Source organism: Dendrobates tinctorius, unplaced genomic scaffold (assembly GCF_039654945.1).
Source record: "Dendrobates tinctorius isolate UK_male_01 unplaced genomic scaffold, ASM3965494v1 ptg000032l, whole genome shotgun sequence".
Classification (NCBI taxonomy): domain Eukaryota; kingdom Metazoa; phylum Chordata; class Amphibia; order Anura; family Dendrobatidae; genus Dendrobates; species Dendrobates tinctorius.
The window spans coordinates 6,096,863-6,168,951 of NW_027361700.1; positions in this window are offsets into that span (position 1 = coordinate 6,096,863).

A 72,089-nucleotide genomic window follows, 5' to 3' on the forward strand; every position below is an offset into this window, starting at 1 on the left:
TCCAGCCACCTTCCAGCACGCTTCGTGTTCCAAGCAGGGAGCCACCAAAGGGTGCTTTGCTACACTACTATGTTGTGTGGGATGCAGGTGTTGGAGTGTGGTCAGGTGTCTCCACCTTACCTGGATAGTGGGGTACCACACCTCAGGAGGAGGTGCAGTACCTCTGTGGCGCCTGAACCCTCAGGGCCACCCCACTATCGCCTCAATACCCAGCACTGCCGCCGGCACTCGGGACCGGAGTGTGCGGCAGCATGTATTTCTATGCAGCTGAACGCCCAGGGCCGGGTATTGAGGCGCGAGTTTCTCGCATTGCAGGTGCAATTGTGACCCCGGCCTAAAGGGCCCTTTACACTGATTTTGTGATGCAGCAGCGATATCGCTACATGTGATACTCACCTCCGACCGACTTCCCCGCTGGCTATCGCTGATCGCGCTAGATCGGCCTGGTCCATTTCTCGTCGTCGGCTTCCTGCTGGTGCCGACGAGCGAGCCATGGATGCAGGCGGAAGACGATCGCCCTCGCCGTGTCTGACAGGTGAGTACGACTTCTGCTGCATCGCTAGTGAGATCTGCCTTTTTGGCAGCTCACTAGTGACCATTTAGCGATGCACCAGCGATCCTGACCGGGACATATCGTGGTCGGGATCGCTGGTGCATCTCTAAATGTAACGAGGCCTTTACAGTAAAAATTGGATGCTATAAGGATAATCCATATGGGATCTGATTTTTTTTTTTTTAAGGGCACCTGTTAGCAGGATTGTGCACAGTAGCCTACACACAGTGTCAGGTCGTAGCTGTTCTACTGATTAAAATGATATCTTGGTTGATGAAATCCGTCTTGTGGTTGTAGTTTAATCTTTATTTTCTGCTTTGAGTTAATGATATGCCAGTGCCCTGGGGTGGCCTGGAGGGGGGGTCTTTATGTGGTGCTCTGATTAGCTATTCATAGTGCAGACAGCTGACATGTCACTGATTTCTCATGATTCTCTAGCAAGATGGCACCTCCAGGCATGCGCAGTAGCAGTTATCGGATCATCTCTATATACACCGATATCTGCTACTGCGCAGGTGCGGTGGGCGCCATTTTAAAATTGATTATTTTTTTTTATACTCCTCGGGATAACCTCAAGCACATTTATTAACAACCCAGTACACATGCGATTATGCTGCAGCGCAGGTGCCACTGCTGGCTCCTGCCTGCAGCTTTTTTTTTTTCACTATGTAAATATATTCAGTATGTAAACTAGGGGGCAGAACATAGAGGAATCATTGACCTGTCGGCAGTCTTCATTATGAAAACCTAATCAGAGCACCACATGAATCTCCCCCCCCCAACAGGCCACCCCAAAGCACAGGCATATCATTAACTCAAAACTGAAAATAAAGATTAAACAACAGCCACAAGAATGATTTCATCAACCAAGGTATCAATGTAACCAGTATAATGGCGCCGACCTGACACTGTGTGTAGGTTACTGCGCACAATCCTGCTGACAGGTAGCCTTTAAGTAGAGATTGACATCAAGTCCGAAATATGGAATTTCTGCAATTTTTTTCACCTGGACATTTGGTTCATCTAAATAACGGACAGTCCACCTGAATAACTTCGGTCTGAGTGCTGTCTGTGTGAGGTCAGTTTTTTTCCCATATGTGGCTCTAGAAATAAAAATTGGGTTGTGAGAACTTTATCTCAGAACAAGGAAAACCATTGCATGAACAGGTGTGTCCAAACTTTAAGTAGTACTGTATTGTATCTCACCTACTGTGTCCCCCCATTTCCTTGTAGATTGTAAGCTTGCGAGCAGGGACCTCACTCCTAATGTCACTGTTTGAATTGTCTTAACTTGTATTGAATTTATTGTCTGTACATGTCCCCGCTTAATTGTAAAGTGCTGCGGAATATGTTGGCGCTATATAAATAAAAATTATTATTATTATTATGTGAGATGTGGTTTATGTACGTCAAATGCAGTATGCAGCAGAAGAATAAAACACACAAAGAATATAAATATGCTCATGTACATGATACCTAGTACAATAAGAGCTGAATGTGAGCATAATACATCCCGGTAGGTGAGAATTTTTTTTTTTTACCACAGCTTTACCAAAGATAGCCTCCTAAAATAACTGAAATCAATGAATGAGTAGATTGCTTTGCTTTACTTTATTCAATGGCAAATCATTTTGTTAAAAAAATGAGAAATTGGAACTCGTAGAGTCAAGAAGACTGCAAATAAAAAGCAGGCACTATCTGGATGTAGTATGCTGGACACTAATGCTGGATGTAAAAATGAGATTCTCACTTTATAATGGTTGTTCATGTCGTGGGCACAAAGCCACTGAAAGCCTTGATAAAGTTTTAGGGGAAAGTCTTCAGCTGTTGTTGTCCACAAAATGAAACCATCCAAGATGGGTCTTGGTTCATGAATAAAAACAAACAACATAAGCAACTTCCAATTGGTGTCCTCTATGGAACATTGTGACACATTCAAACAAATGAATATTCCAATTTTTAGACAATTACATTTAATGATTTAAAGGGTCACCAGTGGTAAGTTGTCTATTGTTTCATTAGCCACTATGTTTGATACAACACAAAATATATCCTGTTCAAATAAGGAAATTTCCCTTCCCCCGCTTCCGTTTTTAAGCTAATTTTTCCACCAGGGATGTCAACTTGATTTTTAATTTTTTGTGGTCACGTTATCAATAATTATAATAAAATGTAAAATGTATGCAAGCTCCTCCATCTTAAAAAAAACACACACATCAATTTTGAAGGGACTAAAAAGTTTCTTCTGTTTGTGGACTGTCCAAGGATTTCAACCTTGCATTCCACCCATGAAGCTTCTTTCATGTCTAAATGCATTGTAAATGTGGCTAATGGCTATCAATTTGAGCTCAGGACCGGCTGGAAATGGAGATTTTTCCAGATAAGAAATGGTGCAGAAATTTACTCTCAGAGATGTTACACAATGCTGAATTTTACTTTCTCATGAGGGTCAAGTTTGGCAGTACACTCTTGAGAGCACAATGCATGGTGGTTAGAGTAATTACTGTACAATACTAAATGTCCTCACAAGGAAGTACTATCTTCCAATGGTTGTAAGTGACCGTAAAATAAAGATGTTGACATTTTATACCACAACTGAATCAAAGTCTTTCACCCATTGGTCAAGTACTCAACTATTCAGCCTCAAATCCCAGTCTGTCATAGTGATACTCCCACCCATATGAAAGTTTAGACGCTTCCCATCCACTCATTGCAGCCATCTCTTGCACTCAACCAGAGCATTTATTACTTCTTGTTTGGCCATTTCCACTACCTTTCAGCCATGACTCCAAGCAATTGACCCAGAGTTACCATATCTTATTGTCTGGCGCCTGTCAGCTCTCTGATGACTTCTTTCTTTTCTTCTCTTGATAATGACACCACTTAACAACCCATTGACATGAAAAATTGTGGCTCTAAATATAATCATGGGTAACTCCCAAGAAGCAGTTACGCCCCATTCTTTGCCAATAGCCTGAATTGTCATTACCAAATCCGCACAGTACAATTGAAGCTACGATCACCACTATCACTTTTAAAGAGAAAATGACCTAGTACAAAGAAACATAACACATGGAACAGCAGCAAGATGGAAACTCCACAGCCCAGGAGAAGTTCTGAGTCCATTACATCCTCCATGTATCTTGGTAAAGCCCTTCTCGAGAATGCCAACTGTTGTCAAGTGCAAAGAACACTACATGTGGCATGCAGAGCACATAAATACTACACTATAACAGGGATACGGTATTTCCAGATAATGTAAAATAGGGTGCATCAATGTTTAATTCGGGCACCCAAGATAGGTGTCACCAATATGGAAGCCCAATTGCACCATGCAAAGAGCCCTCTTCTTGTCTATTAAATTACGTGTAATAGACTGACCTAATAAATCTTGTGACTCGCAATTACTGGACAATTACTAGAGAAAAGGGGCACTCTATAATGAGTGATTAGAGTGCATGGGGCCCATTTATTGTTCGTATATACGGGCCCTATGACCTGTGTCTGCCTTAGTCTTATTCTTCATGAAGGCAGGTGTTCAAAATGCGATAGAGAAAAAAAAGTGTATGATCTCAGCATCTGTGAGAAATGAGAAATTATTACTAGTCTCAAGCAAATCCTCATTTCTTCCACGCCTGTAAAGAGACAGCACGATACGGAAAAAAAAGCTGAATAGACATAAGAGATGGAGATTGAACCTTCCAGGCAGAGGTGTGTTGGTAAATAGGAGGAGGGAGATAGAGACAAGCTGAAGAGAGTCAGGGGACCATGTGAGTTAGAAGGCAGGTACATGAAGGGGACAGCTCAACATGGGAGGGGGGGAGAGAAACACAGATGGGAGGAGAGAGGGATAGAAAGAGAGAGACTCACACAAGGGAGGAGAGGGAGAGAGAGGCAGCGGGCACAATAAAAGAATGAGTGTCAATGTGTGACTCTTCCTGTCATTCATTACAGGCTGCCTAGCTGTGGAATTAGGACAAGATCTCTTAGAAGCCTTCTCAGGCTTCAGTGGGGCATTATAGAGGAAGACAAGGGTGCCTTGACTACTTTGTAGCATCTTCTCAATGCTGATGCAGCGTCTCAGAAGGATTATTGAAAAGGAGAGAGCATCAAGGTGGTGGAAACATGCCTGTGATGAAAGGTCTGCTTGCTCCGCAGAATACTTTCTTGGATACCATCGCTACAAGATTTGATGGGACTCGTACGTACATGACATTTTATTTTTTCATTGATTTATTACAACCGTGTACAAGTCTATCACTTATTACAACAAAAAATCTGTATACTGTATATGCCATGTTTTCACTACACTCACAATATTACACAATTTAGTAACAGTTTAGTCGTATTATTTATTGCTTATTTATGCTCCTGGAATTTGGCATCTAGTACAATTTCCTGCATTCTTGTATAATCTATTGTATAATTTATTGTTGTGATTTCTTTTTTTAATTTTGTCTAATATTACGCAATGTAAAAAAAAAGTTTAAAAAATGTTTGCAATATACTATTCCGCGGTAGAGTTGAGAGACTCATTAAAAAATTGTCAATCTGTGTCAAGGCTCCAAGATGTGAACCTTGTGAAACCTGGTAAATGGATGCTTTCTTCTTAATTTTATTGAGTTAAATTAATCATTTGACCAATAATAGTAGAGATTTTGATTTTCAGAACTGCATCCGCTCCATAGAAGTTTTATATACAGGCGGCATAGAAGATACCACCTTTCACAACCCAGTGTAGCTCTTGTCTGTATTCCATGGTCTTCTTGGCTTGATATGCATACATTCCATACTCTGGTGCAGCACCATGTAGAAGCTTCACTGCTGGGGACACACGTGATTTTCTGGTTCATCAAACAGAAGTGGATCAGCTTTTGCTATTTTGCATCTTTACATTACTGTGTATGGCCTTGAATGAGATCATTATGAAGTCTTCTGCTAGTGACCACGGCCTGGGCAGATTGCCAAGTGATAAAGTTGTACAGTGTATAGTACATATTTTCCAATTATATTGATTTAGTTAAATGCAAATGAGGTCAGATGCCCAAGGTCAATCTGTCCTGACATTGCCCATCTAGCTGAGAAAAGACAACATCTTAACCCATGAAGCTACTATAGATCCTTCACCAGAATGATGGAAATAATAAGGCATAGACTAGCTGATTTCTTAATTTATAGGATTGTTATTTCATTGAGATCTTGGCCATCAAAAATGACCGATGGAGTGCATTGAAAAAATAAGAGAAGGTTGCTTCTCTCACCGTAGAGACGGGAGGGTTAATATTGGGGATGGTGGTTAGGTGTGAGCAAAGGAGATGGGTCTTTTGTTCTGCAGGATGGGAACGCCAGAGCACGCTGTGAAGCAGATGGCATAGTGTACGTTTTGTAACATACGCTTCCTCACACAGCTTGCAATATGTAGATCTGCATTACTGCCATGAATATCCAGTGATAGACTTGGTACATGAAAATCCACAGGGGCTAATTATATCTAATTAATGGCATCCCGTGAAAGTCTATAAGCTCAATCTATTTATATTAGGAGGGGTCCCAGAGCCATGAAAAGTAAGCAAAGATCAATATATTTCTCACAACGTGAAATCGGTCACTTGAGATAGTCTGATACATCAGTGATGGCATCGTAGCCCATCCTAACCTGCAGACTAGATGCCCTGTCTTTAAAAAATGCCAAGAAATCAAAACATCACTAAATGCAAGTCTTTGTGATATCTTCTTTTGTCAAGTTCATGAACTTCATTTCCAAGTCTTCATATTTCCTAGAAAGTTGAGAGGTAATATGGCTGACATGTCCATGGGACTTGCCACCCAGCTTTCCAAAACTCCTGATTGCCAAATAATCCTTTTAATGCATCAGTGCATAACTATGGACTGGCAAGGCTGATGTGTGCCAGGAGACTGTCAATTAGCTAAACTGTTATGGCCATTAGATAAAGAGTGAGGATAGAGCAACGGAATCCTTGCCGGATGTGAAGGAAAGCCTTGCTCTGATGTCTGGAGATAACGGAGCACTGAAACGACGCTCCATCTTACCCCATTTCCTACACTGTATACTTGAGCTGCGTTCCACCAATGAATTAAGTGGTGATTATCTGCTATGGCATATTATAAGTTCTGATTTACTGTGTTATGCTACGTCTTCCTGCACAGTAAATTTGGGCTTTTCGGAGTGGCCCTGAATGTTGTAAGTGGTTATGAATTACTTCTTGACAGTGCAAAATGTGATCTTCTGGTGAAGATGGTGACCTTTTGAGCTAGTACAAGATGGACCCTACACTTGTAATAAGTTATGCAAGGGCCTGTAGTGAGTGAGCTGCACTGTGAAATGGGTTACGTGGGTTGCGATGAGCCCTAAGCCAATATGTTGTATCTGTTGCTGGAAACTACATGCTGTGAGTTAGGACTCATACTTATCTGCGTATAAATCGGATGAGTACAATCCGATAAAAACTCTGATTGCACTCTGCCTAGTGTTTTTCACTTATTTAGTGCTTATCTGCAATTTTTTTCCCAGCTGGAGTGGCCGCGTATATAGGACGAGAATTGCCAATGCAAGTCAATGTTGGCCAGAAAAAAAAATGGATGCCACAGGGGCCATGCATATGCCTTCCGATTTTTACGGATACGTTACCATTCTGTGGCATAGAACAAAGTCAATGGTCCTGTAAATAATTGTAAAATAATAATTGCACAGAAAAAAACACTACATATGTAGGTCATGTGCATGCTATGTGAGAAAAATCGCATAGTACTCGCTTGACACTCGTCCTACTTTTCTACATCAACATAGGAGCAATATATTAAATGCAGATGAGCGGGAGCCCGTATACTGAGAACTGTACTTAGAAACTTTTACTATTGCTATTAGTACCACCCCAAGTGCATGCCTCCGCCCTGAAGTGTAACCGCCAAGCCCTGTACCATTATACTGTTGTGCAACTACCAAGCGCTGTGCCACAATACCGTGGGTAACTGACAAGTTTTTAAGCTCATTGAGATACTGTAACTGCCTCAAATTGAATAAACAAATGTTCTGCTGAATGGGAACTTGTCACAATGTGCATGCAATTCCATCGGTGGACAGCAGGGTTGTCATGATCTCAGTGCGGGTTTGACTCGCACACGTGGGGTTAATGTCTGGAACCAGTGCTGATGACTGGCATTTCTGGGGTTAAAGGTTGTGATCCCAGTGCAGGCTTACCTGCACACCTGGGGCTATGATTGTGGCCTCTCCCTGGTTTTGGGAGACGCTTCTTATAGCCTCAGGACGCTCCCATGCCCGTCAGTTATACTTTCGCCCTTGGCATTGTGTGGTGACCCCTGAGTGTGTTTGTGCTGTGCTCTGGTTGCTTGATTCTCTGTGTACAACTCGTTCTGTTCTCTGGACATTGCTTTGGATTCTGCTTGGCACCTTCTATGTCTGTTTGGTTTTGACTTCTGCTTGGCCCTGACTATCCGTCCTGTCTCATCCCTGGTACTTTACTGATTTCTCTGTGTATGACCTCCGTTTTGCCTGACTCTGAGCATTTCTGTATAGTGTCCTGCCATCTCTGAAAGCAGGACGCTAAGCCCCGCCCCCTTGCAGTCACATGACCGTAGGTCCTGTGACTCCTTGCTAAACTTCAGCGTCCACAGGTCCTGTGTATCTCTACTTTCCGGTTGTACCTGACCCCGGGCCCCCCTACAGTACGGGTGAGTCCCTGCTCAGCGGAGGCTGCACGCCGGCACTGACAGGATCCTGACAAGGGTATAGAGAATGATAACCTGAGCAGAATGATACTGTATACAGGTTTGTTGGACGATATTCAGTATAACTTGTATTTTATTCATTACTCATTGTCAAGAGACCCTTCTCAACACATAGCAGTCCGGTGGGCGATTCTATTCAGTGAATGACAGTCTTCCCTGTATGACTATGCATGCAGTGATAGATGTTGATCAATGAGCAGAAACAAATAAAATTCAAGTTATACTGAAATATTTCCCACAAAGATGTATATCAATTTGATCAGCTCCGACTATATAACATCCCGCCAGCAGATCAGAAATCAACTTCAACATAAACCTACTGTCTCCATTGTTAATCACGATGCCATCCTCAAGTGCAGTACTGAGATAAAGGTTGTAGAGTAGGCCACCAAAAAAATGACCCCATAGATACAATGAAAGATTTTCTATTCAGGCTTGAAAAGTTGGGACAACCTATGTGGGAACATGTTTTAATTGTCTTGAGCACATTGTTTGCCCTTGGCATGTTCTTCCAGTTATGTGATTGGCTTACTCCCAAATTAACCGTTGGAAATTATTTTTGTAACCATAGGACAGAGTTAAGTAGTTTTGCTTATACCAATAGGTTTGGTCAAGTTACTTTTGGAAGTGACTTCCTGACCGTTTTTATTTACTGTCAACCTGTTGAGAAGGTTCTCTTGACTTGACTGTTTAGTAACAGTGGAAATGCAATTTCAACTGTTTGGGCAAAAATAATTTCTTTTAGCCACCTAACATGAATTACATGGTGGAACGGGAAACTACTTTTATGAGTTGTGACACAGATTCCTAAGTCTAGTGGGAAATTACCCAGGTGTCAGGTTCCTGTACAACTTTGTGAAAACTTTACCAGTTTATAATCTTGGAGGCTTGAATGCTCTACACTCACAAAATATATCTTTATTGATCCTAGTATCTAGCATGGTCTTGAAGCTTTTATAGATTCTCAAATACACTGGTTCTCAACAAGTTTAGGATGGGGGGGTTAGAGAAGCCAGATCTAGACTGGTTTACATTCCAAACGTTTATTAGTAATGAGCAACCATGCAAGCTCCTTGTAGGAATCTGGCTCACTTGGCTCCACTCACCAAAAAAAGTCGTCTCTTTTGGATCCCTCTTAAATGTGTGTTCAGCATATGGGAAAACATTAGTGATGAGCGAGTATGCTCGTTGTTCGGGTTTTCCCGAGCATGCTCAGGTGATCTCCAAGTATTTGGAAGTGTTCGGAGATTTAGTTTCTGTGACCGCAGATGCATGATTTGCGGCTACTTGACATCCTGAATACATGTGGGAATTCCCTAACAAACAGGCAATCCCCACATGTATTCAGGCTGTCAAGTAGCCACGAATCATGCAGCTGCGGCAACAAAAACTAAATCTCCGAGCAATTTCAAATACTCAGAGACCACCCGAGCAACGAGTATACTCGCTCATCACTTAGAAAATATTAAAAATACAATTTACCCAGCTGAAACCCCGCCCATCCGTGGCGGAAACCCCACCCACTTGCAGCCAGCCAACAAAATGTATGGTGGGGTTTGGATCAGGTGGACAAACATTGTCATTTTAGGCCCAGTAAGAGCCATTCAGAGTATTTAATGGGTCTCACTGGGGTTCATAGTCGGGAGCCATCCATGGAGCTCTTCCATCACAAACGAATAACCCATCATTAACGATTATTACAAAATGTGATGCAAGAGCCCAAAATAATTAATCTCAGATGATCATGATCACCGGCCACTAGATACTTAATTTGCTGATGGCCTGTTTAACCATCACTTTGACATAATGCTATCTGGAATGTGACAAGATGCCAGGGGCAATAACCTATTTTGTATATATCAGGGGTTTTTTAATGTCCCATAAGATTTCCGAGAATGTGATGAAGATACATAAGGTGTCACTGTGTTCAAAAGAAACTGCATGTTGTAGCCATTCATGTAAGTTGCATAGCACTAATGTCCTCTAGTTAAATAGAAAGTATCACCCACATTTTTTTCACTGATTAAAATCAGTATATGGTAAAACAAAATCAAAAAATTATACTTTGTTTAAATGCTCTGATGGTAGATTTTTAAATTCTGTTTTCTGTACACAATTGTGGGGCGCTATCATCTCGCCTGTTTCTGTAATTAGCATTTATAACCTTTAGAACAGCCCGATCGATCATAGAAGACAATTGATGGGAGATGAACATTGACTTCTATGGAAGAGTTTTCTAGGCATGTTCTGATATGAGCAGAAATGATTGAGCAGGGAGGGGGAGGAGGTGAGCTGTGATCATTAAATATTGGGAATGGTGTATGATGTGTTTTTCTATATTAAGGTCTCTTCCACTCGCCAGTATTCACGTTAGTATTCATGCGTCAAATCCGAAACTTAAACAGCAAAAACTATAATGGTTTTAATTTCCCACTTATCAGAATGGCTTAGCTGCGGAGCTGGATAGCACATCTCCGTCGACTGTATAGTGGCCATGGCTGGGTACTGCACACACATTGTGAAGCTCAAGCAACTGAGCCACCAACTAGACCCGGAATTGCTGATCAGAGGAGGTGATTGGCGTTGCATTCCCACCGATCAGACATTGATGACTTATCCTAAGATTAGGCCATCAGTGTTAAACTCCTGAACAACAACTTTAAGGGTGTGTGCAGACGCTGCGGAATCCGCTGCGGATTAATCCGCACGGATTTTGCAAAAACCGCAGATAAACCGCAGGTCAAAAGACCTGCGGTTTATCTGTGGTTTTGCCTGCGGTCTGGTCCTGCGGATTCACCATCTCCATAATGGTGGAGATAGGAACCCGCTGCGGATTCCGCAGAAAGAATTGACATGTCACTTCTTTCTGCGGTTTCAAAACGCAGCAAATCTGCGCGGATTTTTCCGCAACGTCTACACAGCGTTTTTTTTTTTACCATTCATTTGAATGGTACTGTACACCGCAGCTAAAACTGCTGCGAGTCCGCAGCGGCCAAAAACGCTGCGGAAACGCAGCGTGTGCACATACCCTAAGTGTCAGCCTAGTATTAGGCCCAATGACAAGAGTAAAAACTACAAGAATCCAGGATCTTTTTATTAAATTTGATAGTAACACGGACAATTAACAATCTTTATATAGCTCTAACATATTCTGCAGCACTTTACAATTTGCACACATTATCATCACAATCTAAATTCCCTATCAGTATGTCTTTAGAATGTGGGAGGAAACCGGAGAACCTGGAGGAAACCCACACAAACACGGGGAGAACATACAATCTCCTTGCAGATTCAAACCCAGGTTCTCCTTGGTGGGATTCAAACCCAGGACCCAGCTTTGCAAGGCTGCAGCGCTAACCACTGAGCCACTGTGCCACCAGTAATTAAAAAAAATACATACACTTACTAAACATTCTAAATACATTGCAATTAAAAAACTTGATTTAAACTGTAGGTCATCTTCTGACAACACATTCCCTGTAATGGGGAGATAACCACAACTTCTAATTTTATTTCCGAAAAATCAATGCCTTTTCTGACACAACCATTTAGGCTGTGTTCACCCATTTAGGCTTAAAAAACGCTTAAAAGAAGCATCCCATTCATTTGAATGAATTCTGCACTTTTTGCACATATTGATGCGTTTTTTTTTCCGTGAAAAAAACGCATCGCGGTAAAAAACGCAGCATGCTCATTAATTTCACGGAAAAATCTGCACTTCTAACTATTTTCTATGAGACTTGGGACACTCCGGAAAAAAACGCATGAAAAACGCGCGGAAAACGTGCAGAGAAGGAGTCCGGTTTTCAGTCAGGAATTTTCTGCATGCGTGTGCACATAGCCTAACGTGTCAACCTGGAAAGTGATGTCACTTCTTACCGAGTGTAACTATGATGAGTAAGTCTCCTTCACTGAGGTCATTTCAGGAAAATTTCAGCAATTTCCATATCAATATGTGATATGGAGAAAGCTGTAGAGCAGTGAGGGCCTCAGGTGGACATTACAGATGTTAATATCGCGTGAGATGAATACAGAAGGCGACGGCTGCTCCACTTAATAACAATAATAATAAAATACGGTAATGATACGTCCATTCTTGATTTCTGGCTCCCATCCTTCCCATATTACCAATGTTATAGTGAGCGAGGACTGAGGATCAGACTAGGACTACGGCAGTCTTGTCCCTCCAGACATTGCCTTTGTTTGTTGGTCTCCGTGGAGCCAGCTGCCGGCAATACCTTGTTTTTGTGCTCGATCAATGTCCTTGGGGGGACAGTGACACACCTAGTCAAAAAGGACCTGGGGAATTTTCCACTTCTAGCCATCTATTTTATTTTCATGGCAGCATGTGGATGTCAATTTAATGACTCCATACATTACAGAGAGGAAATTCATCTGTGAGAAGCGTATAGCCACCCTTGGAGAGAAAAACCTAGACAATGTCTGTGGAAGTGTCATCCATCTGACAGAAACTGTATCTCAGTATGCTCCGCACTATAAGTCCCAGCACACCACACATTGTCTACATTTCGTTTTATGGTTTTGTAAACTCAGATGGTTGGAAGACAGTGAATGATTGTAAATCAATGACAGTAACAGAAATGTCTGAGCTGTGCTAAAGGGATTTAAGGTATATATCGATCCCTCTCATTTTGAAAATCAGAAGATCACAGATTTAAAATAAGTCTGTCATGTTGTCCCTAAACCAAGAGAAGATGATCAGATTTATATACCTTTTATGGGAAAAGTTTCAGTATAACTTGTATTTTAATCATTGAAATCCCTGATATTTGTATACACATTAGTCAAGTGAGCGGTCCTACTTAGCGATTGGCAGGTTTCCCTGTAGGACGGTGCATGTAGAGATAGCTGTCAATCAGTGAGTAGGACTACCCAATGGACTTTTATGTATATAAATAGCAGGGATTTCAATTAATAAAATGCAACTAGGGTAGGTTCATACTACTGATGTCTCTACATCCAAGAAAAATGGTCCAATTATTCGGAGCTTGATCAGAGTGGCATTAGTTTTTCTCGGACATGGACAAAAAAAACAAATAAAAACCATTCTTTCAGTCTGTCAAAATCGGACCACACTTGGATGTCATCCGAATGGGGTTCGATTTTTTTCATAAACCCATAGACTTGCATTCCTGATTTTGATCTGACACTTAGATCATAATCGGATACATCTCCCATTTTTACTGTGAATCACTCTGATCAAGGAAAAAAAAATCAGTCATGTGCACAACCCCATAGAATATCCGTTAAAACCAGTGATAGAGCTTGTACGATAAAATCGGTCGTGTGGACGAGCTCTTAGAAAATGTTTGTCTGACCCTGCACTATCAGTTCTACAACGTCTATCAGTTTGACAAATTTGCCAGTGGAGGTGGCTCATATGCTTCATAATAGTGAGATCACAGATGTCCATGTGTAGGAGAAGGGGCCCCCGCCGAGTGTCCGGGCCGGAACCAAGGGGACCGTCATCTAGGATCCTAGGGGGTTTGCTTCCAGGGAGCAGAGTTAAGGTTCAGATCGCGGGGATTTCCAGGATGGTTGGGGGAGGAGCCTATATAAAAGGGGCGGAGGACGCCAGTCAGAGGGAGTCAGCAGAACGGGAGAGAAGGAGCAGGAGACCGTGGAAGCGCCAGGGGAGCCAGAGCCTCCAGCAGGAACTGGAGAGGAGGACAGCGACAGAAAGGAGAATCCCCGACCACGCTGTACCACCCGCAGGGAAACGGGGCCTGTGAACGATTTAACCGGACACTAATTCAAATGTTGCGTACCCTGGAGAGTGACCGGATGGCCCGCTGGCCTGAGTATGTTCCTGAACTAGTGTGGGATTATAACAACCTAGTACAGCGGGTTACCAGCTATACCCCCTATTCGCTGCTGTTTGGGCGGGAAGGCAAAGGGATCACGGAGATGGAACTGAACCCGGAGGAACCCCAACCCTGCACCAGAGTGTCATCATGGGTCCGAAACCACCGACAGCGGTTACAAACCCCCCACCGGATCATCCATACAAAACTCCAGGACCTGGAACACCCAGGGGGGACTCTGCCTCCGCCCGCCGACCTCCAGACTGGAGATTGAGTACTAGACCAGTGCCCCCAGAACAAGAACAAGAAGACTGGAGAAGAGCAAATGTTGTTCCTATCTTCAAAAAGGGGAAGAAGGTGGACCCAGGCAACTATAGGCCGGTGAGTCTGACTTCTATACCAGGAAAGATCTTTGAACAAATTATTAAACAGCATGTATGTCAATACCTGGATAAGAATGAAGTGATCAAACAGAGTCAGCATGGGTTTGTAACTAATAAGTCATGTCAGACTAACTTAATTTCCTTCTATGACGGTATCACTGATTGGGTGGATCAAGGAAATGCTGTAGATATAGTATATCTTGACTTCAGCAAAGCATTTGACAAAGTCTCTCATACAATCCTTATTGAAAAAATGACTAAGTATGGAATGGACAAGGCAACTGTTAGGTGGATTCATAACTGGCTTAGTGATCGGACCCAAAGAGTGGTCATAAATGGCTGCACATCCAGTTGGAAGAATGTCTCAAGTGGGGTACCACAGGGCTCTGTCCTGGGCCCTGTATTGTTCAACATCTTTATCAACGATTTAGATGAAGGAATTGAGGGTAAACTGATTAAATTTGCTGATGACACAAAGCTAGGAGGGATAGCTAATACTAGAGAAGAGAGAGAGAGGATTCAAAAAGATTTAAATAAACTGGAGAAGTGGGCAGCAACTAACAGAATGGTTTTTAACAGGGAGAAATGCAAAGTACTACATCTGGGCAATAAAAATGAAAAAAGTATATATAGAATGGGAGGAATAGGGCTAAGTGACAGCACATGTGAAAAAGACTTGGGTATACTAATAGATCACAGACTGAATATGAGTCAACAGTGTGATGCAGCAGCAAAAAAGGCAAATGCAATTCTAGGATGTATTAACAGAAGCATACAGTCTAGATCACGTGAAGTCATTATTTCCCTCTACTCCTCTTTGGTCAGACCTCATCTGGAATATTGTGTCCAGTTTTGGGCACCACATTTTAAAAAAGACATCAACAAACTGGAGCAAGTTCAGAAAAGAGCGACCAGAATGGTGACCGGTCTGCAAACCCTGTCTTATGAGGAAAGGTTGCAGGATTTGGGAATGTTTAGTTTGCAAAAGAGAAGACTGAGAGGAGACTTAATAGCTGTCTACAAATATCTAAAGGGCTGTCACATTGTAGAAGGATCAACTTTATTCTCATTTGCACAAGGAAAGACTAGAAGCAATGGGATGAAACTGAATGGGAGGAGACACAGATTAGATATTAGAAAAAACTTTTTGACAGTTAGAGTGATCAATGAGTGGAACAGGCTGCCACGAGAAGTGGTGAGTTCTCCTTCAATGGAAGTCTTCAAACAGAGGCTGGACAGACATCTGACTGGGATGATTTAGCGAATCCTGCTTTGAGCAGGGAGTTGGACCAGATGGCCCAGGAGGTCCCTTCCAACTCTACGATTCTATGATTCTAAGTTAGAACCCCGGTGGGAAGAAAGTCCTTACCGAGTATTGCGCAGAATAAGCTCCGACGGGCCTGTGTACGAGATACAACCCAAAAGAGACGGGGCCCTTCCCACTCGCACTGTGCACCGCAATATGTTGCGGCCCTGTACATCCACGACCCCATGTGACCCAAGCTTACTCCACAGGTCCCCGAACCACTACCAACCGTCTGGGACCTAGATGACGAGGAAGATCGCCCAGCGATACATGCAGGCCCTCCAAGGAACAATATCTCAGCCGGCCCAGTCAGGCCGCCAGAATCGACCAGCCCACCACCTGCCACCACCCCAGAAAACTCCACCACAGTCGAACCAAGACGCTCCGAGCGGTCCACAGCTGGCAAACCCCCCGAACGTTACGAATAGGACCAGTTCTTATGGCAACAAGAACTTCTGCCACAAAAGGCCAACCCGAGCCTACCAAAACCCTCGCCTGAGGACTGGCGAGCATACAGGATGGGGGAGTGTAGGAGGAGGGGCCCTCGCCGAGTGTCCGGGCCGGAACCAAGGGGACCGTCATCTAGGTTCTTAGGGGCTTTGTTTCCAGGGAGCAGAGTTAGGGGGTGGACTGCGGGGATTTCCAGGACGGTTGGGGGAGGAGCCTATATAAAAGGGGCAGAGGACGCCAGTCAGAGGGAGTCAGCAGAACGGGAGAGAAGGAGCAGGAGACCGTAGAAGCCCCAGGGAGCCAGAGCCTCCAGCAGGAAGCGGAGAGGAGGACAGCGACAGAAAGGAGACTCTCGGTGGACCGCAGGGAGATGGTGCCGAGCCAACCGACTGAAGACCGCCGCTCCACAGCCACCCCCGGCCGTCGCTGCCTTGCTCCAGCCCGCGGCTGCAGCCTGCCCGCAGTCACCCACGACCGTCGCCACATTGCTCCAGCCCGCTGCTGCGGCCTGCCTGCAGCCACCCGTGGTCGTCGCCGCCTCTCTCCAGCCCCTGGCCGCGGCCTGCCTGCAGCCACCCGCAGCTGTTGCCGCCTCGCTCCAGCTCGCGGCTGCGGCCTGCCCGCAGTCACCCGCAGCCGTTGACGCTCCACTCCCGTCTGTGGCTGCGGCTTGTCGATTGCCGACCGCAGCCACCACCGCCCCGCCCCAGTCCATGGTAGGGGCTGAGCCATTGCCCGCCTCGGGTCTTCTAATGCAGCCGCTGGCTGCGTCGGTGGCCTACCAATCGCCCCCCAGCACCACCATTGCCCGCCCCTGTCCGGGGGCTGCGGCCTCTACTCTCCCACTCCCAGGCGGCATCCCGATGCCTCCGCTGGGGGGACATTTCGCCAAAGAACTCTTCTAGGGCCTGTTGTGCCCCTGCTTCGTCTGGGCGTTGGAACACCCGAAGACTACGTCAGATCCTCGGCGGCTGGGCCCAACGGCTGCGACGCTGAAGCACCACCGAACAGCACGTCGAGGGACGTCAGGAAGGCTAAGTGACACATAATAACTAAGGACCCGTAGTCGGCCATACCGCGGCCCTATAGTGACTGGCCTTTGCCAGAGTAGTCGTGTTCTGATAATTAGTGTTTTATTGCATTTGGGTCCCTGCGAGGACAATTACTGTTAGCGTGTTTGGCTGCTTAGGATAGCCCTACCGGCTTCCATTTATAAAAAGTTACTACCCAAAGTTCAATCCGTCTCGCGTCTCATCACTGCATCCCGCGTACCTGCCATTACTATACATGAAGCACCATGTGATGCACGTTACAAAAGTCTGGAATGGTGGCCCGAAAAAAGGTGAAGAAGCCTTGACTTTAATATCGTCATAAGAATGTCTCCAGTTTGCAAAAAAGTACGAAAAGGGAACAGTGGAAGATTGGAAATAGGTGATTTGGAGCTATGAAACAAAAGTCAATAGCTCTGATGGGTGTAAATGGGTCGGGAAAAAACAAAGGAAAAAGGAACTGTCAAGTTCGGTAGAGGAATCCTGATGATATGGGGTTGTTTCATATCCAAAGCTGTGGGATACTTGACAAGGATCAAAAGTGGTCTCAATGCTGAGCTATATGTAAGGGTCCTGCAAGATCAGTTACTCTGTACACTCTAGAACTATGGGTATGAAAATGATGACTTTGTGTTCCAGCAGGACCACTGTCACACACAGTGAAGGGAGACTAAATGCAACATGAATGGATAAGGTAAAGAGAACCAAATACTAGGGAACGGGGGAGTAGAGGTGGCTAGAAAGATCTAACGTCACCCTGTCTGCCCTATCGTCCCAACGTAGGTTCCGCACCTATCGCCGAGCAGGTTACCTAATCCTTGCCTGACCCTAGCGATAAGCCCTGCACCGGGAAGGAGAGGATAAGCACTAGTCAATCCCCACTATCGCTAAAGACAGATGGGATGGATTAGAGAGGAGCCCCTGTCAAGATGCAAATTTATTGCTCAAACGAACTATGTAATTCAACTTGAAATAAATATTTACACCAAGAGGAATAAACAGGAATACTTCCATAAACTATGGCAGCCATGGTTGGATAGTATTAATTAAAGTAACACCCATATGTACTATTGTAGCGTAAAACGGTAAACTGTAATTCTGCTGGATATTGTTAATGATGAACGTAGCATTATTTGCACTGGGAAAGGTCTCCATGGGGGGGTAAGGGAAGGGGGGGATATACTGAAATATTGTAAAACGAGTATTGCAATGTAATATTTGTCCTAAGCTTTGTTATGTTTAATAAAAATGTATCTGATTAAAAAAAAGACAGGTGGGATACACAAACAAGGGAGAACACTTAGCTTGAGCAGACTCAGAGAGAACACAGACGTCCTACAGCAATACTAAGGAGGAAAATAGCCGACTGCAATAGCTCCAAACTGCAATAGGAACTGGAAATAGAATTATGAACCGCAACTCCTAGCAGCAAGTTGGGGGTTATAAACATCCCGGTCCAGGTATGTGAATTACAGCGAGGGGAGGTTACCACTGGGTCCTCAAGTCAAAAGAACTAGGAATGAGTCTGCAAAGCCAACCACTGAGACTGTCTGCAACCTTTGACACACCCATGACAACAACACCCCGAAGAATACGGCAAGATTGCCCACGGAATGGTTCAATGACAATGAAATAGAGGTGCTGGATTCACCCCCTCTGTCCCCAGACCTCAACCCAATTGAACACTTGTGGGTACAGTTGAACAAAAAGCTGTATACATAACCAACTGAGTCTAACACTTGTAAGCAGGTTGCGGGATGCAGTGACAGAAGGCAGAGCAAGAGTGACCTTAATAACTTTACTTTAACAGGGGAATACTCCATGCAGGGAGGTAAACAGTTAAATGAGGGAATAAACAGTTCAATTTGAAAGGATATGCAGAGTTCAGGAACAATGAATCAGGTAATGGCAGTTCTTGTGAAACACTTAATGTGTCAGAGGCTCCTCAGACTGTGACTCCTGCTGGGAAGTCAACAGTGCCAACAATGGCTGGCATGGTGCTTATCCAGGAAGGTCCTGTAGGCAGTGAGGATCTGTCTTCTGGCAGCAGCAGCGGTTGGCCCCGGTACCTTCTGCTGAGCCCCTAGTCCATAAGTGGATGTGGCCGAGTCAATTAAGGCCGCATTCCTGTCCGGGTCCAAAGTAGACCGGAAAGTATCAACTGGCAAATCAGGGTGCAAATGTCTGTCCCGTGCCCGGTCTCTCTTATGTGTCACGTGCACTGTACTGACGAGCACAAAGCATATGGCACCTTGCTTTCTGGCTGTCACCAGGCACACTGCACCTCTCTCACTCAAGTCCCAGCTGTTGGCGGTGGGAGTCAACGGACTGTGCAATGCCAGTGCTCACGGGACGGAGCACTCCTCTCTCTTTAGCTACTGCAGAACACATGGCACCTCTCAGCGCAGCGGTCCCTCTGCAAATGGCAGGGCCCAACCAATGCAGCCTTTCGCAGCACCGGTACGCCGGGGGACGGAACGCGCCGCTCACCTGACTGCGCACTGCTGCGGATTGGCTCCAAACTCCCTGCGGCGTGCGCTTTGCTTTTTATGTAATCTCGCCTATCCAGGTCATGAGGTTGGTCCAGCTTTTGATTTCTTCCCCCAGGCAACAAGGGATGCAACCTCTGCAGTTCCGGACCCATCAAGCAGGTACCCGCAGCCCGGTCTTCCCCCTTACACACTATACACTATATACCAACTTTGGCAAAGTGTAGACGAGACCTTGGGATAAGATTTTAGTCGAAACATGCTTGAATCTGATAGAGAGCATGAACAAAAGGATTCAGGCAGTGTTGAAAGCCAAAGGTGGATTTACAAATTACTAACAAAATTATAAAAATTAAAGTTTAGATTTTTAGGAGCAAAACCGTAAAAATGCAGTGACATGACAAGAATCTGAATAAGTAATTATATGCAAAATGGTTGCAAGTAAAATTTATGCATGAGATGGCCAAGATGATTGTCTATAAAATGAAGGTATTCTCATGCTCAAAACGGTAGTGGATGGTGAGATATGGAGACTGAAAGTCAAAAGTTCAAAACATTGTTACCCTTGTGCTTGTCAGTGTACCATACGCTTGTAGGATTGTGTGCCGACTGGGGGGGTGGTCCCTTCTTATGAGCGAAAAGACTGGAGTCAGACGCAAATGAACGTTCAATCAGGTCCTCTTTCTTGGGTGTCTTCTCCGACATCCACGGCAATACGACAGATCCTGCACACTGGCCTGGGTACCTGTCACCTCCTCCTTCTCCTTTCTGATGCGACGGCCCTCTAGGTTCTTTCACTGCACCTGTCTAAGTCACCGGCCACAGCGCTTCCCCTGGTCAAGCCCGTCCGTCTGCTGCGACATTTACTACCTCTTCGGTGTCCAGCTGTCCGGTACCCCAAGCATCCTCTGTCTGCAGCTGTCCTGTCAGGGCCTCCCTCCCAACTGTCTGACTGTCTCTGGGACTCTCCCTCCTTTTATTCCCTTTCTCTGGAATTCCCCTTCTCAGTCCCCGTCACTCCGCCCAACATGACTTTGCGTTTCCTAGCTTCAGCTGCTAAGTCCTTTTCTCACGATCCTGTGTCTCCCTCTAGTGGCCAAAACTCAGTACTACACCGTCTCTAAGTAATTCCTGCTGTTTCCCCCACATATTTATACAAGTTACATTAAAGCATTGTACACTACACATTTTATATTTGCCTTTTTCATCAGACAGATCCACATGTCAGGCCATACCCCTACATACTCCCTTCCTTTGACCATTGTCATCCCCGACAATTCTGTAACTTTCGTTTTTTAGTACTTCCCCACTTTCTTTTGTCTGTGTACTCGCTCACTGTGAATTCCCCAATAACTGGCCTAGTAGTGGAAGCAGCTGCGGCCTCGACCATCACTTGTCAGCCAAGTGCATAATTGTCCTGACGATTGTGGGGAGAGGAGTTGTGTCTCCTTGACAACTGGAGGCTGCAGTGGGATCTGTGGGATCTCTCCTTTGTTATCTGAGACAAAGTGGTAATATTGGCGGGATCTACACGACACCCCGGCTGCATTTCCGTGACACTTTCTGATGGACTTGGGGTGAGTACAAGATCTTATACCATAGTACTGACCTAAGGTAATCCAACCCCAATAGTGAGACATAAGAGCAAAAGTAAGATGTATGTGGCGAGATGGATGGGAGAGACTCAGTAACTATACGCGAGCACCACCATCCACTGGACCAAAGTAGCTCCCCACCTCCCATTGGTCAACCTGGATTACAGCGATCAAAGCGAACAATGGCTGGAGTGCCTCCCACCCATTATGAGCATGATCAGTTCATTTGACAACGAATCATCCCAGAAGTTGAGAATTGTGAACTCCTGGTGAAAGAGCTCTCGCTTGTGGAATCGTGAGTTAAAGGAGAATGGGGGTGTAGGGAGGAAGACCAGGTTGTGGGTGCTGACAGAGCACCAGGTCCGGAACTGATGGGGCCGCGCCTTTTGTTGCAGGGGGGGAAGGAAATTGAGGACGGAGAGGACCCATGACTTGCAGAGAGGGTGCGTGGTAAGCCAGGGGAAGAGGGAGAGTTGAGCGCGGGAAAAGGCAGATAGTTCCCGCCACAGGGAAGAGAGACCCAGGACGGGTGCAGGGGGACTCCTGGGTACCAGTGAGTGTGCAGAGAGATGGGCGCCGAGGGAAGCGTTGTGGTGTGGCTAACCAGATACCAGCGGGCGCAACGAGAGTCTAGCGCCAAGTGAAGCATTGCGGTGTGGGCATCCAGGAATTGGCGGGGGCACAGGAAAGCACACGCTGAGTAGAGACTTGTGCAGAGCTGCACTCTTCGACTCTGCAGTTCAATTGACTAGGGTCTCAGCAGGCAAAACCGGTGACCACCCGCTTCCCCCAGAAGCGGGACTATGTGTTGGCCGGGGAAGCCTGAAGATGTAGTGTCAGCCTCCGCCGGCAGCCCATCACCCATCGGACCGCAAGTGTGTAAAGAACAGCAGAGTCACAATAAGTTCAACCTGATATAAAAGACTGTTAAGTTAAATTAACCCTTACACTAAGTGGTTTAACTCCTTGTTAGCTCCCTTTGAGGAGATCGCTTATTGTGTTAATTAAACCACACTCTTGTTAACCCTTGCTCTGCGCCTCTATGTTACTGCATCCATTTACCCGTTTTACATGTATGTTATGTTGTTTAAACAATATCAAACACTTGGTTATTTTCAAGTTGACCATATACTTTAGATATCTGAAGACCAAACAGTTGTTCACACAATAGCTATCCTCTTGACTTCCCCATATACAAACATGCTGGACTTGGCTGAGTGTGCACATGTCTTTCTGAATGGAGAGGGGAGTATGCTACTGCCAGACACCTCTGGCGGTAGCTTATCTTCCTTAAAGGGAACCTGTCACCTCTTTTGGCCGCTATAAGATGCAGCCACCGCCTTTCAGGGCTTATCTACATAATTCCATAATGCTGTAGATAAGCCCCTGTTCCGACCTACAAAACAAGAAAAATAAGTTTTATTATGCTCACCCAGGGAGGGGGGCCGTCCGATACGGTCTGGTCCGATGGGTGTCGCAGGTCCGGGTCGGGCGCCTCCCATCTTCTTGCCAAGCCGTCTTCCTGCTTGCATCGTTGCTTCCGGCAACGCACTCCTGCGCAGGCTCACTTCTCTGCCCTGTTGAGTGTTGCACAGGCAGAGAGGCCCAGCACCTGTGCACTGCAGTACTTTGCTCTGCCCTCAACACATCAGAGAAGTATGCCTGCACAGAAGAGCGATGCCGGAGCGTGACGAAGCAAGTAGGAGGGCAGCATCGCAAGAAGATGGGAGGTTCCGGACCTGCGATACCCATCCGACCGGACCGCACCGGACAGCCCCTTGGGTGAGTATAATAAAACTTATTTTTCTTATCTTGCAGGTCAGACCAGGGGCATATCTACAGCATTATAGAACGCTGTAGATAAGCACTGAAAGGCAGCAGCCGCATCTTATAGCGGGCAAAAGAGGTGACAGGTTCCCTTTAAGAAAAAATGGATTGGGCATATTGCAATGCAACAGCCCAATCCTGCTTGTCCACATCATCTGCTTTAAGAGAATAGTTGAAACACCATCATACACATAGCTGAACAGCTGCATTCAGTGGTCTCGGCCAACATTATTCAATTGTATATGACCAGCTTTAAAAAGTGCCCCAATAATCGACTTATCTCAGAGTATCCCAAGGGCAGTATTCAGAACTATCTGGCAGGTAAATAAAGCAATTATATAGTTCACACTGGAATAAGCAGATTGTAAACCACAGAGATGGTGAATTCTGGCAAGGATTCTTCTGAGCCACGTTCCTTCTCACTGGTTAGATAAGGGGATTCTATTTTTTTTTTTGTAAATTAGACAAGCCCTTTAAAGCACCACTAATGCATCTGTTTTCATTGCTGGAGTGGTGCTTCTAATCTAAGGTTCCTGATCCTAGTCGTATACTTACCCACTGGTGTGGTTGTAAGGGGGTGAAGCACTGAAGGAGCCGAGGGGGAGTTGCCTTCCCAGCTCTGTGCCTGGAACCATCGAGCAGGGCGTTAGGTTCCCCGGGGGACACTTTAGGAGACTGGACTGGAGTCAGGAACAGGAAGAGGGGAGGACTGGGAGCGGGAAAACTGAGCTGGCTTTCCTCAGAGCAGTGCAGAGACCTGAGAGGGGAGGACGCTGACACAGGAGGAGAGAGTACACGGGTACAGCCGCTGGAGTCAGAGAGACCACGGACACAGGCAGTGGGCAGTGAGTATGTGAATGTTGCTGACTCCCCTCCGTGATAAGACGTTGCCTCACGGAGAGACTGTGTACCGCGACCAGTCACTTCCCCGCAGAAAGACCGGGTTATGTGCTGAGTCGCTCCCCTGTGACCAAGGGGCGTTCAGTAATGGGACAGTGACCTGTACAGAGAGACTGTGTTACGTACATGGTTGTGGTGCCTTGTGTGTTAAGGCAGAGCCCCTGACCTCGGTGGGAGAACACCACTGCCGAATCAGAGAGCAGGACTTGGAGCAAAGGGGAATACCGCCAGCCTCATACCCCTTTGGCTCCCGCGTTAACCCCTCATACCCCAGCTGGACTACATTAAAGGTCCCGGAGACAGAGGACAGCAAGCACCGCTGGTGCCTCGGTGCCAACGTTGGACAAGAGTGATCCCTTCAATCAAGACCCCTGAGGACTGATAAGTTTGTCTTGAAGGAAAATACCTTTTATACAGTTTGAATGCCGTATATGCCTCTCTGCTGTTGATATAACCTGTTCACATCATATTCTCTTTCATACTGTTTGTTTTACCAGTATTATTCCCTGTAAATAAACCTCCCCATTTACTGTTGGTCTGCCTTCTCCATGGTGACATATACCTCTTCTGCACGTTATTACATAGTCACCTTTTATCGGCGCCGCTACAGTCGCACTGTGCCATCTTGTGACTGCAACTTCTGACTGACTGTAAGCCAGAGGTAACGGTCACAAGCTCTCAATGTATGTATATGAGAGCCAGAACAAAGCTTCTATAGACTTGCATTGAAAAGTGACTTCCGGCTCACCCAGCAAACATCTTGGCGATCCGACAGGTCACAAATTGCTGGAGACCAACAGGAGCATATAAGGTGAGTGCTGGGACCTTAGATTAGAAGCGCTACTCCAGCGGTAAAAAAAAAAAAATATCTTGAAGATGTGCTTTAAGGATGTTTTTTGTGGCAAGACATGGCTGAAGTAGTGCATCATTGGTATTCCTAATCTAGATAACAGCTCTTTACACGATGTTAGGATACAGTGGAGAATATACAATCAATATGAGAGCTCAGCTCATAGAATTATACATTATGAAGAGAATATAATAACCTCTTCCTCATCCTCTCTTCCTTCACTCCAGAGATTAAGAGATGTGAAAGCAATGCAGGGAACATTTTTTTTAAAAGACTAATCTCATGGACGGTTCCCCCTTCACTGCCTTAATGAAATGACTGAGCACTTATGAGGATGCCCTTTCCTAGCTGAATAATCAGTGTCTTGTTGCATTATCCCTCTGGCTGTCATCTAAGTGAAGCACAAACAAACACATCTTCATTTTGGCATTCCAAACTGATTGATTCCACGCAAGTTGTGAATATCGTTTTTTTGTGTTAGGAAAAGAGGAAAGATAGCCAAACAATCAGACACAATAACGGATGTCATAGATGCAGCCAGTCAATTGAACTTCCTAGATATGTAATTATGCTCCATGATGGACTCACAATCACAAATTAATATTTGAAGTGTGTTGCTGTAGTGTGACGCGGGGCGGTACCCACGGACGAGGCAGGGGCGTATCTAGGGGGGGGCAGCCGGGGCAGTTGCCCCGGGCGCAGCCGGCAGGGGGCGCAGTCCGGGCCGCCTAATGCAGCGGTCCGCAGTGTCCTCCCTGGCGGCTGCGTTCTGCCGCCCCCCCGGCCTGAGAGTCGGCGGTTCTCTGTGTCAGCTGTCAAGCTGACAGCTGGCGCAGAGAAGGTGCGCTTGCCGGCTCCCAGGGAACAATTGTACTGGCATCTGTATAGACGCCAGTACAACTGCAGCTCTGACCGCCGGCCAGAGCGACGTCAGCAGCGTGACATGTCATGTGGTCACGCTGCTGATGTCACTCCCCGGCGCCCAGAGTGAACGCTCAGTGTTGGTGGTAAGTGTGCTCCAATGTGGAGCTGAAGAAACCACCGAAGATGGGGGGTGTTAATGTGTGGCGATGGGGGTTAATGCGTGGGGGGGTTAATGAGTGGAGATGAGGTTAATGTGGGGATGGGCATTAATGTGTGGGGGTTAATGAGTTGGGGGGTTAATGAGTGGGGATGGGGTTAATGAGTGGGGGTTAATGAGTGGGGATGGGGGTTAATGAGTGGGGATGGGGTTAATGAGTGGGGATGGGGTTAATGTGTAGTGGGGTTAATAAGTGGGGATGGGGGTTACTGTGTGGGGGGTAAAGAGTGGGGATGGGGTTAATGTGTGGGGGGTAAAGAGTGGGGATGGGGTTAATGTGTGGGGGGTTAATGAGTGGGGATGGGGTTAATGTGTGGGGGGTTAATGAGTGGGGATGGGGTTAATGTGTGGGGGGTTAATGAGTGGGGATGGGGTTAATGTGTGGGGGGTTAATGAGTGGGGATGGGGTTAATGTGTGGGGGGTTAATGAGTGGGGATGGGGGTTAATGTGTGGCGGGTTAATGAGTGGGGATGGGGGTTATTGAGTGGGGATGGAATTAATGTGTGGGGGTTAATGAGCTGGGATGGGGGTTAATGTGTGGGGGATTTGGAGTGGGGGGTACATAATGTGTTGGGGGATTTGGGAGTATGGATGGGGGTTAATGAGTGGGGATGGGGGTTATTGTTTGGGGGGTTAATGAGTAGGGATGGGGTTAATATGTGGAGGATTTGGAGTGGGGAGTACATAATGTGTGGGGGGGATTTGGGAGTGGGGATGGGGGTTATTTAAAGTGTGGGGGATTTGGAGTGGGGGGTACATAATGTGTGGGGGGATTTGGGAGTATGGACGGGGGGTTAATGAGTGGGGATGGGGGTTATTGTTTGGGGGGTTAATGAGTAGGGATGGGGTTAATATGTGGGGGATTTGGAGTGGGGAGTACATAATGTGTGGGGGGGATTTGGGAGTGGGGATGGGGGTTATTTAATGTGTGGGGGATTTGGAGTGGGGGGTACATAATGTGTGGGGGGATTTGGGAGTGGGGATGGGGGGGTTATTTAATGTGTGTGAGGGATTTGGAGTGTGGATGGGGGGGTATTTAATGTGTGTGAGGGATTTGGAGTGTGGATGGGGGGTTATTTAATGTGTGTGAGGGATTTGGAGTGGGGATGGGGGATTTAATGTGTGTGGGGAGATTTGAGGACACAGAGTATGTATGAGGAAACAGTATGGGGGTTGGGTGCAGACAGTATGGGGAGCGAAAAGGTTAATGTATGTGGACACAGTATGGGGAGTCAGGGGTATGTGTGAGCAGGCAGTATAGAGAGTGAGGGGGTAAATATATGAGGAGACAGTATTGTGAACAGAGGGATGATAGAGAAGACAGTATGAGGAAGGAGGGGAATAGTGTGAGGTGACAGCATATTGCAGATATTTGTATTTAGGGGCATTATAATGACACTTCTATCTTTAAGGGGATCGGGTGGAGATTTGCTGCAGAAGACCGGAGAAGATGGAAGTCTGCAGAGACGGCTGTGGATGAGAAAACTCATCATGGGGTTTGGACAAGAAGAAGAAAAGGAGAACGACTCCAGAGACGACGTCATCTATAAGGTACCTGGATGTAAATGTTATTTGTGCTACTGACTTGTTCTCATGTTTTTATTTGTTAGGAGCATTAAAGGGGTTCTCCAGGTTTGTGCTGAGTCTGCAGACATTCTATGTGACTGCAGACTTCTGAATTCTAACAGTGCTCACTGAACGCTGTCAGGATTCTCTCATGCCGGTAATTTACATACATGCGGTCACATGCTGACTAGACATGTGTGGCCTCGCTCAATGAAAATGAACGGAGCGAGGCCGGGCACGTCTAGTCGGAATGTGGCCAGAAGTATATAAATCACATACTTGTGCTGACATGACTGTACATCAGCAAGGGAGAATCCTAAAAGTGTGCAGTGCATTAGTTGTGAGAATTCAGAAGCTGCAATGTCAGGATTCAGCTCTGCAGGTTCCAGTAGTCATCACATGGACACTTCACTCATATGCGATTTTCATACTTGACAACGAGCTTCTCTTCCTGCTTTCAGTTTTTTACTGAACATTGAGAGCATTAGGGAGAGCAGCTCGTGGGTACATGGCTAAGTGTGCAAGTCGCATATGTACTTGGTGTGGGGGGGGCGCCGAACCAAATTCTTGCCCCGGGTGCCAGGAAGCCTAGATACGCCTCTGGGACGAGGTACTCGTCTTCTGCACACCGACACGAATACATGAAACTGGGGGCCCTGTGTGGATGTGCGGACTTGTGCTGTGAGGGCACTACGCCCGTGCAGACTGCATGTACCCAATGTCGCAGATTTGCCAGAACCAGATCTTTCTTATAGGGAGACTAACATTCAAAAATAAACTCTTTACTGAACGTCAACTTGATAAGGGTTATAAACAAGGGATAGCGGGTACACAGTCTTATGGAAGTTTCCTTTGCAACTGGAAGCTTTTTCTCCACTGTTTCATTCCTTAGTAGTTTACTCCAGAGCTAAGTCCCCTTTTTTTCGCTACTTCATGACAACCCAGCATTAACACCACAGTCCTGATTAAGTAGTATCATTTACTTATTCTGTGGTTCCACGCCATCTTTCCCGTTTAAAGTGCCAGTATGGCCTGTAGTGCTGACACTCTGGAACACCCACCTGAGACGGTTTGCTCATCACATGTAATCAGTCCTGTTTTAGGCCGGTTACTTTCCTGCATTATAAGATTGGGATTTCATGGCTAGGCTTCCTCTCCTACGACCCGTTTTCAAAAGGTCATTATATATCTTAGTCACTTATGCTCTGGACCTTGCTATCCTTTTCTTTGGTCTCCTCTCAGGGTCACCCCAGACCTGCCTACCTTGGACTTTTTGGTCCACTCACTATGCACTCCAGGCCCTATCCAGGAAATTGTCACTCTCCCAGTCCCTCCCATTCAGGGCTAGTCCCAAACATTAACTCAAACTATCCCTATGATTAAACTACACATATTACTAATGCACATCACAATTCACTTTATACAGTCCATAACATTATATATTATATTTCACATTACTCCACATAAAACATTAAACTAGTTTCTTTAGAGGGAAATATGGGTAGCATATCCATATCCTTACACTGCCTTCTATGATGATGAGAATAACCTTAGACTTGGCAGAGAAGGATGATTTTTGGTAACATGATCACAAAACACAATATCTTCCATGTACAATGTAAGTAGGGATCATGCCTGGCAATACAAAACCTAAAATTTTCATATGTAAATAAAGTGTTTCTGTTAATTTCTTTAAAAAATATTAAGAATTGAGATACCTTTTATTGGCTAACTGAAAAGTTGGCAATAATTAGCAAGCTCATCATACTACTGAGGTATCTTCTTGAGATCTGTGTAGTTTTGAAATCCTGTTATTTGCTGTCATCCTTTGGACAGGTGCAGACGACAATTTTCTCATCATCCATGAAAAACAGCCCGAGTATGCTAATCAGACTCTTAAGAGTTGATCAGAGTGGGATCTGATTTTTTCTGAGGTGGAGAGAAAAAAAAAAAAGAAAGAAGAAAGTTTCTCCACCTTCTTCATGCAGTGAGTCCGTGAAAATCAGATTGCACTCGGGTGTCCTCAGAGTACAGTCCGATTTTTTTTTTTTTTTTTTTTTTTTTTTTTTTTTTTTTCCTCCTGGACCCATAGACTTGATTGGGATAGTAATATGCTATTCTCAGAGGCAAATTATGCATGCAGCGATTTTTTTCCTTGGACCTTTCAGTCCACGCAAAAAAAAATCGGACTTGTGCACAGCCCCATAGAATAACATGGGTACAAGTGCTATATGCCAAAATCAAAGATAGTACTCGCCTAATTTATACGGTCAGGTCCCCGAGCCCTTACAGTTAGACAGTATAAGGTATCAACTACTCTCAATTTTGTTATTATTATTATTGTTAGTATTGTTAGTATTAGTATTATTGTTATTATTGTTATATTTTTCTATCTACTGGCTAACACGGTATATAGATATATCTTTCCTGTTAATTTCTTACAATTTACTAAAATATTTATCTTATATTAATATATTAGGCCTCTTTCACATGTCCGATTATTTCCAGTACCGGAAAAATAGGTACCGGAGATATCCGTGTCCGTGTGTGTAATACTTGCGGCATAGGTGTGCCGCCTGTCTGCCGCCCGTGTGCTGCATCAGTACCACATGTACGGCCGGCAGGGAAGAAGTGCTACAGTAAGGGCTGTTCCCCGGCGGCAGGTGCTGAAGACGGCTATCATCATTCTCCCCTGATCTACCGGCGATCGGTGCGAGCAAGTGAAAATTATGATATTTATATTAAAGTCTGAACAATGACAGCAGGTGGGGGCTTTTGGGACTATTACTTCCATCAACCTACACCTGCTGCTGCTAAGAACAGTGACAGCAGGACGGATAATGGAGGTATTCCTCACCCGCCGCCTATGCTATAACTAAATAAATGAATGAAAACCCCAGCATGGGTTCCCCCATTTTTCTATAACCAGCCTGGCAAAACTCACAGCTGGGGGCTACAACCCTCAGCTGTCAGCTTCAGCAAGGATGGTTATCAAGAATAGAGCGGTCCCCACGCTGTTTTTTTTTATTATTTAAATAAATTATTTAAAAAAGCGGCATGGTGTCCCCCCATTTTTGACAACCAGCCTTACTAAAGCTCACAGCTGGGGGCTGGTGTTCTCAGGCTGGTAAGGGGCCATTAATATAGGCCCCCAGCCTAAAAACAGCAGCCCGCAGCTGCCCAGAAAAGGCACATCTATTAGATGCGCCAATTATGGCGCTTTGCCTGGCTCTTCCCACTTGCCCTGTAGTGGTGGCAAGTGGGGTTCATATTTGTGGGGTTGATGTCACCTTTGTATTGTCAGATGACAGCAAGTCCAGGGTTATGGAGAAGCAGCTATAAGACACCTATCCATTACTAATCTTATAGTTGTATTGTAAATAAAGGCACAGCCAGAATAAAGTATTTTATTAGATATAAAACAAAGCACAGTTTTCCTTTTTTATTTAAAAATAACAAACACAGTTATACTCACCTAATGCCTATTTCCACCAAAGCTCTCGTTCTCCTGTAATAAAAATAAAATAAAAAAACAACAATATACCATACCTGTCGGTCGTTCTGTGCCACGCCGTAATCCATGCCTGGGGGCTAAATAGTTTTCAAACTGGACGGTGCCAAGATGCAATAGTCCAGGCTGAGAACCACTGGTGAATGAGCTGTTGCAAGCGCAGCGTCTTTAAAGGGAATCTGTCACCCCTTTTTTGAGATGTCATATAATGATATCATTTAATTATGTGTCACATAAGGATTCTCTTAGTACTTTTGCGTCCCCCTGACCCCGCACCTTTCATGCATAAATACCTTTTTTATTTAGGTTCAGATGTATGTAAATTGTCGCTGTCTGGTCCGCTGGGCGTGGCTTATTCACCTGCTCCCCCTCCCTGTCTTGCTCTACACAAGAAGAAATGTGTAGAGCAAGACAGGGAGGGGGGGGAGCAGGTGAATAACCCTCGCCCATCTGACCGGACAGCGGTAGTTTACTTACATCTGAACCGATATAAAAAAGGTATTTATGCATGAAAGGTGCGGGGTCAGGGGGACACAAAAGTACTAAGAGAATCCTTATGTGACACACAATTGAATGATATCATTATATGACATCTCAAAAAAGGGGTGACAGATTCCCTTTAACCAGTGTTAACATCATCCAGGTTGCCAACCGAGCTGAACTACGGTGACCTCAGGACTGTGGGAAAAAGTCAGTGATGAGGTCACCGCGGTTCAAGCTCAGTGTCTTAACAGCAGATCACCGTGAGAATGTTTCACGGTGATCTGCCTGGTTGGTTCAAGAAAATAGGGGGGAACCCACGCCGGGTTTTACATTCATTTATTTTGTTATATCGCAGGCGGCGGGTGAGGAATACCCTCATCATCCTCTCCTGTTGTCACTATTCTTAGTGGCAGCAGGTGTAGGTTGATGGGAGTAATAATCCCAAAATCCCCCTTCTGCTGTCATCGTTCTGACTTTAATATAACTCTCATCATTCTCCTCTGCTTGCGCCGATCACCGTCAGAGTGGGGAAGAATGATGATAGCGTCTTCAGCACCTGCCGCTGGGGACCAACGTTTACTGTAGAGCTTCTTCCCCGATGCATGCCACACGGAAGACATCAATGTGCGTTCTCCGTGTGCACATGTGTGGGACATTTTGACGCCTGTGCTGACGGTAAAAACCGGACATGTGTATTGCCAACTGTTTAGCAATAAGGTTCGGATACGGCTTTAAAGAAGGCACCACTTAGATATGACACAATTTTATTATACAATGATTAATTTAAATGATAAAACACCAAATTAATGGAATGGCAGATATAATATTGCCCTGTTTTGTTAATTCGTTTCATGTGAATCATACAATTAATATGAATTATAGTACATAGAGAAATAAGCATCCATACTATACATTACCAAGTATTGTAACATCACTTCTCAACTGGAGGGACCACAGTGTCAGCGAGAAGGAAATACTCTGGTCTTGTCATCACAGAAACCATGCACCCACGATACCTTCTGGAAATGTGCCTCCCTCACTGACACAGGGTCCACCTTTTTATACACAACTTCCAGATCCTCCCCTATTACATCTGTGCAGTATGTTTAGGCTGCATCAGAATCTTGAAATTGCACAGTTGGTTGTTGTCTTGATAACAGCACAAGATTTCAAGGTCTGTTTGTTATAGACTACTACAATCTTAAGGTTTGTTTGCACCAACCCAAGATCTATTTGCCTTTAACGATCAATGTTGCCTGTTCAAAGTTCAACATATGTTGCTTGTTACAAAGTTAACTCTTCATGATCATAGCATAACGCTCTAAGATGGTGGCATGTGATCAGCATGACTTCCATAATCACCTATTCTGAAAACTGGATACCTATCGTAACCCAGTCACACACTCATACTTGTCTCATTTGTATCACAATCGATCCTTGATTATTGATGTCATGCATGACCATTGCTACATGAGACCATCAAAACATTTTGGTCTCCCCAATTGGCAGGGTATAGAAAAGTTAAAGTATCCAGTATCTATCACTGTTTGTCAAAGCAAATATCACAGTGGTCACTTGTGTGCAAATCAGGATAATGAATCTTTGAAACACAGAGCTTCAAAGACCACAGAACAATTCCTTGTCTTATGGTATTAACACAGAGCAAACGCTTTGTGGCTCAGTGTCAAAGTTCATCATTAATGATATTACACCATAGTATATTGCAATATATAGTGTTTGGATTCAAACAACCATATTTCATATTTGCAATACTTTCCACCCTTGGTCTAGTGACCACACTATATCAGAGCATATAAACAATATATTACAATATGTAGTCTATAAGATATCCATATTTTTATTAGCACCACAACATGTCAGCGTGTTTTGCCTATGGACACACGGTCCATGGAAACACACTGACATGTGCACAGACCGAATGGGTCTACGTGTGTTAGTGTCTCCGGTACGTGTGAAAACTGTCACCACACCTACCAGAGACATAGATGCGTGAAAGAGGCCTTAATGTGTACATGTAGCAAGGTGGCATCGGGTGGTAGTAGTCATAATCGAGTCTCTTAAAGCAACAGTCCAGAAGCACTCCAGCCCCTTGCACATGAAAAAGACAGGTGTGGTCCCAATCCTACAGCACAGTCAGTTACCTTCTTTCCACGCTCACTGCAGCCACTGAGGGTGAGGATTCAGGAGAAACATGACAGGAACAGTTCTGCTCCAACAGGGAAAACTTTACTGTACATAAAATAATGCTTTCTGCTTTGTCCCTGCAGCTACTTGAGGCCAGTCAGTATCAGTGGCTCCCTCCCAAACTAGAGAGCCACAACAGTCTTTCTGATGACGCTCCCACAGTCCCAGGGTCCGTCTACACTGCCTGGCAGATGGAAGAAGGGGTCTGTGGCAGCTTTATCTCATCATCCAGGGCACCTTCGGCTCCTGGGAGTAGGAGCGTCTGCCACGGGAAAGCCTGCCACGCACTGACTGGAGACAGGAAATTCCTGTTCCTTTGAGGCTGCTGACCCAGCCCAATGATTTAGCTCTTGCTACCCCTAATGTTAACATGTTCATTACAATACAGCATATACAATACAGGTGCATAGGAAAAAGAGCATCACACATTACACATAGCATTAATAAAACAGTCATAGTCATACACAGCCAAACTATCAGGAACACGCGCCCGACTTAAAGGAGAGAGGGAGCACTGAGGTCCCCACCACCTCCTAACATACATACACATTAGCGTTTGTCCAATGTTAACAATCCCTTCCCACATGTTAGCCCCACCAAAGAAGCATTGCATTAAAGTGAATGCGTCACCAGGATGTTGCTATGTAATCTGAGATCAGCATAATGTAGAAGCAGAAAACCTGATTTCAGTAATGTGTCACTTACAGGCTGTGTTTTGCTGTTTCATTACAATCAGAGTTTCATCAGCAGGAGATTATCACTAGAGGACTAAGTGACTCATGCCTCCTAGTCCAACCACACTGTCGGCACTGATTAAATGCTTTATGTCACTATACAATGTAACTAGGAAGATGCCAATCAGGGGTGTGTGTGTGTATCTTTATACACAGCTCACCATCTCAGCTCTGCTAGATCTGTTACAGAGAAAACTGTGATTCCCTCACAACTGCTGCACCTAGTAATCTAAGTGATACATTGCTGGAATCAGGGTCTCTGTCCCTATGTTATGCTGCTGTCAGATTGCATAGCAAAAAGATTCCCTTTAATCCTGTTAAGGAGCCAGTTCATATAATGCATGAATGTTCCTCATCCTCCAAAGGTAAAAATCTATACAGTCAATAAAGAGAGAACCCCTATATCACAGCAATATGCCGTAGAGGGAAAAGGTTATTTAAATAGAACAAAACCCATCGACTAAGCCTCCACTCATCATATGTTCCAACATAATGAATCCCATGAAACACAGAACACGTTCCTCATAATACACAGTAAATGTCATCATACTTCTAAAGACATCATCTCCACATTAACTCTAGAATTATAAGGAACATCTACTGCATAGCACAGCTGACATGTAAAGCACTTGGTATTCCCACAAGGCAGCGTCTCAATGTCGTTACCCCAATTATCTACTCTTAATGTCTTGGATAGTGTGATCCAAAGAGACAAGGAAATCCTCAAGTTGTATTTATAGAGATGGATTTAGGTCACTTGATTATAATGTTACTGATGATATGGCTGAGACAGATCCAGAAACACACGTAAAGAAAGGATTCTAGCATGGCCATCGTTAGGCCTCCGAAAAGGGAAATACATGAAAAAGACAGGTGTCCATTTTATTCTATTTACACACAATTTGTGATTTCTAGATAGGCAAGGCAGGTTGTCAGAAAGAATCAGTCATGGAAGAGAAGACAAAATGCAGCACCTCGTACTGATGACAAGTCCATGCCAGAACATGATTGTGCCCATTTGTACTGAGCATTGGTAGCCAACAAAAGGTCTACAGCACTTTGTTTTAATTGATTGGGACATTCCAAGTGAGAATACCCAAGGGCAATTGATGCAGGTCAATATTTCATAGGGAGGACATGATTAGTTGACTTGGTGGCCTTATATTCCATTTATGACCCAGATATGTCTGGATTACGGCATGCTAAACTATAGCTTGGGAACGATCCCATCCTTCAAAGAAGTCAGTTCTAAGCTGTAGCTGAATTCAGAAAGACATAATATGGCTGCTTTTTGGCATTTCTTTAACGATCGCAAGACCCACATCTTTGCAACTTGACTGAACCATACTTAGATCACCATAATGACCTATTTAGTGCACCAGAATCACGGAGCAGTTCATGTCTTGTGTCCACCATATTAGGCCCACAGTTTACAGTTATGTCCATCATAGCCTTGTGAGCCTCCAGACAGGTTTCTGATCCATTACTCCTGTCTAAAACATCAACAGACCCTATTAGAAGTCATCCATTATAAGCATTTGGTTAAAATCAGATGTTATGATGTTGGTAAGATCAAAGCCATCCATGAATACCCTGTAAGAATACAAGAAATTATACAAATGTCAGTCAGATTGGAGATACAGTAAGTGCAGAGACCATCGTGTTCAGGGTGAGGAGTCAAGACTGTAAACCCCTATCAGTCTAACTTTCTGTTACCTTATAGGATGGTGAAGGCCATTTCTTTACACATTTTTCAAGTTAAACGGTATCTGTCTCATTGAATGTGCAGTCAGGTCTGCCATCGACATGTAACAGAACAGGAGTAACCAAGCAGACTAATATATAGTTTAGTAATAAATTATACTGTATAACTAGTTCTTAATTTTTGCTCATTCTAAGCTTAGGAGTCCAGTGGGCATTCCTGCTCAGTTGACAATTAACTCTGTGTACATGATTATACATCGAAGGCTGTCAATCACTGAGTGAAACGTCCAATAGTCTAAACCCAGAATACACAAAATATTAGGCCTGAATCTTTTAACAAAAATATACATATCAGTCTGCTGAGCTCCTCTTGCCCTATAACATGACACCCTTAGGTTGCACTGCATTCTCATATTAACGGGTTCCCCTTGACAGTAAGAATCATATAATCTGCTGAAGCAGACACCTCATTTTAGTTTGCATCGTGCCCTTGGTGACTGGAATCACATAATCATTAATTTAAAAAATAGCATTCCCATAAGCTGAAACTGCCAGTCTGTTTGATAAAGTGCCATATTGAGACTCCAAGGATTTCCTCTAAGAGGATTATTCTGAAGGCTGCAGCACAGAATGGTAAATTAGGGAGCTGGGTCAGCTCCACAATAATTATTCAGTGAAGACCCTTTCTGGCAACATAATGTTTCCACTCTCATAAATTGCACCAATATTCCATGCGCAAATATATATATATATATATATATAATATATATCACAGATAACGCTCTTCTTGACCCTCTACAATCCCTTTCCTGCTCTTTGTACTCCACTGAAACTGCCCTCACTATAGTCTCTAATGATCTACTAACAGCTAAATCTAATGGTCACTCTTCCAGGCTAATTCTCCTGGATCTCTCTGCAGCATTCGACACTGTGGTTCATCAGCTCCTCCTCACTATGCTCCGTTCTATCGTGTTCAAGGACATCGTTTTCTCCTGGTTTTCCTCCTACCTCTCTGACCGCTCCTTCACTGTATGTTTTTCCGGCTACTCTTCTTTTCCTTTTAACCTTACTGTTGGGGTTCCCCAAGGATCAGTCCTAGGCCCCCTCCTCTTCTCAATATATATGCCCCTATTGGACAAACAATCAGTAGATTTGGTTTCCAGTACCATCTCTATGCTGATGACACTCAATTTTGCACCTTTTCTCCTGACACCATGCCTGCATTATTATAAAACGCAAGTGATTGTCTTTCCGCTCTAACATCATGTCCTCCCTCTATCTGAAACTGAACCTGTCAAAAACTGAACTCCTTGTGTTTCCTCCCTCTACTAACCTACCTATACCAGATATTGCCATTTCCTTTTGTGGCTCCGCCATATCTCCCCCTCGACATGCCCACTGTCTTGGCGTCATACTTGATTCAGGGCTTTCATTTACTGCCTAGATCCGATCATTTGCTCGCTCATGTCATCTACACCTCAAAAACATTTCGAGCTTTTTTTTACATTTGACTCTGCAAAAAATCTTACTGTTGGTCTTATTCATTCTCATCTGGATTATTGCAACTCTCTATTAATCGGTCTGCCTCTTACCAAACTCTCCCCTCTTCACTCCTTCCTGAATGCAGCAGCAAGGATTATGTTTCTCACCAACCATTACACCGATGCCTCTACCTTGTGTCAGTCATTGCACTAGTTACCCATTCACTACTGAGTTCAATATAAACTTATCGCTCTCACCCACAAAGCACTCCATGCTTCAGCACCACTCTACATCTACTCCCTCATCTCAGTCTACCATATTACCCGTGCCCTCCTTTCTGCTAATGACCTAAGGCTAACATCCTCAATAATCCGAACCTCCCATTTCCGCCTCCGAGACTTCTCACGTGATGCGCTCATTCTTTTGAACGCACTACCCAGGACACTTCGATTAATCCCAAATACCCAAAGTTTTAAGCGTGCACTAAAAATGCATTTCTTTAGATTGGCTTATTGCCTCACCACACTTGTCTAAGTATCCCTGTTTTTTCCATACAAAATTTATTTCCAAATCAGGACCCTTAAGGGGGTTTAATACATAGCGATATCGCTAGCAATATCGCTAAAACGTCACTGATTTTGTGATATTATAGCGATATCGCTAGCGATATCGCTATGTGTGACACTTACCTCCGACCGGCTCCCCCGCTGTCCATCGCTGATCGCGCGGCTCCATTTCTCTTCGTCAGCTTCCTGCTGTGACGACGAGCGACGCTGGACGTGGGCGGGAGGACGTCAGGATCGCTGTGTGTGAAAGGTAAGTATTGTGCGCTGGGTCGCTGCTGCATCGCTGTGAGATCTTTCTGTATGAAAGCTCACTAGTGATCATTTAGCGATGCACCAGCAATCCTGACCGGGTCGGATCGCTGGTGCATCGCTAAATGTAAAAGGGCCTTTATATCATCTGTTCACACACCTAAATGCACTTAACAGCCCTCTCTCTCTGTACTTGTACACATATTGGTTGATGACCGATTCATTCAGGATTATACTTTATTTATTAAATTGATGGTTGACCGTATAATACAAGCAATTGTTGCCATCCACCTTTCGTGTCTCCCCTATTTCCTCAAAGATTGTAAGATTGCGAGCAGTGCCCTCACTCCTCTTGGTACCTGTTGATATACACATGTGGTCAAAATTGTTGGTACCCCTCGTTTAATGACAGAAAAACCCACAATGGTCACAGAAATAACTTGAATCTGACAAAAGTTATAATAAATCAAAAAATCTATGAAAATGAACAAATGAAAGTCAGACATTGCTTTTCAACCATGATTCCACAGAATTTATAAAAAAATAAAACTCATGAAATAGTCCTGGAAAGAAATGATGGCACCCTTAACTTAATATTTTGTTGCACAACCTTTAGAGGCAATCACTGCAATCAAACAATTCATGTAACTGCTAATGAGACTTCTGCACTTCTCGACAGGTATTTTCGCCCACTCCTCAAGAACAAACTGCTCCAGTTGTCTCGTGTTTGAAGGCTGCCTTTTCCAGATGACATGTTTCAGCTCTTTCCAAAGATGATCAAAATGATTTAGGTCAGGACTCATAGAAGACCACTTCAGAATAGTAATGTTTTCCTCTTGGCTATTCTTGGGTGTTTTTAGCTGTGTGTTTTGGGTCATTATCATGTTGCAAGACCCATTATGTGCAAGTGAGATCAAGCTTTCTGACACTGGGCAGCACATTTCTCTCTAGAATCCCATGATTGTCTTGAGATTTCATTGTACCCTGCACAGATTCTACACACCCTGTGCCAGACGCAGCACAGCAGCCCCAGAACATAACAGAGCCTCTTCCATGCTTCACTGTACGGACAGTGTTCTTTTCTTGATATGCTTCATTTTTCCATCTGTGAGCATAGAGCTGAAGTGCCTTGCCAAAAATTTCCATTTTTGTCTCATCTGTCCATAGGACATTCTCCCAGAGGCTTTGTGGCTTGTCAACATGTAGTTTGGCAAATTCCAGTCTGGCTTTTTTTATGATATTTTTCAACAATGGTGCCCTTCTTGGTCACCTCTCATGAAGTCCACTTTGGCTCATACAACAACGGATTGACACTGATGTTCCTTGAGCTTGAATTTCACCTTTAATCTGTTTAGAAGTTTTTCTGGGCTCTTTTGTTACCATTTGTATTATCCATCTCTTTGATTTGTCATCAGTTTTCCTCCTGTGGCCACATCCAGGGAGGTTGGCTACAGTCCCATGGAGCTTCAATTTCTGAATAATATGTACAACTGTAGTCACAAACATCAAGCTGCTCGGAGATGGTCTTATAACTTTTACCTTTAACATGTTTGTCTATAATTTTCTTTCTAATCTCCTGAGACAACTCTTTCCTTTGCTTCCTCTGGTCCATGTTGAGTGTGATACACACCAGGTCACCAAACAGCACAGTGAGTATCTGTAGCCCTCTATACAGGACACTCACTGATTCCAAGATTGTAGACACCTGTGATGCTAATTAGTGGACACACCGCAATTTAACATGTCTCTTTTGTCACATTATTTTCAGGGGTACCATCATTTCTGTCCAGGCTTATTTCATGAGTTTTATTTTTTTTTAATTTTGTGGAAGCATGGATGAAAAGCAATGTCTGACTTTCATTTGTTCATTTTCATTGATTTTTGATTTATTATTACTTTTGTCATATTAAAGTTATTTCTGTCACCATTGTGGGTTTTTCTGTCATTAAACGAGGGGTAACAACAATTTTGACCACATGTGTATGTGATTATTGTTATACTGTAAGGTCTTTTATTGTCTGTACAAGTCCCCTCTAAAACGTAAAGTGCTGCGGAATATGTTGGCACTATAGAAATAAAATTATTATTATTATGGATGGTAACAAATGATAAGAGCTTTCATTTATTGTCCTTACGTGAAAAAAAACTATGGCCGGTAATTTGACCATAGAGCAAAAATAACTTTATTCAATTAAGTGAGTTTTCGATTAGGTTGTGGTCCATCCTTGGAAGATAAATTAGTACTTTGCAAGTTTATAATGTATAATTTAGCATAGTAAAGGCCATAAAGAATTGACCAGTCGCAAAAAGAATTTTCACCCCTTCACATTCTTGCGATTTTCCGCTTTTGCGCTTTCGTTTCCTGCTCTCCTTCTTCCCAGAACCATAGCTTTTTTATTTTTCCGTAAATATGGCTGTGTGAGGGATTTTGTGGAGGGATGAGTTGTACTTTTGAATGACACCATTGATTTTATCATATTGTGTACTGGAAAATGGGGAAAAAATTCCAAATGCGGTGAAATTGCAAAAAAAAGTGCAATTACACAATTGTTCTTGGCGCTTTTTTTTTTACCATATTCACTAAATGTTAAAACTGATCTACCATTATGATTCTCCAGATCATTACGAGTTCACAGATACTAAACATGTATAGGTTCTTTTTTAGTTAAGTACTGACAAAAATGTCGCCATTTTCCGAGATCCGTAGCATCTCCATTTTTTTGTGATCTGGAGCTGGGTGATGACTTTTTTTTGCGCCCTGAGCTGATGTTTTTATTGATACCATTTTGGGGTAGATACAATGTTTTTATTGCCTGTTATTGTATTTTATTACAGTGTTGCAGCGTCCCAAAAAATTAATTCTGAAGTTTTGATTTTTTTTCTCGTTACGTCGTTTACCGATGAGAATAATTCACTTTTTATTTTGATAGATCGGACATTTCTGAACACAGTGATACCAAATATGTGTATTTTTATTGTTTTATCCTCATTTTTTAAACTTTTTTTTTTACATTTTACTGGCTTCATTAGTCCCCTTAGGAGACTTGAAGCTGCGATTATCTGATCACCTGTGCTACACATAGCAGGGCTTCAGCCATACTATGTGTAGCAAAAATCATGATCTCCTATGAATGCCTGCCATGAGGTGGCATTCATAGGATATTCACAATGACAGGCACGGGGTCTTCTGCAGACCCTCAGCTGATCAGATTAGGTGTCATGTGCGGGGGGAAATATGCAGGCTCAGTGTCGAAGCCCGCACCAAAGTCAGGGACACGACCTTTGACGTACCTATACGTCAAAGGTCGTCAAGGGGTTGAAATTAAAATATTATCATCACCTAGGCACATGCACATATATTATAGCAATACCAAAACTCTTTATCAGCTTGGTATGCTGAAAGAGTGCATTGAAGCACTTGTTCATTTCTTCAATTAGTCATTTTAGATGTAAAAATGCTTCGGCAATATTATGTCTCCATATAACATTTGTACTAAGACAGCCAGGCTTAAAATAGAAAAAAGAGGGGGAGAAGCCAGCGCTGCTTGTGGTCAGAACGCAATGCATAAAGTGTGAAAACACACATAGGTTTCTATCTGTATTCAAAAATGAGACATTTAGCAAAAAATTGATCAATTGTTTGAGCTACCCCGCCACGTCAAGGCAGTCTCGTATGGGGAGTCCTACTCTACGTTTATTATGTTCGCTGTGCCATTACGGCCTCCTAAATGTATAAAAGCAAGACCTCATTACATGCACACTGTACCTCAAGCATTTCAGAATCGCTCCTATGGCACCAGAGAGGACAAGGGCAGGTAAAGATTAACCAGGTCCATGCAGACATTTCAGGTCCAACCTCCACACTGCCTGACCAGCACCACAGATAAAGGACGATCCAGGCCCAGATACAGGTGCGTAATCAAATAAAGCCTAGGGCAGGGCAGGGCTGCCGTTTAATGTGAACAGCAGCCTAGATCAATCACTAAGAAAACAGAAAGAATGGCGTACATGACCCAGCGCGCACGGCTACAGTGGTGGTCAGCCACAAAACCAATATCAAGAAAAAAGAGGGGGAGAAGCCAGCGCTGCTTGTGGTCAGAACGCAATGCATAAAGTGTGAAAACACACATGGGTTTCTATCTGTATTCAAAAATGAGACATTTAGCAAAAAATTGATCAATTGTTTGAGCTACCCCGCCACGTCAAGGCAGTCTCGTATGGGGAGTCCTACTCTACGTTTATTATGTTCGCTGTGCCATTACGGCCTCCTAAATGTATAAAAGCAAGACCTCATTACATGCACACTGTACGCTATTCTTTCTGTTTTCTTAGTGATTGATCTAGGCTGCTGTTCACATTAACAGCGGCCCTGCCCTGCCCTAGGCTTTATTTGATTACGCACCTGTATCTGGGCCTGGATCGTCCTTTATCTGTGGTGCTGGTCAGGCAGTGTGGAGGTTGGACCTGAAATGTCTGCATGGACCTGGCTAACCTTTATCTGCGCTTGTCCTCTCTGGTGCCATAGGAGCGATTCTGAAATGCTTGAGGTACAGTGTGCATGTAATGAGGTCTTGCTTTTATACATTTAGGAGGCCGCAATGGCACAGTGAACATAAAAAACGTAGAGTAGGACTCCCCATACGAGACTGCCTTGACGTGGCGGGGTAGCTCAAACAATTGATCAATTTTTTGCTAAATGTCTCATTTTTGAATACAGATAGAAACCAATGTGTGTTTTCACACTTTATGTATTACGTTCTGACCACAAGCAGCGCTGGCTTCTCCCCCTCTTTTTTCTTGAGCCAGGCTTAAAATGTATACAGACTAAAAGTAATATACCGTATTTTCCGGCATATAAGACGACTTTTTAACCCCTGAATATCTTCTCAAAAGTCGGTGATTGTCTTATACGCCGGGTGTCGTCTTATAGGGTGGGTGCGGAGCAATCTGCGGTCGCCGTATATGGTGGGGGAAGCGGTCTCGATGATAAGGTGAGGGGGCGCCTCACCGGGAAGGTGTAAGGGAAGCAAGCTGCAGGTGTCCGAGACGCCCAGGGTATGGAAAAAAGAGAGAGAGCGACGCCGTGCCAAGAAAAACACACCTCTTTCACTCGTCTTGTCAGCCCTTGTTCCTTCTCTGCCTCTCAGATGTCGCACATGTGCGCCTGCACCACTTCACTTCAGTTCTCGGGAGCGAGATCTGAGAGGAAGAGAAGGCGGTAATAGGATACAAGGGCGTTACAGATGAGTGAAAGAGGTGTTTTTTTCTGGGCACAGCACAGCTCTCTTTTTTTACACACCCCGGGCGCCTGCAGTTTGCTTCAACTACCACTTCCTGGTGAGGCGCCCCCTCACCTCGTCACCCCCACCATAAACGGCGACCGCAGATTGCTCCGCACCCGCCCTATAAGACGACACCTGGCATATATGACAATCTCCGACTTTTGAGAACATTTTATATTTTAGCTGAAAAAGTTGGGGGTTGTCTTCAACGCCCAGTCGTCTTATACACCGGAAAATACGATGTGTTTATATATATATATATATATATATATATATGCGTGTATATATATATATATATATATATATATGTGTGTGTATGTGTGTATATATGTAAAATACATTTTATTTTTCAAAATCTGCAGAATTACTTGCTTGCAGTTTAGTAATCCACAACAGCTCAGTAATTTGTTGTGTTATAGACCCTCCTGGGATATCAAAGACTTTTTCTTGTTTATGAAACCCACATGGACACCCTATCTTAAAAAATAGAATGAACTGGACACTGTTTAATGATTCATTTTCCCTGTAGCCATGCTGCAGAGGAATAATACAATGGTGGCCGGGTTCCCTTGCAGATTTAGGTCTGCGTTGAAACTTTTTGTAGCGTTACGGATTGATTTTTACTGCCGAATGACAGCTCAAATCCCACAAGATTTAATACACTCCATTGTACAGTATTCTCTTGGATTGTAGCTTGATAAGTTTTGTTCAATTTCCTCTTAATTATTAATTTACTGTATACATATTACATTAAAAAACAGAATCATTGTACAAGCACCAAGAAAATATATCAATATAAACTCCTACTCATCAATTGCAAATATTATTCTTCTCAGAGCCTCCCGTCACCCATTAACATGCACAATATCCAAACAAGAGTTCAATTCACTCTTAAAATTAATTCTATTATCTCTTCCTAATGCTTCAAATGTATTACCTAGAAAAGCAATATTTACCTTCTAAATTACTTTTTCCATTCTTAATTTTACTATTATACGCTACTTGAACTTTTGCTGCCAATAAAATATTCTGAATTTTCCATATTTTTTGCTAAACACAAATTCTTTAAAGGGGTTATCCAGGACTATTTTTTTTACTATGGGCCTAAGAAGAAACAGAGAGGTAGTTGCTGACTACCTGCACCTGTCTGTTGTGTGTGGCACTAGTGATGAGCGAGTATACTCGTTGCTTGGGTGGTCTCCCGAGTATTTTGGCGTGCTTGGAGATTTAGTTTTTGTTGCCTCAGCTGCATTATTTGTGACTGCTAGACAGCTTGAATACATGTGTGGATTGCCTGTTTGTTAGAGAATTCCTACATGTATTCAGCCTGTCTACAAGTCGCAAATCATGCAGCTTCGAGCACGCCAAAATACTCGGAGGACACCCGAGCATGCTCGGGAAAACTCGAGCAACAATGCTACTCGCGCATCACTACTCGGCACCAATCTCTGCTGGCACACTGACAGCGATTCTACAGCTTCATGGCAGATGCTTCTCTTCCATTCTGCTCTGTTGATGGGGTGTGACTGCTGACATCATGCTGCCTAACTGCATCTAACTGCGGAGAGGCCGCTATTAGTGATGAGCAAGCGTGCTCTGATTAAGGGTTATCCGAGCATGCTCGTGTCCTAATAAAGTATTTTTGGCGTGATCAAAAAATATGCTTGAGTCGCGGTGGCTGCATGTCTCGTGGCTGTTGGACAGCTGCAACACATGACGGGATTGCCTAACAACCAGGCAACAGTCAAACAGCCGCAGTGACTTGAGCATATTTTTTGAGCATGCTGAAAGTTCTCAATTAGGACACGAACATGTTCAGATAACACATCCGAGCACGCTCACTCATCACTACCGGCTATCAAACAGCATGATGTCAGCAGTCTCCACCAGACAGCTATTCCCCTAACCAATCACCTAACCTCTACAGCCACTGATTGGCCCTTGGATCAGGAGACTGGGTGTCATACGCTTCCAGCCCTATGGAGACCATTAGAACAGTCCTGAGGAGAGAATCTCAGGTTGAGTATTCCTTATTTTCTTCATTTAGCCTCATAGCATGCCTTTGTCATTTTTTTAAGCACATCTGTTAAAAAAAACCCTTAATTTAGTGATACCAATTCCTTGAAATCATTAAGTAAAGAAAAACCACTCCAAGGTGCCAGCCACTAAGTATATCCCTCATGTCTAACTTGCTGTCCACTGCCTGGAGTCAATTGTAATATACAACTAAAAGCATAGACTGTTAGATAGAAAGTGGGGCAGGTCTTTGACAGAAGAGAACAGAAGCATACAGGATTACCAGAAAGATAGTCTTTCAGTTCAGTGCAAGTAAGCCATTAAAAATGTCAGAATGTAATGCATGCTGGGAAATGAAGGAAATGAACCTCTAGCACCTAAAGTGCTGGCAGAATGCTAGGATGATGTACCACCTACTTAGAAAATGTGTATAAAAAGTTACAAAACATTAGAATCGTGACATTTCCAGGACATATCTGCATATACTGATACAATCTGATGTTCTTATTGTTGGTGCCTTGTAATAAAAAATAATTCTTAAACAATTAATTGCAAAACGCCTGTTCTGACAGGCTCTTTTGGTACATTTGGTAAATTTACTGATTTTATTTTACATAAACAACTTTTCTTTTAACAATGGTTTACCTATACAATGACCATATGTAGTGTAGCTTGGGAACCAACGTAGCATAGTCTTCAATGATTTAGTGAGACAGATTTAGCAAGGCTCGGTTTGGCAATATTAATGGCGAGCACAGTCTTTTTTTTTAGTGCTTTTACTTTAGAGTTGAGCCTTTTACATCACTGAAACTTTCATGTCATGCTTTAACAATGCAGGGATGGGTGACTAATTCTAGTGTTTGGTAGCAAGTGACTTAAATATATCTCGGCTTCTTTTAGAAGAGCAGTGGCTGCTTCAGTCTAGATCGCAAGTCTTTACTGGGCTTTAAAATGCAAACAAGCTGCCAGCTGTACAGATCCGTAGACACTTCTCTCCGGATGGTATTTAGTTGATTTAATGCCACTTGGGGGCCCTGACGACGTGGACTCTCAGGGTGAATGGAATGATCTCTTAGATACATGTATCATGTGTACAGACTGTGTTGCAGAGATTGTTAGCTCCCTGAAAAATAATAATAATAAATAATAATATATTTTATTTCTATAGCGCCGACATATTCCGCAGCACTTTACATTTCAGAGGGGATTTGTACAGACAATAGACTTTACAGCATAACAATAATCACATAGATCATAACAGATACCAAGAGGAATGAGGGCCCTGCTCGCAAGCTTACAGTCTAGGAGGAAAAAAAAGGTAGACACGAAAGGTGGGTGGTAACAATTGCCCTGATTGTATGGACCAGCCATAATGTTAAGTGTGTAACAGTACAGACATAGAGGACTAATGGATGCATAAAGCATGTGGGAACATGATGCGGGGAACCTGGTTATGGTGAAAACTTTTGGCTGTGCCACACAGGGATAGATTAGGTTAATGTGCTGAGGCGGTAGGCCAGTCTGAATAAATGCATTTCAGGGCACGCTTAAAATTGTGGAGATTGGGGACTAATCGTATTGACCTGGGAAGTGCATTCCAAAGAATTGCCGCAGCACGTGTAAAGTCTTGGAGACGGGAGTGGGAGGTTCTGATTATTGAGGATGCTAACCTCAGGTCATCAGCAGAACGGAGGACGCGATTAGGGTGGTAGGCTGAGATGAGGGAAGAGATGTATGGTGGTGCTGAGCCATGGAGAGCTTTGTGGGTGAGGATAATAAGTTTGTACTGGATTCTGGAGTGGATGGATAGCCAGTGTAATGACTTGCACAAGGTAGAGGTGTCGGTGTAACGAATGGCGAGGAATATGATCCTGGCGGCAGCATTCAAGACAGATTGGAGGGGGGAGAGTTTGGTAAGAGGGAGACTGATTAGAACAAAGTTACAATAGTCAAGACGAGAATGAATAAGAGAAACAGTAAGAGTTTTTGCGGAGTCAAAAGTAAGAAAAGGTCGAATTCTAGAAATGTTTTTGAGGTGCAGATAACTAGCCAGTGATCGTATATGGAGGGTAAAGGAAAGCTCGGAGTCAAGTATGACCCCAAGACAGCGGGCATGTTGCTGGGGAGTAATAGTGGAACCACACACGGAAATGGCAATGTCGGGTATAGGTACATTAGTAGCAGGAGGAAACACAAGGAGTTCAGTCTTTGACAGGTTCAGTTTCAGATATAGTGAGGACATGATGTTAGACACAGCGTTTAGACAATCGCTGGTGTTTTCTAGAAAGGCAGGCGTGATGTCAGGAGAAGAAGCGTATAATTGGGTGTCATCAGCATAGAGATGGTACTGGAAACCAAATCTACTGATTGTTTGACCAAAAGAGGCAGTGTACTAAGAGAAGAGGAGGGGGCCTAGGACTGATCCTTGAGGAACCCCAACAGTAAGGGGAAGATGAGAGGAGGAGGAACCAGCAAAATATACAGTAAAGGAGCGGTCAGAGAGACAGGAGGAGAACCAGGAGAGAACGGTGTCCTTGAGGCCAATGGAACGAAGCATAGTGAGGAGGAGCTGATGATCCACAGTGTCGAATGCTGCATAGAAATCCAAGAGAATTAGCATGGAGTAATGAGGAGGAGTTTAGAGATGAAGGGAAGATTAAAGACAGGTCTATAGTTAGCGGCACAGTTTTGGTCAAGGGATGGTTTTTTAAGTAGTGGATGTATGATGGCATGCTTAAATGAGGAGGGAAAGATACCAGAAGAGAGAGAGAGGTTAAATATTTTAGTTAGGTGAGGGGTGACAACAGGGGAAAGGGACTGGAGTCGATGTGACGGAAATGGGTCACTGGTGCAAGTGGTTGGGCGAGAAGATGCAAGGAGCCTGCTTACTTCTTCTTCTGTGATTTTTTCAAAATCAGAGAGTGAGCTAAATGCAGTGGGGGAGGGAGGACAGTGCATGGTATGAGGTGATTGGGAGATCATTTCCTGTCGGATCTGGTCAGTTTTTTCTTTGAAGTAATTAGCCAGATCGTCAGCTCGAAGCTCCGTGGTTGGGGCCTGTACTCTTGGATTGAGTAGAGAATGAAAAGTGTCAAAGAGATGTTTAGGGTTATTGGACAGTGAGGTGATGAGGGTGTTGAAATAGGTTTGTTTGGAGAGGTGAAGGGCAGTGTTGTATGTTTGAAGCATAAACTTATAATGGATGAAATCTTTATGTAGATTGGATTTTCTCCACAGACGTTTGGCGCACCTGGAGCACCGCTGCAGGAAACGTGTTTGCAGGGTGTGCCAGGGTTGTCGCCATCTGTGTTGTGGTGTTCTATGTATAGGAGGTGCAAATTCATCCAGGGCACTTTGTTTCATTGTAATGCTTCAATGCAGAATCAGGACATGAGAGGGAGGAGATAGGGGCCAATGAAGACTGCAAGTTCTTCATAAGTTTCTGGGTGTTAATGGCCTGTATGTTTCTATAAGTATGGACAGTGGGGGTGACCTAAGTGGCCTGGCAGTCCTTGATAGAGAATGAAAGAAGGTTGTGGTAAGAGAGCGGGAGAGGGGAGTTTGCAAAATCATCCACTGCACAAAGCTGAGAGAAGACCAAGTCGAGGGAGTTTCCTACTTCATGCGTTGGAGAATTAGTAAGCTGCGAAAGGCCAAATGAGGAGGTTAGAGATAAAAGGTGAGTAGCAGATAGGGAGAGGGGAAGAGCAATGGGGATGTTGAAATCGCCCATGATGAGAGTAGGGATGTCACAGGAGAGAAAATGTGGAAGCCAAGTGGCAAAATGATCCAGGAACTGATGGGAGGAGCCGGGGGGACGATATACCACCACCACTCGCATGGAGAAGGGGGTGTACAGTCTGACGGCATGGATCTTAAAAGAAGGGAAGACAAGTGAGGGTACTTGAGGGATAACCTGAAAGGTACATTTTGGTGATGGGAACAGAGCAACGCCTCCACCTGCTCTATTGTCTGATCTTGGGGTATGAGAGAAGTGTAGTCCACCATATGAAAGAGCAGCAGCAGTGGTAGTGTCTGACTACTGGATCTAGGTTTCAGTAAGAGCCAGAAGGTTAAGACAATTAGAAAGTAAGAAGCCCTGAATGAAGGAGAGTTTGTTACACACTGAGCGAGAATTTCAAAGGGCACAATTAAGAGAGACAGGTGGCATGCAGGGAATATTAATAAGATTAGAGGGGTTTTGGAGTGTAGCAGTTGGGGTTTGACTTTCTATAACATGGGGGACCAGGGTTGGGAGCAATGTCTCCTGCGACTAGGAGAAGGAGAATAGAAAGAGTGAGCAGATGGTTAAGTGATTTGTGAGAGCATCTCTGATGTTGAATGGTGGGACTGAATGGATCTGTGCAATTTAGCAATGTGAAAACAGCGTGAGTGCTATACATAGGAAAGGAGTGAGAGGCCGATATGGATGGAGTGTAGAGAGTTAATGCCGGGGCGGTGGATGTGTGTGAATGCAGCTGCCAGGATATAAATTACACAAATGCATATCGTATATATTTGTTGTATTCCAAATGTGCAGGGAGTAGATGTATATAAATGTCTTACCTGTCTCCTGCCCTGTCTAAATGCCATGTTATAACTGCCTCACACTTTGATCATATGTGCTTCGATTAAATGTGCATAAATGCCCCCTGCATAAATGTCTTCCCCAAGCTATGTCTGAATATATAGGAGGCTAAGGCTTAGATCTCCTTTTTTTTGCTCTCTCTCTTCTCATTAATCAATCAAACTAAATTGAGACAGCAGGGCCCAATAAAATGTTGTGGGTCAGATAAACAAATCTCCAGCACTACATGGATCATAAAGCACTTTGAAAAGTTTCATGACCTCACAACATAAGGGGACAAGCAGAGTAAGTAGAAATAACTATATACCAGATATAAGCTTGCATAGTTGAAAACACATATGTAGCATTCAGGATTAACTGCTTGCTGACATTGAATGGAGTGGAGACACACATGAGTTGATTCAGAGCAGAGATTGAAAAAGCTGGTTACCAGATATAAGCTTGCATAGTTGAAAACACATATGTAGCATTCAGGATTAACTGCTTGCTGCTCAACTTTGTAAAATAGTTTTATCTGTGTAATCACTGCCCCCCTTTGGGGAATAAATCATAACATTTATTAGTCTGTCTTCATGTTGTAAGAAACGAACTTAAGCTCCTTTAAGATAATTACGCTACTGATTGGGTTGGCTTCGAACCCCTCTATTAAGTCTATAACTTAAGCAGAGAAATCTGTAGCTGGTGGCGGCGTGGTGTGTTTTGGTTGGTTGGGCTAGCTGGCAGTGACGGAAGGGTGTTTACACTGGGTGCAGAATTATTAGGCAAATGAGTATTTTGATCACATCATCCTTTTTATACATGTTGTCCTACTCCAAGCTGCATAGGCTTGAAAGCCAACTGCCAATTATGTAAATCAGGTGATTTGCATCTCTATAATGAGGAGTGGTGTGGTCTAATGACATCAACGCCCTATATAAGGTGTGCTTAATTATTAGGCAACTTCCTTTCCTTTGGCAAAATGGGTCCGAAGAAAGATTTGACGGACTCTGAGAAGTCAAAAATTGTGAGATGTCTTGCAGAGGGATGCAGCAGTCTTGAAATTGCCAAACTTTTGAAGCGTGATCACCGAACAATCAAGCATTTCATGGCAAATATCCAACAGGGTCGCAAGAAGCGTGTTGATAAAAAAAGGCACAAAATAACTGCCCATGAATTGAGGAAAATCAAGCGTGAAGCTGCCAAGATGCCATTTGCCACCAGTTTTGCCATATTTCAGAGCTGTAACGTTACTGGAGTATCAAAAAGTTCAAGGTGTACCATACTCAGGGACATGGCCAAGCTAAGGAAGGCTGAAAAACGACCACCTTTCAACAAGAAACATAAGATAAAACGTCAAGACTGGGCCAAGAAATATCTTAAGACTGATTTTTCTAAGGTTTTATGGACTGATGAAATGAGAGCGGCTCTTGATTGGCCAGATGGATGGGCCCAAGGCTGGATCAGTAAAGGCCAGAGAGCTCCACTCTGACTCAGATTTCAGCAAGGTGGAGGTGGGGTACTGGTATGGGCTGGTATAATCAAAGATGAACTTGTGGGACCTTTTCGGGTTGAGGATGGAGTGAAGCTCAACTCCCAGACCTGCTGCCAGTTTCTGGAAGACACCTTCTTCAAGCAGTGGTACAGGAAGAAGTCAGTATCGTTCAAGAAAAACATGATTTTCATGCAGGACAGTGCTCCATCACATGCATCCAAATACTCCACAGCGTGGCTGGCCAGTAAAAGTCTAAAAGAAGAAAAAATAATGACTTGGGCCCCCTTGTTCACCTGATCTGAACCCTATAGAGAACCAGTGGTCCCTCATAAAATGTGAGATCTACAGGGAGTGAAAACATTACACCTCTCCGAACAGTGTTTGGGAGGCTGTGGTGGCTGCGGCACGCAATGTTGATCGTTAACAGATCAAGCAACTGACAGAATCCATGGATGGAAGACTTTTGAGTGTCATCGTAAAGGAAGGTGGCTATATTGGTCACTGATTTTTTTTGTTTTGTTTTTGAATGTCAGAAATATTTATTTCTAAATTTTGGGTTGCTCTATTGGTTTACCTGGTGAAAATAAACAAGTGAGATAGGTATATATTTGGTTTTTATTAAGTTGCCTAATAATTCTGCACAATAATAGTTACCTGCACAAACAGATATCCTCCTAAGATAGCCACTCCAACTTCCAAAAATATTAAGCTTTGATATCTATGAGTGTTTTCGGTTGATTGAGAACATAGTTGTTATTCAATAATAAAAAGAATCCTCTCAAATACAACTTGCCTAATAATTCTGCACATGGTGTATATGCTGATTGGGTGGCTGTGGCCAAAGCATTGTTAATTCCCTCACTGCAGCGGCCTTATCACCCGTGCACAACAAGCAGCCCGTCCGGCGACTAATTATCCTAGGTGTAGTTCCCTGACTGACCTGAGGGTAAGGGGGGCGCCGGACAGCTGCGAGTTCCAAAGTGGAACTGAAAAGTGGGATATCCATAAATCCCCGCAGTTCGTGGAAGATTGTTAGCAGCAGTGGGACAACCAAAATAACCCCCCTGCGATAAATTGTTAGGGCAAGACTAGCTTGCTGTTTCTTTTGTCACATGGTGCCAGCGGTGGGATAACTAAGATAAGCATCCACTGTGCCTGTGATAGCCATGTGTCGGCAGTGCGTCGCGTCCCTCCGTCCATGACATACCAGTGTCAGCGGTGGGTTTGTGACATATTGGTGCTGGTGCAAAAAAAACATACTGATTGTTCAAAGAAAAACATGTGCCTCAATTCATTAGAAATAGATATTAGTGACAAATTTGCATCTCTGGGATGGAAATAAATCTTGCTAGTTTCCCCTATTGAAGGGACCTTCTCTATAAGTCAATACCCAACAATTATGCAAGCCCCACAACATGACTCGGGATAATAGGCAAGCCAGACACCAATCTACAGACAGCTGTTTCGGGAGACTTGCCCATCATCAGTGCAAAGCATGGTTTTGCTGAGATGCCCTTGTCACAGCTTTGGGGAAGGAGACAATCTCCACCTTGAAATCCATACAGTCTCCCCTAAAATTTTAATGTCAAGAAATTGTTCGTAAAGACAGCTTCAAATAGTTGTCTTCTTCAGGATTCAAAGGGATGATAATAGTGTTAGAGATGTCCAGTTCAACCCTGTGTGTATTTTCTTGAGTTGGCTCTTAGTTTCTTTTGAAGTGCAATGGCCCAACTATACTGTCCTCATACACGTTAGCAGGGTGTGCAATGAGACATGTAGCTAAAACCCTGTCTTCTTTAAGAAAAGAGGCTGTAAAATTGTAACCTTCTTTTATTGATTGCAGATGTGACAGGAAAGGGTGAAACTATAGGATGCAATAACAGGAGCATTTCAGAATATATAACTGCACAGAGCATGAAACACAAATAGTCTGCAACACACAGTAACATGAGGTAATACATAGGTAACATGAGGTAATACGTAGGTACCATGAGGTGATACATAGGTAACATGAGGTAATACATAGCTGATGATTACCTATTTAATACAACAAACATTATAATCACAGGATTATAACACCTAGATAGTGCTTACCAACTATGCTTAGAGCAGGCTGTTTAAGAAGCATGAAGAACACGAATGGTGTAGTTTCTCCTAAGACACATGGAGGAATAAAGGCTGCTGTTCCCCTCACAGTGTCATAAACAAGACTATGATGTAACAGGAACAATCCCACAATACATTGCAAATTAAACTAGAATCTATGCATTATACGGCCAGCAGGTGGTGCTGTTACCTTACAGTATGAAATATATGAAGGATTAATACACACAAAAATACAATGTCTATAATAATTGAAGACATAAAAAAAATGACTAGACCTTCTAGACAGCAATTATAAGGCTGGACAGAACACTACCCGCTTGACGTCAGCCGACGTCACTATTGTGTTTATTGGACGAGAACAGCAGAACGAGTTCCCCTACTGGCCTGAGGAACAATTTGTTCTCACCTTGTTTTCCTATTTTTACTTCCTCCTTACGTACGATTCCATCCTTACTTGGGAATGTCTGGGTAATGAGACCTAATGGCCATTCATTTCTCCGAGACTGACAGTCTTTCATTTGTACTATATCGCCAGGCTGGAGGTTAGGCTTGCTGGTTTGCCACTTTCTCCTCTGTTGCAGAGTAGGTAGGTACTGTTTTCTCCACTTGTCCCAATAGGCATTGGAGTACTTGTCTCCATCAACTCCTGTAACGGTCTTTAACATTAAATTCTCCAGGTGGAGAGCAATTAGGGTCAGTCTTCTGCGTAAGCAGCAGGGCTGGGGTGAGAACAGTTGGGTCATCAGGATCACTGGAAATTGGAGTCAATGGTCTGGCTTTTATGATGGCTGACACTTCGGCCATGAATATTGTCAAGCTTTTGTGTGTCAGTCTTGCAGATCCTTCCTGTAAGAAGATTAAATCGAGGATTCTCCTTGCAAAACCTATCATTCTCTCCCATACACCTCCCATGTGTGAAGAATGCGGTGGGTTAACAGTCCAAGTACACCCTTGCACACTTAGGTATTTTTCTATGCGATTAATATCCAAGTTGGAAGAGAGTTCCAAGTTGGAAGAGAGTTGCAGTTCTCTTGCTGCTCTGAGTTTCCTCAGAACACTATCTTTTGGTATTGGTCGTTGATTGGTTAAACAGTCGATTTCTTTGGCATAGTTTTCCCATTGTACAGCTTGGATAATTATATTCTTCGACTGCTCTAGCTGTAGAGCTGTGTGGACGTGTTTACCATGGTGCTAGTGGTCCTCAAAGTCTTGAAGTGTAGGTGCTAACTCTGCATGACCGTTCTTACATATCTTCTCAATGAAGGTTAAGAAATGGTCTTTCATCTCTGGTTTATTATGGAAGCTGTGCCTGAGGGAGACAAATCGTTTGTAAACTTGTTCTCTGTTGTTAGGCAAGCGTTGTCTTTGAGGCTTGAAGGGTAGAGATTCAATCCAGCTCTTCGTTTTGTCCTGCACCATTCCTTGCTCCATCATCTCCAGGAACAGTCTATCTTCAAATGACATTGCTATACGATTATCTTCTTTGGTCCTGTGGAAGACCGTACACCCAAGGTGATCTTGGTCGCAATTCTGAATGCAATCATCATTGGCACGACTCGCTAAGATACTTGGTGCTGAAGTGCTGTGTAGCAACTCCTTTATGAAGTAGTGATTTTCACATGGTTGAAGGAGAGATGGACGTCCATTCTCGAGAGTCCTGGTAAACATGTTGTTAACCACTGTCGGTTTGTGTGCACCTCCTAAACAGACCTCTCCTACAATGACCCACCCAAGGTCGAGTCCCTGAGCATATGGAGCATTGTGCGAGCCATTGATCTGTTGTCTAACCTTGTGAACTTGTAGAATATCTCTCCCTAGGAGCAAGATTATTTGAGCCTCTGTGTCAAGGTTAGGAATCAGGCGTTCTATACGCTTCAGATGAGGATGATACGATGCCACTTCAGGCGTAGGTATCTCTGACCTGTTGTCAGGAATCTGGTTACATTCCAATATGGTTGGTAAGGGTAGACGCATTTGGCCATCTATAGACTCGACTACATAGCCTGTTTGTCACGGGGGGCTTAGTTCAACTAAGGCTGTAACTCCCGGGGCCCCTGTGATGTCCCTCTAACTAGGGGAAACCCTGTCTGACCCTCAACCCAGGGTTTTTGCTGATGGTGCAAATGCCTGAGCCTCCACCCTTTCCTTATCTCCTGCTCAGCCCTGCACTTAACCCTCCACCCTCCACCCAGTGAGGAGTCACAACACCAAAGCCCCCACACAAATATGACAGACAGGGGGAACTTAAACTGCACTGCGCCGCACACACAGGAATAAACAGTAATGTGAACAGGGCACAACTAAACACAAATATGGGAAGGAGAAAGGATAACAACGGATCATACGCCACCAGACACGAATCTCTCTCTCTGCAACACCTCCACTCCAGACCGGAACCACTTGGTATGAAACACAAGCTATAATCGGCGACGCCCATAGGCCAGCATGACTATTTAAAGACCGTGGGCGTGACTAACCATCCAACCTGGTCTCCAGCAGGATTAACCCCCGAGAGCCTGAAGATCAAGCCGGCGCCACTGAGGCTATAGTGGCTGGAGGTGGAACTACCTCTGCCTGCCGGACGCAGTGGTGTGAACAGCGTCCGACATGACATTACCCCGTCTTCTACGAGGGATCTCCGGACCCTCAAGACTCATAGGACCCGGCTTGTCCGGATGACGACGGTGAAAAGAACTGACCAGCCGATCTGCATGTATGTCTGAGGCTGGAACCCAAGACCTCTCCTCCGGACCATACCCCCGCCAGTGCACCAAATACTGAAGAGTACGGCGTACTACTCGAGAGTCCACTACCTTGGCGACCTCAAACTCTAAATCGCCATCCACCATGACTGGAGGTGGCATCGGCGTTGTGTCCACAGAGCCTACCACCTTTTTCAATAAAGCCCTGTGAAACACGTTGTGTATCTTGTACACCGCGGGAAGTTCCAACCGACAAGCCACTGGGTTAATGATGGCAGAAATCCTAAAAGGCCCAATAAACCTTGGACCCAGTTTTAAAGATGGAATTTTGAGTTTTATGTTCTTCGTAGCTAACCATACCCATTCACCCACACACAGGTCCGGACCTGGCACGCATCTACTGTCAGCCACCCGTTTGTACCTGGCACTCATGCTCAACAAATGCTGTTTCACCCGCCTCCAGACTGATGACAATTGGGCTCCTAGCTGATCCTCCTCCGGGACACCCCCCTGAGTCACCCTGACGTAAGGTACAAAACTGAGGATGTTGACCGTACACACAAAAGAATGGAGACTCTCCTGATGACTCTTGGCGGTGATTATTTAGCGCGAATTTGGCCAGGGGAAAGAAAGTAGACCACTCCTCCTGGTTGTCGGACACAAAGCATCGTAAATACTGTTCTAGATTTTGGTTCATGCGCTCAGTTTGTCCATTAGACTGTGGATAAAACGCCGATGAATGTGACAACTTGATCCCCAAACGTGAGCAAAAAGCTTTTCCAAAACCTCGCCACAAATTGCGTACCCCTATCAGATACTATGTCCGACGGTACTCCATGGAGTCTGACCACCTCCTTCACAAATACCTGAGCCAATGTCTTAGCATTGGGCAATGAAGACAACGCCACAAAATGCGCCATCTTTGAAAAACGGTCAACCACCACCAGGATGACCGTGTTCCCTGCCGAGGCTGGCAAGTCAGTGATGAAATCCATGGAGATTTCTGTCCATGGCCTATTGGGTACCCCCAGAGGCTGTAGCGTGCCAGCAAGACGGGTACGGGGTGACTTAGCCCTAGCGCACGTGATGCAAGCTGCCACGTATGAGACCACGTCCTGCCGTATTTTGGGCCACCAGAAACGACGCGATACCAGCTCTAAGGTGCCCCTCACCCCTGGATGACCAGCCAGTACCGAGTCGTGGTGTTCCTTCAACAGCTTAAGCCGAAGATGCAGGGGTACAAATGATTTGTTGGCGGGAAGTCCTGGTGGTACCTCCTCCTGGGCCTCGGCAATCTCCGCCTCTACCTCCGTCGTGAGAGCAGAGACCACTACCCCTTTCTGGAGGATGGGTACCGGCTCTTCCCGAGGTTCTCCCCCCGGAAAACACCTAGACAAAGCATCCGCCTTGGTGTTTTTAGCCCCGGGACGGTAAGTCACAAGAAAATTGAAACGAGTAAAAAACAATGCCCAGCGAGCCTGCCTAGGAGACAGACGCTTGGCCGACTCCAGATAGAGCAGATTCTTATGGTCGGTGATGACTGTGACCTGGTGAGCCGCCCCCTCCAAGAAGTGTCGCCATTCCTCAAAAGCCAGTTTGATGGCAACAACTCCCTGTAGCCGATATCATAATTCCGTTCGGCCGGCGACAGCTTCTTGGAGAAGTAGGCGCATGGATGCATCTCGCTCAAGGACAAGCCTTGAGACAGTACTGCCCCCACTCCCACCTCCGACGCATCAACCTCCACCACGAAAGGTTTAGACACGTCTGGTTGCACCAGAATGGGGGCTGAAGCAAAACTATTCTTCAGACGCTCAAATGCACGTATAGCCACCTCAGGCCAGTTCGCTAGATCGGCACCCTTTTTTGTCATGTCCGTGAGCGGTTTGGCAATAGTCGAAAAGTGTCTTATAAATTTCCTATAATAATTGGCAAACCCAAGGAACTGCTGGAGTGCTTTCAGACTCTCTGGCCTCTCCCATTGCAGCACCGCTTGCACCTTAGCGGTGTCCATTTTAAACCCGGCTGCGGACACAATATATCCCAAAAAGGGCAACTCCTGGACAAAAAATAAGCATTTTTCCAGCTTAGCATAGAGCTGATTCTCCCGGAGCAACTGTAACACCTGCCTGACATGCTCCAAATGAGTGTCCCGATCGCTAGAATAAATGAGGATATCATCCAGGTATACAATCACAAATCTCCCCAGGATATGAGCAAATACATCATTAATAAAATGTTGGAAAACGGCAGGCGCGGTGGTCAACCCAAACGGCATAACCAGACTCTCAAAATGACCCCCAGGAGTGTTAAACGCCGTCTTCCACTCATCCCCCTGACGGACCCTTATGAGGTTATATGCCCCCCTGAGGTCCAGCTTGGAAAACCATTTCGCCCCCGCTACCTGGTTGAACAAATCCGGGATTAACGGCATTGGGTAGGGATCACGGATAGTAATCTGGTTTAACTCTCGGAAATCCAGACACGGGCGTAACCCCCCATCTTTCTTCTTAATGAAGAAAAACCCCGCGGCTACAGGCGAGGACGAAGGCCGGATGTGTCCTTTGCTCAGACTCTCCGCAATGTAGTCTTTCAGAGCTTGTCTCTCAGGACCAGAAATATTAAACATCCTGGCCTTAGGTAATTTGGTCCCGGGTTTTAACCTAATAGCACAGTCATAGGCTCTATGTGGAGGCAGTTCTGAGCAACCCTTCTCAGAGAAAACATCTGCGAAATCCTGCAAAGCCTCCGGCAGGCTGGGCGTCACGGCGGACACACATGTGGCCAAGCAATTGTCTTGGCAGAAACCACTCCATTGTACTATGTCCTGAGTTGTCCAATCAATTACCGGGTTGTGCCTGGACAACCATGGAAAACCCAGGACCATTTGTGCTGGGAGATTACGGAGGACCCTACATGTAACCGACTCAGAATGTAGGACCCCAATGTGGAGTTTCACCTCTGCCACAAACTCCGTAATCTCCCCTTGAGGGAGGGGAACAGCATTAATGGTCACCACCTGTATGGGGTGAGGAAGTTTTTCGATCTTAAACCCGGCGGTGTGTGCAAACTTCTCATCTATGAGATTGGTGGCGGAACCGCTATCCACAAATACTGATATTGGTAGCTCTCTGCCCGCGATAATAACCTTGACAGGGAGCATACATTGAGATACCATCATGGAGGATATGCATAAGCTCAGTTGGGTCTCCTCCATACCCACTGAGCTTAACAGTTTTCCGCCGATGTGACCCTCTTAGGTAGTACCGGGCAAACGTTAACATAATGACCAGTCTTACCACAGTAGAAACATGCTCCGGGCTTCCGGAATCCCGGAGCGCGACGCTTAACCTGTGCCACGCCAGCAATCTGCATAGGTTCAGAGAACTCATCAACTTCAACCACACTTGCACCTCTGCTTTCCCCCAGAGGTAGCGTCTCCTGTGCCCCCTGACAAAACCGGCGATCAATACGTATCACCAAACTCATGGCAGACTCCAATGATGCCGGAGTCTCATACATCAGGAGGGCTTGTTTAACCCTCCCTGATACCCCATGAATAAACTGGCTCCGCAGGGCTGGGTCATTCCACTGTGTGTCTACGGCCCAGCGGCGAAATTCCGAACAATAGTCCTCTGCCAAGCGCTCCCCCTGGCGGAGGGCGCGGATTTTAGATTCTGCTAGAGCCAGTCGGTCAGGATCATCGTAAATGAGCCTGCGGGCAGAAAAAACATTATCAACAGAATGAAATGTAGCAGAGTCAGCTGGTAAAGAAAATGCCCATGCTTGGGGGTCACCACTCAGTAATCATAGAATCATAGAATCATAGAATCGTAGAGTTGGAAGGGACCTCCTGGGCCATCTGGTCCAACCCCCTGCTCAAAGCAGGATTCGCTAAATCATCCCAGTCAGATGTCTGTCCAGCCTCTGTTTGAAGACTTCCATTGAAGGAGAACTCACCACTTCTCGTGGCAGCCTGTTCCACTCATTGATCACTCTAACTGTCAAAAAGTTTTTTCTAATATCTAATCTGTGTCTCCTCCCATTCAGTTTCATCCCATTGCTTCTAGTCTTTCCTTGTGCAAATGAGAATAAAGTTGATCCTTCTACAATGTGACAGCCCTTTAGATATTTGTAGACAGCTATTAAGTCTCCTCTCAGTCTTCTCTTTTGCAAACTAAACATTCCCAAATCCTGCAACCTTTCCTCATAAGACAGGGTTTGCAGACCGGTCACCATTCTGGTCGCTCTTTTCTGAACTTGCTCCAGTTTGTTGATGTCTTTTTTAAAATGTGGTGCCCAAAACTGGACACAATACTCCAGATGAGGTCTGACCAAAGAGGAGTAGAGGGAAATAATGACTTCACGTGATCTAGACTGTATGCTTCTGTTAATACATCCTAGAATTGCATTTGCCTTTTTTGCTGCTGCATCACACTGTTGACTCATATTCAGTCTGTGATCTTTTAGTATACCCAAGTCTTTTTCACATGTGCTGTTACTTAGCCCTATTCCTCCCATTCTATATATGCTTTTTTCATTTTTATTGCCCAGATGTAGTATTTTGCATTTCTCCCTGTTAAAAACCATTCTGTTAGTTGCTGCCCACTTCTCCAGTTTATTTAAATCTTTTTGAATCCTCTCTCTCTCTTCTCTAGTATTAGCTATCCCTCCTAGCTTTGTGTCATCAAATGACAACACTAGCCCTACCCGCTGGGCCTCATTACCTGAGGAGATTGGCCGCATGCGGAAGTATAACTTGCAGGCCTCCCGAAATACGACAAATTTGCTGCGATCCCCTGAAAATCGTTCTGGCAGCGGAAACTTCGGCTCTGCACCGATACCTGCAGATGCCGTTTGCACCTTCGCTACTACCAGGGCCTGCTGCTGAACTGCCCCTTTCAACTCGGAGACCTGTATGGACAGCGCCGCCAACTGGCGGGTTATGGACTCTAATGGATCCATCGACTCTTGAAAAAATGTGGGCCGATTATAATGTCACGGGGGGCTTAGTTCAACTAAGGCTGTAACTCCCGGGGCCCCTGTGATGTCCCTCTAACTAGGGGAAACCCTGTCTGACCCTCAACCCAGGGTTTTTGCTGATGGTGCAAATGCCTGAGCCGCCACCCTTACCTTATCTCCTGCTCAGCCCTGCACTTAACCCTCCACCCTCCACCTAGTGAGGAGTCACAACACCAAAGCCCCCACACAAATATGACAGACAGGGGGAACTTAAACTGCACTGCGCCGCACACACAGAGGAATAAACAGTAATGTGAACAGGGCACAACTAAACACAAATATGGGAAGGAGAAAGGATAACAACGGATCATACACCACCAGACACGAATCTCTCTCTCTGCAACACCTCCACTCCAGACCGGAACCACTTGGTATGAAACACAAGCTATAATCGGCGACGCCCATAGGCCAGCATGACTATTTAAAGACCGTGGGCGTGACTAACCATCCAACCTGGTCTCCAGCAGGATTAACCCCCGAGAGCCTGAAGATCAAGCCGGCGCCACTGAGGCTATAGTGGCTGGAGGTGGAACTACCTCTGCCTGCCGGACGCAGTGGTGTGAACAGCGTCCGACATGACATTGTTGCTCTCCTACCAGCTGTCTCTACTAAACCGGCACAAGTTTTCAAAGAGTAGGTGGCACTGGGTCCTCAGAAGTTAAAGCTATCAAAGAAGGCAGACTTGGCTAATGACCTGTTACTCTGATCATCTAAAATCGTGTACACTTTGATGGCTTTGTCCCTTTCGTCTGCCGGGTAGACTCTCACTAGGGAAATTTTAGAGCAGGACTTGCCTCCTATGAGATTTCCACTAACTTCTGTACACTTAGAAGTAATGGCTGGAGTGTCAGTATTTGAGTCATTCAGCTCCCCGCTATGCTCTTGGGGAAAAGCATCCGATGGTGGTCCAGGGTGTAGAACTGAGTTATGTTCGGTGCTGTCACATTCGGTACACCTTGCACTAACCTCACAGTCCCTGGCGAAGTGGGATGTTGAAGAGCAGCATTTGTAGCAGATGCGGTTTTCCTTAAGGAAGGCCTTCCTTTCTTCCAATGACTTTTCTCTGAAAGCCCTGCACTTAAGAAAGGAATGTGGCTTCTTGTGTAAGGGACACTGCCTGCTTGGGTCTTTGGATTTGTCTTCTCCTTGACCGGAGCTGAACTTTTTGCGAACTGAACCTGTGGAAGAAATGTTAGTTTTGTGGACCTCTACAGTTGTTCTACGAGGTTTACTAACAGAGTTATTGGCACATGACAGCATGAAATCAAAGCTAGGATCATTTCTAATTTTTGCTTGTTGTGAGACAAAATCTACAAACACATTGAATGGAGGAAATGGTACATTGTAAGTCTGTTTATACCTAGAACCATATGTAACCCATTTGTCGTGCAGGTTATATGGGTGTTTTTGAACTATGGGGTTCACACCTCTAGCAGTGTCGAGATATGCCAACCCCACAATATCTCCTGCTTTTGCTACACACAACTCCATTAACAAGTCAGTTAATTTTCTGAGCTTTGAATAATCCTTGTTCGCTATTCTAGGAAAGTCCTCTATTCTTTTAAACAAGGCACTTTCTATAACCTCTACTGAGCCATAGCATTCAACAAGTCTATTCCAAATTCTTTTGAGGCTGACATCTGGATAATTTACATTAATGTATCTGATTCTCTTTGCGTGTTCGGCAGACTCACTTCCTAGCCATTTTACCAAGAGATCCACTTCTTCACTACATGATAGACCTATGTCTCTTATGGTATTTTTGAAGGAGGCTCACCAAGCCCTGTAGTTTTCAGCGCGATCATTGAACTTTACAAGTCCCTTAGTGACCAACTCATGTCGAGCAAGGAACTTGGCAAAGTCCATTGTGGCTTGATTTGCACCGATGCCAGCTGATGGAGTGTTGTCAGAGTACATGTGTGCTGTGCGATCATACCAGTTAGATGTCTCTGGTTTGGTCCAACTGCTGTAGTACCTTTCTGAAGAGAAGGGATTCTCTTTAAGCCGGGACAGATTCCGGATCTTCTGTTCTGGAGAACGATTATTGTAGTCAGTATCATCCCAATGTGTATTTCCTTGCTTTTGGTAGGGAGACTGATAGTTGGCTTTCTGGGGGTCCGAATTATCTGGTTGGCTTGGCTTGTTGACAAAATGCTCTGTCTTCGCCTGTGGGTCTGGATCGTCATTTGATTTGTAATGCTGATGGACGTACTCTGTAGTATGCTGCAATGGATCGTGAGTAACTTGTTGTAGGCCTAGCACACTGCTGTGTCTCCTGTGTTCGTCGTCAGAATATACGGCAGCTTCTAAGGCTTCTGCTTCTGCTATGGCAGCTGCTGTTTCTTTTTCAATAGCAAGTTTCTGTAATGTTGCTTCAAGGCACGCTTTCTCTGCATCCAGGCATGCTTGTTGGCGTGATTTTTCTGCATCCAGGCAAGCTTGGTGGCGTGCTTTCTCTGCATCCAGGCATGCTTGTTGGTGTGCTTTTTCTGCATCCAGGCATGCTTGTTGTAGTTTCAATTCTATCTCTTGCTCAGCAAAGGTGCTTCTTGCTTTTGCCGCTTCAGATTTTGCGCGGGCAATAGCGGCGGCATTGCTGACGGATGATGTCTTGGAGGAACCAACTCGTGATCTCGTCTTGAAAGAGGTTGCTCGTCCTTGAGACATGATTCAACAGTTAGGTGGCCGCTGTGATATCCCTTTGTCGGCTCTGCGTGGATAATGGCGGGCTCCGTATGGTTCGATTATTCGGTCCGACTGTTAGGAGGTTGCTGCAATATCCGTATGCAATAACCGTATGCTTGGATAATGGCGGGCTCTGTAACGTCAGATCTTCTGAGCTTGTTCTCAGCAGTTGTTTCACTATACTGTCCTCATACACGTTAGCAGGGTGTGCAAGGAGACATGTAGCTAAACCCCCTGTCTTCTTTAAGAAAAGAGGCTGTAAAATTGTCACCTTCTTTTATTGATTGCAGATGTGACAGGAAAGGGTGAAACTATAGGATTCAATAACAGGAGCATTTCAGAATATATAACTGCACAGAGCATAAAATACAGATAGTCTGTAACACTGTCAGGAACACCGCACTACACTCGCTCACTGAGCCAGTGCGCGTGTCCTGAGTACAGAAACAGTGCTAAAAGATACCTGTGGAGCAGGGCAGCAGAGATGACAATGCGTGCTTCAAACTATCGGTGTCAGGATCCTGTCAGCGTCTGAAAGTAAAGATGCACAGGACCTGAGGACGCTGAAGTTAGCAAGCTGGCACAGGACCTATGGTCATGTGACTGCAAGGGGGCGGGGCTTAGCGTCCTGCTTTCAGAGATGACAGGACACCATACAACAACTCAGAGTCAGGCAAAACGGGGTCACACACAGTATGGGCAAACGAGGCACAGGAGGGACAAACAGACGGGTGGTCAGACAAAGCCAAAAGGTCATACACAAGAGGGCGAGCAGAGAGAAGTTGTGTCACAAGCAGAGAGTCATACACGAGAGGTAGCGCAGTACAAAAGGGACAGGCAGAACTCGTAACAGGGACAGAACCGGATCAAAACCAAACAAGCAAGCAAGATATCAGGCACAAGGCACACGTACGCACAAGGTCAACTAACTCAGCCGAGGGCAGGAGTATAACTGACACCGGACCTAGGTCCAGTGAGCATTAAATAGCCGCCCTCTGTCAGAGAGAGGCGGAACAATTAACCCCCATTCTGATCAGGACGGGCCTAAGCGAAACCCCGTCCTGGATCATGACTCTCAAGGTACTTTGCCTGAAAGGCCTGGACCAACTGATCCACATGGACTGATCGAGCAGGAACCCACGACCGTTCTTCAGGACCGTAGCCTTTCCAATGTACCAGATATTGAAGGGCACAACGGACCAACCTGGAGTCGACAATCCGTTCCACCTCATACTCTGACTGCCCGTCTACCAAAACTGATGGTGGGGAAGCTGATGATCCCTCCCCACCGGATCTCACAGGTTTCAAATGGGCCTTATGGAAAACATTAGGGATCCGCAGAGATGGCGGGAGACGCAACCGAAAAGCCACCGGATTAACTGCTTCGGTAATTTCATAGGGATCTATAAACTTGGGTCCAAGCTTCGCAGAGGGGACCTTGAGGCTTATATTCTTGGTGGACAACCATACCTTATCCCCAATCTGAAACACCGGTCCCGCGGATCGTTTTTTGTCCGCAAAAAATTTAAATTTGTCCTGGGCCTTCGTAATGTTACTCTGGACCTCCCGCCATACTTCCCCCAACCACTGGATCGTCTCATCCGCCCCAGGACACCCAGAATTCAAACGGGAAAATTCTCCAAAATGAGGATGAAACCCATATTTGCAGAAAAAGGGAGATGTACCCGTAGACTGGTTAATGCGGTTGTTAAATGCAAACTCGGCCAACGGTAACACAGAACACCAATCATCCTGTCTGGCTGAGGTCAAGCAACGCAGAATTTGCTCCAGAGACTGATTGGTCCGCACGGTCTGCCCATTAATCTCAGGATGATAAGCGGATGAAAAGGACAGACCAATACCCAACCTCTTACAAAAAGCCCTCCAAAACCTGGAAACAAACTGCACTCCTCTATCAGACACCACATTCAAGGGTACCCCATGCAACCGCACCACATGCTCAACGAACAATCTGGACAATGTTTCTGCATTAGGTAGAGCTGCCAAAGGTACAAAATGTGCCTGCTTACTAAACCTGTCCACCACAACCCAAATGACGGTATTATCCTTGGAAGGGGGAAGGTTGGTGATGAAATCCATGGACAAATGAGTCCATGGTCTCTCAGGAATTGGCAGTGGTACCAATTCCCCGGCCGGCCAGTTATGGGGGGTTTTTGCACGGGCACAAACATCACAAGCAGACACATATTCCCCAACATCAGAGGCTAAAGCAAACCACCAGAATACTCTAGCAATGGCCTTACGGGTAGCCGAGATCCCTGGATGTCCACCCAGAACTGAGTCATGGAACTCCCGGAGGACCTTGAGGCGAAACTGAGCTGGCACGAAAAGTTTATCCACCGGCTTAGTCTGAAGTGCAAGAGACTGAGCTTCCTGAATCTCCCGTTCCAACATATTAGAAATATCTGCAACCACCACCCCAGGCTGAGGAATGGAGGATGGAGGTTCCGGGGGGACACCGGATCTAGACTGCGTGGCAAGGCATCCGCTCTGACATTTTTAGATCCTGGCCGAAAAGTGATCGAGAAGTTAAATCGGGAAAAAAAAAGTGACCATATAGCCTGTCTGGGAGTGAACCTTTTGGCTGACTCAATGTAAGCTAGGCTTTTGTGGTCAGTAATTACGGTTATAGGATGGACAGCCCCCTCCAAAAAATGCCTCCATTCTTCAAAGGCCAACTTTACGGCCAGAAGTTCTCGATTCCCCACATCATAGTTTCTCTCCACAGGGGAGAACTTCTTCAAGAAAAAGGCGCAAGGTCTCAAATTGGTCAAAGTGGCGGGTCCCTGGGACAATACCGCCCCCACCCCCACCTCTGAGGCGTCCACCTCAACAATAAATGGTTCAGACGGGTCCGGTTGAATAAGAACCGGGGCAGACATGAAACATTTTTTTAAAAACTGAAACGCCGCTACCGCTGCGGTTGACCAATTCTTGATATCGGCCCCCTTTTGAGTCATGTCTGTGAGGGGTTTAACCATCTGTGAGAACCCCCTTATAAATTTACGGTAGTAATTGGCGAATCCTAGGAAACGCTGCAGAGCCTTCAAATCACAAGGTTGAACCCACTCGACAATGGCCTGCACCTTATTAGGATCCATGCGATACCCTTCAGCAGACACAATAAACCCCAGAAAAGACAGTTCCTGGACAAAAAATAAGCATTTTTCTAATTTAGCAAAGAGACAGTTCTCCCGGAGCCTTTGGAGAACTGCCCGAATATGACCAATGTGAGCCTGTTTATCAGGAGAGTAGATCAATATGTCATCCAAATATACCACCATAAAACATCCAATGAAATCAGAGAACACATGATTAATGAAATTTTGGAAAACCGCTGGAGCATTGGTCAGGCCGAAAGGCATGACCAAATTTTCAAACAACCCTTCAGTAGTGAGAAAAGCGGTTTTCCACTCATCTCCGTCCCGGACTCGGATAAGGTTATACGCTCCCCGTAGATCTAACTTTGAAAACCACTTAGCTCCAGACAACTGGTTGTATAAATCAGGAATAAGTGGAAGGGGATACATATTCCTCACAGTTAACCTATTTAACTCATGAAAATCGAGGCATGGGCGCAAACCACTGTCTTTTTTCTTTACAAAAAAGAACCCCGCCGCCACGGGAGAAACAGAAGGACGAATGTGTCCCTTACAGAGACTCTTGGAAATATATTCTTTCATCGCGGCCCGTTCTGGACCCGACAGGTTATACAAGTGGGCTTTGGGCAATTTAGCACTTGGAACCAGGTCAACCGCACAAATGGGCGGTGTGGTGGTAAAACCTCAGCCTCTTTTTCAGAGAAAACGTCCGTATAGTCTTTCAGGCACTCCGGAATACCTTCCAGACCCAAGGACGACACAGGTACCGTAACAAGACTTTTTCAGAACAATAGGGACCCCATTTAACAATGTCCCGAGATTCCCAATTAATCACAAGATTATGCAATTGTAACCAGGGGAACCCCAACACCAGTTCCGCAGGCAGGTTGTCCATCACAAAACATGAAATGTGTTCCTGGTGTAAGGAACTCACTTTAAGGAGAAACTCTTCAGTACGAAACATAATGTTATTCTTAACCAGTGGTGTTTTGTCAATGGCAACAATTTGAATAGGAGTCTCCAACCTAACTGTCCCTAACTTATACCTGGCCACCAAGTCAGAGTCAATAAAGTTCAATGATGATCCGCAATCCACGAAGGCAGAAGTGGATGTAGAGACACTCGCACAACAAAGTTCCACTTGCAGCAACATTTTTGAAAAGGCAGAAAAGGGTACCTGAGAGCCTGGGTGACCTCCACGACAATCACCCGGGCTCAGTCGCTTGTTGGTCAGTGGACGGGAGGGGCAATCCTTTTTCCAATATCCAGCATCGCCACAGTGAAAACAACATTTTCCCACGCGCCGTTGTCTCCTTTCGTTCCCTTTGAGGTCGATGGTTCCCATCTCCATGGTTTCCAATGTAGGACAGGTTCCCCTTCTTTGGGATAATAACGGTGTCTCAATTTGCATCACACCCCTTCGCCCGTAGCCTGCGATCCATTCAGACGGCCTGTGTCATAGCCTCCTCCAAAGAATCAGGCAGAGGGAGGAGAGCAAAGGCGTCTTTCAGATGTTCAGACAGGCCTCTACGGAACAAACCCTGGAGGGCGGCAACATTCCAGCAGACCTCAGCAGCCCAGCGCCTGAACTCTGAACAAAACCACTCGGCTGAGTGTTTCCCCTGGCACACACTCATCACCATGTCCTCAGCATACGCATCTGATCAGGCTCATCATTTATATGCCCCAGGGCCTCAAAAAATGCATCAACATTCATACGCTCAGGGGCTGTGGTCGAAAGGGAGAAAGCCCAAGCTTGGGGAGCTCCCCTTAACAGAGACATAATGACCCCCACTCTCTGACCTTCATCCCCAGAAGAGTGTGGTCTCAATGAAAAAAAAGCTTACAGCCCTCCTTGAAACTCTGAACTTCTTTTTAACTCCAGAAAAGGTATCCGGTAACTTAACCGGAGACTCATGGGAAACTAATGTAACATCCCGAGCCCCCGATGAGAATACCCCCTGCACAGTGTCAGCGATCTGCTGCTGAGACTGAGCCAGGACTCGTTGTTCTCCAAGGAGTTTCTGAGACATCTGAGTCAGCTGCTTTACCTGCTCAGAAAGAGCGTGCATAGGATCCATCACATACACAGGAGAAGGGGAGCAGAGAAAAAAAAATGGTAATGGTCAGTTATAATTTCAGGAACACCGCACTACACTCGCTCACTGAGCCAGTACGCATGTCCTGAGTACAGAAACAGTGCTAAAAGATACCTGTAGAGCAGGGCAGCAGAAGTGACAATGCGTGCTTCAAACTATCGGTGTCAGGATCCTGTCAGCGCCGGAAAGTAAAGATGCACAGGACCTGAGGACGCTGAAGTTAGCAAGCTGGCACAGGACCTATGGTCATGTGACTGCAAGGGGGTGGGGCTTAGCATCCTGCTTTCAGAGATGACAGGACACCATACAACAACTCAGTCAGGTAAAACGGAGGTCACACACAGTACGGGCAAACGAGGCACAGGAGGGACAAACAGATGGGTGGTCAGACAAAGCCAAAAGGTCATACACAAGAGGGCGACGTGGTACCAAGGGGACAAGCAGAGAGAAGTCGGGTCACAAGCAGAGAGTCATACACGAGAGGTAGCGCAGTACAAGAGGGACAGGCAGAACTCCTAACAGGGACAGAACCGGATCAAAACCAAACAAGCAAGCAAGATATCAGGCACAAGGCACACGTACGCACAAGGTCAACTAACTCAGCCGAGGGCAGGAGTATAACTGACACCGGACCTAGATCCAGTGAGCATTAAATAGCCGCCCTCTGCCAGAGAGAGGCGGAACAATTAACCCCCAGTCTGATCAGGACAGGCCAAAGCGAAACCCCGTCCTGGATCATGACAAATACACAGTAACATGAGGTAATACATAGGTACCATGAGGTAATACATAGGTTCCATGAGGTAATACATAGGTAACATGAGGTAATACATAGGTAACATGAGGTAATACATAGGTACCATGAGGTAATACATAGCTGATGATTACCTATTTAATACAACAAACGTTATAAACACAGGATTATAACACCTAGATAGTGCTTACCAACTATGCTTAGAGCGGACTGTTTAAGAAGCATGAAGAACACGAATGGTGTAGTTTCTCCTAAGACACGTGGAGGAATAAAGGCTGCTGTTCCCCTCACAGTGTCATAAACAAGACTATGATGTAACAGAAACAATCCCACAATACATTGCAAATTAAACTAGAATCTATGCATTATACGGCCAGCAGGTGGTGCTGTTACCTTACAGTATGAAATATATGAAGGATTAATACACACAAAAATACAATGTCTGTAATAATCGAAGACATTAAAAAAAATGACTAGACCTTCTAGACACCAATTATATGGCTGGACAGAACACCAACCATGAGACAATGTTGGAAATTTACGATGAGTTAAGAGATGAGATAATAGGAGATGTGGGTATCATGCGCTGCGGGTTGTAGAATCAAGAACATCCAATACCCGGCATGTGAGGAACAGTGAGGTTTAATCTATACACGTTTCGAAGAACTCTGACTTTTTCTTCAGGAGAACCACAGAGTTATACCTCACTGCTCCTCACATGCCGTGTATTGAATGTTCTTGATTCTACAATAAGGTGGTTATCATATCCTCAGGCTTCATTTAATGTTGTGTCTCACACAACCTCATCAGGTGAGCAGTACCGCTTTACACACCACATTGTTGTCTGGATAACGCCCTATTATGTGGATTTGTCCCCACAGCCTCTTCTCATGAGTTAAAAGTTGCCTCATACCACTGTCCTAATACATACTACAGGAGAAAAATGATTAGATTTAACCTCAGATGTGAGTTGTGTTTAGTCATCCTACTTTTCCAAAAAGTCATATTGGTTTTCAGTTGCTATTTTATAAAGGGCAGACCAATAGAAATCAGACTAATGCTGTCTAAGCCGATTAAGAAGTCCTATTTAGGTGACTTATTGGCTGACTATTTCTGGGCCTTCAGAAAGTGCACCTTAAAGATTAAAGTAACCGCAAAATAATATTTTAATGCAAAACTAAAACTCTGAAAACTCCTATTACCAAACTTTTGAAGGGAATTAAATGTCTATTTTTATATGTAAAGCTCAGAGGGACAGAAGGAGCTTTCTAAGAATTGTTAAGACATCAAGAGGAAAGATCATCTAGGGATTAATGACGTGTGGCTGAAAATGATGCGAGGGAAGCTCAGGGAATGTTTATTGTGCCAGGATATTGTATAGAGCATCCACTTGGTCAATTTTCACTGTCATTTCTGATGTAGAGAGCATAAAACACGTCCTTAAAATTGCAGTTATAAAGATTGACAGTCCAGCTAACATGGTTTTGTAACTTCTTGGACGTGAAGTAGATGTGGAGCGCCCTCACTAACCAGGGCCGTGGGGTACTCGGTACCGGGCTGGTTGATCTTCTCAACGGGGGTTGTCACGGCAGCAGTGACCCGGTCCATGGCCCTGGGGCTCCATTACAAAAGGGGTTGTTTCAGTGTGCTTACGGTGGTGAAAGTT